This window comes from Phragmites australis, chromosome 4, assembly GCF_958298935.1.
Source record: "Phragmites australis chromosome 4, lpPhrAust1.1, whole genome shotgun sequence".
Taxonomy (NCBI): Eukaryota; Viridiplantae; Streptophyta; class Magnoliopsida; order Poales; family Poaceae; genus Phragmites; species Phragmites australis.
Genome location: NC_084924.1, coordinates 5,409,392 through 5,479,314, shown reverse-complemented (window position 1 = coordinate 5,479,314; position 69,923 = coordinate 5,409,392). Strand labels below are relative to the sequence as shown.

At 43.3% G+C, this 69,923-nt stretch overlaps 8 protein-coding genes across 8 annotated transcripts; 2 read left to right on the top strand and 6 right to left on the bottom strand.

Moving 5' to 3' along the window:
• Positions 1-7,336: 7,336 nt before the first annotated feature.
• Positions 7,337-9,832, bottom strand: LOC133915393 (cytochrome P450 81Q32-like). Its single transcript, XM_062358535.1, has 2 exons — positions 8,827-9,832; positions 7,337-8,078 (listed from the first exon to the last, which is right to left on the bottom strand). The coding sequence occupies exons 1-2, from the start codon at positions 9,766-9,768 to the stop codon at positions 7,464-7,466; spliced, it is 1,557 nt and encodes a 518-aa protein (XP_062214519.1). The 5' UTR covers positions 9,769-9,832; the 3' UTR covers positions 7,337-7,463.
• Positions 9,833-12,018: 2,186 nt separating this feature from the next.
• LOC133914036 (cytochrome P450 81Q32-like) lies at positions 12,019-13,044 on the top strand. The gene is made up of 2 exons (XM_062357195.1): positions 12,019-12,481; positions 12,886-13,044. The coding sequence occupies exons 1-2, from the start codon at positions 12,122-12,124 to the stop codon at positions 13,042-13,044; spliced, it is 519 nt and encodes a 172-aa protein (XP_062213179.1). The 5' UTR covers positions 12,019-12,121.
• A 10,722-nt stretch (positions 13,045-23,766) lies between these two features.
• On the bottom strand, positions 23,767-33,320 carry LOC133915392 (uncharacterized). Its single transcript, XM_062358534.1, has 16 exons — positions 32,962-33,320; positions 32,820-32,864; positions 32,706-32,746; positions 32,483-32,564; positions 32,270-32,314; positions 32,108-32,164; positions 31,945-32,004; positions 31,739-31,866; positions 31,137-31,404; positions 30,993-31,059; positions 25,397-25,467; positions 25,209-25,298; positions 24,632-24,740; positions 24,421-24,512; positions 24,235-24,340; positions 23,767-24,008 (listed from the first exon to the last, which is right to left on the bottom strand). The coding sequence occupies exons 1-16, from the start codon at positions 33,109-33,111 to the stop codon at positions 23,908-23,910; spliced, it is 1,512 nt and encodes a 503-aa protein (XP_062214518.1). The 5' UTR covers positions 33,112-33,320; the 3' UTR covers positions 23,767-23,907.
• A 3,379-nt stretch (positions 33,321-36,699) lies between these two features.
• Positions 36,700-39,821, top strand: LOC133915391 (uncharacterized). Its single transcript, XM_062358533.1, has 8 exons — positions 36,700-37,461; positions 38,201-38,287; positions 38,370-38,414; positions 38,502-38,597; positions 38,743-38,844; positions 39,108-39,194; positions 39,397-39,464; positions 39,543-39,821. The coding sequence occupies exons 1-8, from the start codon at positions 36,904-36,906 to the stop codon at positions 39,625-39,627; spliced, it is 1,128 nt and encodes a 375-aa protein (XP_062214517.1). The 5' UTR covers positions 36,700-36,903; the 3' UTR covers positions 39,628-39,821.
• Positions 39,822-41,839: 2,018 nt separating this feature from the next.
• LOC133914112 (peamaclein-like) lies at positions 41,840-42,508 on the bottom strand. Its single transcript, XM_062357266.1, has 2 exons — positions 42,393-42,508; positions 41,840-42,290 (listed from the first exon to the last, which is right to left on the bottom strand). The coding sequence occupies exons 1-2, from the start codon at positions 42,478-42,480 to the stop codon at positions 42,097-42,099; spliced, it is 282 nt and encodes a 93-aa protein (XP_062213250.1). The 5' UTR covers positions 42,481-42,508; the 3' UTR covers positions 41,840-42,096.
• Positions 42,509-52,133: 9,625 nt separating this feature from the next.
• LOC133915390 (peamaclein-like) lies at positions 52,134-52,995 on the bottom strand. Its single transcript, XM_062358532.1, has 2 exons — positions 52,694-52,995; positions 52,134-52,605 (listed from the first exon to the last, which is right to left on the bottom strand). The coding sequence occupies exons 1-2, from the start codon at positions 52,782-52,784 to the stop codon at positions 52,412-52,414; spliced, it is 285 nt and encodes a 94-aa protein (XP_062214516.1). The 5' UTR covers positions 52,785-52,995; the 3' UTR covers positions 52,134-52,411.
• Positions 52,996-56,948: 3,953 nt separating this feature from the next.
• On the bottom strand, positions 56,949-58,824 carry LOC133915389 (upstream activation factor subunit UAF30-like). Its single transcript, XM_062358531.1, has 2 exons — positions 58,343-58,824; positions 56,949-57,363 (listed from the first exon to the last, which is right to left on the bottom strand). The coding sequence occupies exons 1-2, from the start codon at positions 58,661-58,663 to the stop codon at positions 57,244-57,246; spliced, it is 441 nt and encodes a 146-aa protein (XP_062214515.1). The 5' UTR covers positions 58,664-58,824; the 3' UTR covers positions 56,949-57,243.
• A 1,011-nt stretch (positions 58,825-59,835) lies between these two features.
• LOC133915388 (probable protein phosphatase 2C 34) lies at positions 59,836-62,512 on the bottom strand. The gene is made up of 4 exons (XM_062358530.1): positions 62,056-62,512; positions 61,609-61,976; positions 60,586-60,822; positions 59,836-60,473 (listed from the first exon to the last, which is right to left on the bottom strand). Exons 1-4 carry the CDS (start codon positions 62,312-62,314, stop codon positions 60,198-60,200), a joined length of 1,140 nt encoding a protein of 379 aa, XP_062214514.1. The 5' UTR covers positions 62,315-62,512; the 3' UTR covers positions 59,836-60,197.
• Positions 62,513-69,923: the final 7,411 nt, after the last annotated feature.

The following is a 69,923-nucleotide window of genomic DNA, read 5'->3' as shown; positions in this document are numbered from 1 at the left end:
TCTAATCTTGTTCTTAATTGCATTGAATGATCACTTTTAGTACTTTTGTGGCTTGGATATCTTCTTAAGTGTATATGAGTTTCTCTGGACTCCAGCACACTCAAATAGCCGAGTGGGGGGTATTTATAGCCTCAACCCCACGAACTAGTAGCTACTCCAACGGTCAGTTGTTTTCCTTAACGCCGGATATTCCGACGTGTTGCTTCTTTGAACATTGGACCATCCGGTGTGTGGTCTAGCCGTTGCCAGCTGTCACTAGCCGTTGTATCTCTGAATTACTCCAACAAAACATCCTTTGTATGTGTTGGACCATCTGACGTGTATAATTCTATCTCCCACTGAGTTGAAGGAAAATCCTTCTGAAAAATGCTCTAGCGAAGACTTGTTGTATGCGTCGGACCATCCGGTGTACACATGCTTGAAAACCAACTCCTGAAAAACACTTCAGCGTAGCCAACTTTATATCGCCAGACCATCCGACGATCAGACACCTTCTGCCACCAAGAAACAACTCCTGAAAAATGCTCTAGTGAAGCCTCCTGACCTAACACCGGACCATCCGATGAGTAGAAATCCTCAATGTATTGAGCCAAGAGACAAATCTCTGCAAATACTCTGGTGTGCACATAGCCTTAACTCTAGACCATCCGGTGTATTGTTCTTGAAAAAATCTCTTCTGAGTCAAAATACTCTGACGTGTACATTTTACTAAGCGTCGGATCATCCGGTGAGTGCAATCTTTTCTGAACTTGTTCAATTCATACTTTCTTGAGTTTCGCTTCGGTTGCTTCTTTATGTATTGCATCCATGAGATCTATTAAAACATATACTTGACAAACATGCTAGTTTCATTAATTATGTTATCATTAATCACTAAAATCACATACATACTCTAAAAAGATCATGTTCCCTACAACATACTTGCACAAAAATAGGATAGATCCCAGGATAGTCCTAAGTCCGCCTGAACTACCCTCTTGGTCCGCCCGTGTGAGGCTGCTATCAAACACGCTGAACTGCTGAACATACCCTAAAGTCACCATTCTATTTTGAGCATGTTTGGACTTTGTCTCCTGCCCCGGCCCTCCTTTTCTTCCCCCACTTTCCTTCAATTAACAATAATACTGAATATATAGTTGAAAAATCTATATTGACTTAAACTACGGTGATAGATAGTAATGCAGCCATGCAGGAACATGAGCACCCAAGCTTTCTTTCGTTATGCATTATCTACGATTCTAATGTATAGATTATGTTGTGTAAGAATTATTCACGTGTTGCGTAGACAAGCTGCATGGCTATAATGGTTTGATCAGGCTCAATCACTATACTTGCACTAGTTTCCTACCTCTATGCATGACTGGTACTGAGACAATATCAAAACTAAGAATTTCTCTGTTTTTGTTTGTCCTTTAAAAGTGGTCTTTCAGTCGAAATTTAGTGGAATGCTGGACGATAGCTTACTCAACATTACAAACTTTTTCATACATTTTCATGGCTATATGCATGACGTTCCAAGGCTTGGGCCGGGAGCACCATATATTTTTCCGGTCTACCATCTATGGCTCCTTTCGCAACGTAATAGCAAACGGGTGTGTGTGCCCTTGCAGTCTTGCACAAGCTTTGAGCGGCCTTGTGTGTGGGTTGATGTTCTGTAAACAATCAGTAATGCAGTTGTTTGAGGTATTGTAAACCGTGTTATTACCTTAGATAATCAAATCGATTGTTTTATCTTAAAATGCTATCATATACTACAATGACAACATTAGAATTAGGGAAAGCTCATCATGCATGCATGCGATTATGAGTTAGCACCGAGGTAGGACATATATGTTTTTTTACTCTAGTTCTCTGCTCCTCTAGCCATCCGACTCCCTAATCGCTCGCTGGGACTCCTCGACGCCATGCTGAACAAAGCATAGGAATGGATCGGCTCGATGCAGAAATGTCTGGGCAAAAATGTTTCTTTTGCCCGAATGCATTGCTCTATTGATAGGAGCTATAGTCACCGCGCGCATACATGTGGCGCTCGAGTTGGCGCAGGGACTAATTTAAAAACAAAGGAGAAAGTTTAAGGACTTGTGCGGATAATTTGAGATGTCAAGGACTAACCTGAGCCTCGTAGGAACCGTGAGGAGAAAATTATCTGTTCTTCCCTTTCTTTCTTTTACGTGTTTTATACTTCAAATTGTTAGTCAAAGAAAGTGGAAAAAAAAAAGGATGGCTAGGGCACAAGTGGAGCTAAAGTCTAGACATATAGCCATTTCATGACAAGGGCACGATTAATGCTGTTTGGCTTGAACCGTTGGTTTTCAAAGAGGCATTTCTTTTCTTTTTTTCCCTGACAGGAGAAATGGACATTATTCAAAGCTTTGAAAGTTGGCACAAGGGCTGATATAAAAATAAAGGAAACGTTTAAGGATGTGTGTCGAGGGACCAACCTAAGTTTGGAAGAAACTTTAAGGACCAAATTATTTGTTGTTTCATTTTTTATACGTTTTGCGAGTTGGATAAGAGGGCATTTTTTTAGGTTTAGTTTAATCCTAAAATAAATCATGAATATGAACCGATAAATTAGCCTAATTATATAACAGAGTATATTCTAGATATGTATCTAACATGACTACATATACATCTCTTAGTATACTTGATGACAATAATAACAGATATAATTATGGAGTCAAGTGCATGTATTGATCAACAACTAGAGATGTAGAGGCTCTTATGATGATGATGATGTAGTAGATGATAACGATGAAGATATAGATGAAGTTGATCATGAGCAGTCACATCGAACGCTTCTCAAAAATCTTATTCGTTATCCCCCGAAGTAGCATCTCAAGGACGATAGGTTTTGGAGACCTACTCTCCCGATTGCTGGTGCACGCGCGACACAACATGATGGAGTAGTTTACTTATGGTGACACAACATAGAATAGAGGAAGAAGCAAAACCTCAACTTGTGAAAATTTCTTTGTGGTGGCGGACGATAGTTATATACAGAGAGAATCGTGTGTTGAGACGTGCTATAATCGAACTCTTAACTGACGTGATTTTCATATAACCGTGCCCTATTTTGACCATTCACGTAGATGCCATGCATCCAGACCCATCATCCTAGCCCCGACGAGACGAGCAAGTGTGTGCATGTTCTCTTCTAGTTCTTATGAGCTAAGGGGTGAAGGAGACGACTCCTTTTAATTTGGTATTTCTCCACCTATACTAATAATGTAAGATTAAAAATTACATTCTACTTTTACATGTTGGGTCTATAAGATTTATTAAAAATTATTCCAATATAATCAGCTAAACCCATATATTGTAAGACTATCTCCAACAACTACCTCAAATTTTCATCCTCAAAAATACTATTACAGCATCCCCTATCACTATTACAGCATCCCTTATTTTTTTCATCTTCAACAGCTACCCTATTTTCTACCTTCTACTCCTCTTCCTCCCCCTCATCATCGACGCCGAGGACAGGGTCTGCGCGCGCCTCCCGCCGCCACCACGGTCCTGCGGCCAGTCTCCTGCCGAGCGGCCGACGCCCTGTCCAAGATGAGGTTGTGTAGTTATATTTGATGGCAAAATTGAGATGTCATGCTACGGTTTGAAACGGCAGCTGCTCCTGCATACTACGCCCACAAGCTCGCATGCCGTGCTAGCTTCTACACCACCCAAGGTTCCGGCAGGGCGACAACAACGACCTCCGGTGGTGCAGCTGCTCCTGCTGCTGGTCCGAAGCCACTTCCAGCGAAAAAAAGGATGAGCTAAAGGGGTCCATATTCTACTGCTAGTCCTTCACCTCCTGAATGGACGATGCCTTGCTCTACTGAAAGAATTGAATGTTCCTTGATTGAGACCTGGAGAATGATGCCATATGCAATTGTTGATGCTACTATCGGTAGACCTGAAATGGATGTTATTGTTTGAGCTGTAAGGAGACTATGTTGATGGTTTGTTTTTTTTAGTGACCAGAATATATTATTGTGGTTTGCTGTTTTTCTTTGATGCATATTTCGGCCTTTTGTAGTCGTATTTTGAAGTGGTGTGTCTGTGACTTGTTTAGACCATATCTATTGCAAGCTAGGACATTATCGAAGGCAGTTGCCGGATCGGCGTGCTGCCTCCCGAGTTCCTGGAGACGACGCTGCCTCCTCGCGAAGCACGGCTACAGCGCACAGCGATCGATGAGGGTTGATGTTCCTTGATGAACTCGACGACGGAGAGCCTGAGCGGTGGGGTGCGGATGTTGTGCTGGCCATTCTTCGCGGAGGATGAAGTGCGTACATGGAGTGGGGCGTGGGGATGGAGGTCGGCGGTGACTGCGGGATTAGGGAGGTGACTTGCAGGATCAGGGAGGCTTGGCGCGAGGTTGAAGATGCTGGCTCGACAAGGTGGAATTTCCAGCTCGTTGGATCGCTCGACATGCGCCTGGCTTCATCCGGTGCTTTGAGATGATGCGCACATGTGGCCTCAATTAGGGCTGGTGCTGCAGGGCTGGTGTTGTGCAGCCAGAGAATTTTTCCAATGATTTGTGCTGTGAGCCTGTGATATACATGTAATGGGGCTACGTATTAATTTGCCATTTAGTTTGTCCATATGCAATCACTGACGGACTACAAGTGCAATCGTGTACGTTTTTTTTATAATGGAAGTACAAATTAATAAAATATCTAAGGATGCACATATCTATTTTTTTAACTGTCACTCAGGATACGAACTTAGGTGATCTAGATATATATTCACATCTAAGTCAGCTGAGTCCGACTTAATTCATGTAATAGTATACGATTGTCTTCTAGAAGCGATGTTACTTTGTAGATGATGAAGTGACGCATACGTGTTCTTTGCAATATTAAGGAACGTTCTCTCCGGAAGGAATGAACTCGAGAGGATAGGCAATGGAGTTGTCTGCTAGAACATAGTAACCAATATCACTAATACATATAAGCCAGGTGCAGTCGGTTCAAAACGTCTTATACAGTCGGTTTCTAAACCGACTGCACTCAAGCAACTATAATATCATAGTTGGTTCTACTTATTTATCACACTCGGTTCTAGTACACAACCAACTATGAAATTCTATTACCACAATTGGTTTTCTACTTGAATCAAATGCTCTGCTATTTATTTTTATAGTTGGTTCAAAGAGAAAACCAACCGTGAAAATGAACGGTAGGCTTCACAAAATTTTACAATTCAAGCTAGCCTAAAGAATTGCTAGCCTTGTACTTTGAAACAAGCAACAAACACACACACATTCATCACAAACACAACATTCATATGATAATATAACCACAAGTCACATATAAGGTATAAAACCACAAGATAATTGATTGACATAAACCATAAGTTCATCACATTTAAACACAAAAGACCATGTTCCTTGTTGTTGGAGTGTGAGATAGAACTGTTCAAAGGGTTTTTCAAGTTTGAAAGAAGGAAGTCACAAGTTTACCACAAATCCATGTACTAATCATGTATTCGATGGCTCATATCAACCAATCTTGATAAAGTACCCATTTAATAAGCCGTGAAAGTATAGTTGTCAATTGAATAGCAATTGGTTTGCAATTTTTTGGTGCTAGAGTACTCACCTCACATTGATAGTGCATATTGCCTACCTTGCTTTCTATTTTCCAAAAAAAAGAAAGCCAATTGGGAAATAGGGCTCGGATGCGCTCAGAGACACAGGATTTAAAAGTTGGAAGAAGGTTAATGATGAAGATAAGTGTGTTTTTCTATATCATATGGGCTAAGATGATGCCCCAGCCCACAACTATTCAGTTTATTGTTTCAATAATCTCAAAAATAGTACTCCTCATATTGACAAGGTGATGGTTAAACAAAATGAGAAAATTATGGCAGATGCGATAATTAGACTTACAATTATAATTAATTCCAATAAGTAATAAGAATTTATTTTCATTTCTATTATTGTAATTAGAATAATACATATTTTACTATATAACAATTATGCATTTTTTTATATCATTAGGTGGTTAACATTTCGGGCATGTTCATTTAGAGGGCCATGATGAATATCCAGATTCCATCCCATCAGGGTAATTTTCTTGAAATGCTCAAACTCTTGGCCTCTTATAGTAAGAGGTGGACCAAATTGTTTTAAAAATGCTAAAAAAAATATAAAGTACACTTCACATGAAGTCCAAAAGGAAATTCTTGGCATATATGTTGACAGGTTGTTAGAGTTAGTTACAACTCTTCCAGTCTCAACTGTGACCACCAAGAGAGCATTTTTAGTTATGAAATAAGTGAGGACTCATCTCCGGAATAAAATAGGTGATGATTTTCTGCAAAGTTATATAGTAGTTTATATTGAAAAGGAATTGACAATTAGGATCAACTTTGTTGATAGTGTTAACTCTTATGATCTAGTCGGTTCTCGTAGAGGTAAATTCAAATTAATAAGAATTATAATTATCATGTGAATGTTGATACTATCAACAAAGAACCAAATTCTGTGGTATTTGTGTATACCTCTGGCTCGTCATGTGAATGATTAAATTTTTATTAGTATCTGTGTATACTAGTCAACTGGTATCTGTGTATACTAGTCGGATCAAAATTTTATTAATAGTATCTGTGTATACTAGTCGACCGGTATCTATGTATACTAGTCGGATCAAATTTTTATTAATCTATGTGAGCTACTTTGTTTTATTGTCGTATGTTGGAGCTAATTAATAGACAAAACAATTGGCTTTCTTTTGTGTCACAAAACATGTGTTAGTATATTTATTATCTATACTCCAGTTAAATTAGTATATATTCATATATACTATCATATCATACTTTTTATCTAATAATTATTGTCGATACTGACGAGCTGTCCCCTATGTTGGATTCTTGGCGCTGCCCCTGCGTCAAGACTCAACGAAGAGGAGGACACGTGTTGGAAGGGAAAACACGGGAGACGGATCACGCGCTCCGTTTCTAGGTGGGCCGCCAAATAGAGGCCCAAGACGCCTAATTATTCTTAGGTCACATATTGCTGTTTAGGCCGAAGCCGAAAGAGACATAAAATGCTTATTCGACTGGACATACATCAGGCTCGCTTAGGATGTATGCTTTAGGCTCAAATAAAAATATGTTGGTCCAGGCTCGGGTGAGACCAGATTACACCTGCATATTTTTAGAAACAAGTTGTCATTTTTCGAAACTCTGGAGAAGACATTGCTGTATCTCTTTATTTATTTTGTGGGTAAGTTCCTAAAACGTGAGAAGGCTACTTTAGGAACATGTAGTGAATGCCCAGCTTTGCAGAATAGAGTCTGACCGTGCACTAGAAGTGTAGGTACTAAAATGCTTATTAAAAAAAGAAGGTTGCTTATTCCACATAGCCTGCAACCTTAACAACAAGTCAATATCTTATCAAGCTTTCACCTGGCCCGTTCATGCAGAGTAACTTAACTTGATGGCCAAAAGGCGCTAGATCACAGCCCCTGAAGGACATCAAGCATAGCTTGGCGCGGCTTGCACATGGCCTCTAGAGGAACGGCCTTGGGGAGGGTGATCCCACCCCCTTCAGTCATGTTGACCTTGGCGCCGCCGACGGTGTCCCAGTCGAAGCACTGGATCAACGTCCCCAGGACCAGCCCCAGCGTCCGCAGCGCGAGCGTCTCCCCGGGACACTTGCGCCGCCCCATCCCGAACGGCATCAAGAGCCGCCCTTCGGCGCTGCCGTCCTCGAACCGCTCCGGCCTGAACGCGGCCGGGTCCGCCCACGCCGCGGGGGCCCTGTGGATGGCGTACGCGTTGACGAGCAGCATCGTGCCGCTCGGCACGTGGTGGCCACCGACCGTGCAGTCCGCGGTGGACTCGTGCGGGACCAGCGTCGGGACGGCCGGGTACAGGCGGAGGGTCTCGCTGAGGATGCACTGGAGGTAGCCGAGGCGCGGCACGTCGTCGGGGCCGACCAGGCGGGAGTTCCCCACGGATGCGTCCATCTCCGCCTGCGCTCTCTTCAGGACCTCCGGGTGGTTTAGCAGCAGAGACATCGCCCATTCGGCCGTCGTCGCCGTGGTCTCCGATCCCCCAGTGAACATGCTCTGCAAATTAGCGAGACAGAGGGGTAGTTCAGTGATCGCCATTGCTGTCACTTGTAACTGTGGATGATGATGACAGGCATGGCAATGAAAGCGAGATATGTCTATCGTGATTTAAGAAAATTCAACACCAACAAACACGTAATAAACATGATGTGCCAGGTATTAGAGCGGGTAGCTATAGAATTTTTTAATAAGAATGAGTGACGGTTTAGCACTAGACTATGTGATGGATAATTTATATTTATGTGATCTTTATCAAGATTTTTTTGCTGGTGTACCGAGTTGGTGATCTTTATCAAGAATGGGTGACGGTTTCAACTTTCAGCTATAATCTAAGATGATGTAATAATATAGCAGATTGTATGCATAATACATGCAAAAAGGCTGTTTTTTCCATTGACTAAAAACAAACACGTCTGTTTGGAAAGCCCATCTATCTTTTGTTGCACATCAGCATTACGGCAACGTTCTCATTGACATGACATGCCGTACTCTCCCAACCATGTAGTTTATATATGCACTAGAGGTGAGAAAAGCAGCTCTACTAGTGGTTGCCGATTTTAGAGAAACATGTGCCGTTCTACGATCTGAATGGCTACTTTATGTCAACGCTTATCTCTCTCGACATGAGGAAATTTGACCCAGCACCAATCGATCAATCAAACAACCATCGTGATTACTGAAACTGTAGCAATAAGAGAGACATTGACAAGTGAAAAGTGCAAGAAGAACAAGAAGAAGCACTCACCGAGCACAGAGCCATGATTGTGGTATCTGTGTATACCTCCGGCTCTGACTTCTGCATAGAGAGCAGCACGGCAATCATGCTCTTATTCTCGCCTTCCCCGCCGTCGACGTCCAGCCTCCGGCGCTCCGCGTCAATAAGCCGTCGCAGGAACGCGTCCCTCTTGCTCACCGCGGCCACGATCTTCTTTCTCATGCCGAACACGTCGAACCACCGTAGCACCGGCAGGTAGTCCCACACATTGGCCGCGCCGATAAGCGGAATGAACTCGTCCAGCGCCTTCTTGAACTCCTGGGACTCCGGTGACATGTCCGTGTCGGCGTCCGCCTCGGCGCGGGACGTCTTCGTCTGCGCAATGGTCTCCATCAGGGCGCTGAGGGAGAGTTCGAACAGCCTCCGCTTCAGCTCGACCCTCGCGGCGCCCCCGGGGGCGGCTGCGGCGGCGCGGTACATCCTCCGCACCATCGCGCGCACCTCGGCGGAGATGGTGGGGAGCATACAGCTCACGCGGTGTGCGGACAGGAGCTGCACCGTGGCGACGCGGCGGAGGTTGCGCCAGTACGGGCCGTAGCCGCACATCGGGAGCGTGGCGCCGTCGAAGGACACGAGCAGCAGCGAGGGGAAGCGCGGGCGGTTCGCGAAGCACACGTCGTGCTCGGTGAAGCACTCCCTCGCGCACTCCGCCGAGGACACGACAACGGCGTCGCGCGAGCCTAGGCGGAGGGAGACCACCGGCCCGTAGCGCGCGGCGAGGCGCGCGAGCGCTGCGTGGATCGGCTTCCCGAGGAGGTGGAGGTGGCCGAGGACCGGGATGGCCGGAGGGCTCGGTGGCAGCCGCTGTATTCCCTTGTTCTTGCCATTGATCTTGCTGCTGCGCCGGCCGAGGAGGCAGTGGATTGAGAAGAGGAAGAGGAAAGAGAGGACGGCGACATAGGCCGGCTCCATGTTGATCGGAGTTGGGAGTCAGCTTTCTCAGGACTTGTGCGTGCTGTGGGATATATCTGTGTGTGTGATGGGGCTCAGTACAAAATTTGGCATCTACGTTGCTTACGCAACAACTGACGTAAGCGGAAGTGCATGATAGCTCATGCGTTATAGTCTTCTAGAAGCTGTACTATTTAGATGAAGTGACGCACGCGCTCTCTTTGCAATAAGTAAAAGGCACCTGATGCTGGCAAGGGAGCAATCTGATGTTTAGGAGTCTGCATCAACTTTCAGCGAGCTTAGTGGGACGTGAGTTTTGTATTTTTTAGTTATTGATCGATGTAAAACTTAAAAATAAATTAAAGTTTTACCCTTATCTAATTGAATTAAAAAGATAAATTAAGTATTGATCTAGAACTACTCGAAGAGAAGCTAAGAAGTGTGATATGGAACACCAGGCCTCTCGGGCTTGAAGGTGGTGACACCTTCTCAAATGAACCGGAACAACAAAGCTACTGCCATTATTCTAGAAGAAACAAATAATCAAAATCAATTTAAGGATGTGTAATGAACGACAGAGCTCTTGGCATAATCTATTACTATATTACTATTTGACTATTAAAAGAAGTCATCATGTTCGTTTTTAAGATCACAAAATTATAATATTAAAAAAAATCTAAACCACTTATTGTTATGAACATCTAATGGTTAGATTAAAATAAAATCTTTACCAAATACAATTAATAAATAGATAAAGTTGAAATTAAAAATTATGGAAATTAGCATAGTCGGAATTAAAAAAATATGGAAATTAGGTGTTTGATTTCCATCTGGTTTGGAAAGCAAAGTATCTAAATAAAAAAGTCCAAATAAAATAAATAACAATTAAAATTGAGGTTATAATAGAAAAAAAGAAGGATTCATATCAAATATAGTCTTAGAAAAAAGCAAATACCAAAATAAAGAGTTCGTGTAATATATAATTAATCAATAGTTAAAATTTATAATAAAAAATCAAAATTCTTACTAAGATAATAGATTAAAAAACAACGTATAACTCAAATTCGTCGCATCAAGCAGGTAGCAAGCAAGGCAAATATATTCTTATTTTGATTAGGTTAAGTACACCTCACGCATGATTTTAACAGTTAATCAAAATGTATATGAATCAAGCTAATACATGTATAATTTTCTCTTCTACTAACATAATTTTTTATCTCTTATTCTAATTTTATATGTTTTGTAACTAAATGATAATAACCTCGTAAAAAACTAAAGAGGGTATTTTTTAATCAAAAGTTATCATGATAAAATATTACAACGAGACTAGCATGTAGGGTGGACCACTTGCTAGTTTAGAAAAATAAAACGTCGACTTATAGTCAAAAATTGAAAATCAGACATTTTTGTCAACGATGGATGAAGCGGATGGAGCTACCTTTACAAGGGCGCAGATTCACTTGGAACAATGATGTGTCAGCTGCTAAGTCGGACATATTCCCTTTTTACCTCCGCAAAGCTAGCGACCGGACGTCCGATATATCGGATGTTGTAACTGTTTGTCGTAACATCAAAGACTAACGTCTGCAACTTTTGAAATCAACGTTCACAATATAAAAAAAATACACCAGAAAAGCACACAGATCTGGACTCGAAAAATTATCCATTTGAGTTAATTCCTATATTCTGAGATCCAACATACGAAAATAACTTCTACAACAAAAATTCATACATCTTAAATATTCGATTTGAACATCTGAAATATTGAAGATACGGAAATATAGGAATTAACTCGAATGGATAATTTTTTAGATCCGAATCTATACATAAGAGATTCTAGAATGCAACATTCTCGAAGAACTTCTGTAACAAATTTTTATAACATTTGAAATATTAAATTTGAACATCTGAAACATTAGAGATATATAGGAATTAACTTGAATGAATAATTTTTTCGGATCCAGATCTATACGCAATAGATTAACATGATGCAACATACGGAAATCTACGACAATAAATTTTTATAACATCTGAAACATTAAATTTGAACGTCTGAAACATTAAAAATACGAAAATATTTTTAAACCGATCCAATAGTACTGTAGACTTAGCGGGCCGTCCATCCAAAGTATCGGACATGTGAAGGGGGCATTTCCGTTTATGTAATCACGTTCATGATATGTAAATGATAGATATCTGTCCCAATAGTTGTACGTGTTAATCTAATCTTGGGACTGACACAGAGGTATTGAGTTACTGAATTTTTGGTAAGGAATCTGGGGGCGTTACAAACCGCGCCGCCGCGGCCGCGGCTGGCGGTGGCAAGCGGATCGAGCTGAAGCGGAGGCTGTTCGAGCTGTCCCTCAGCGTCCTGATGGAGACCATCGCGCAGACCAAGACGTCCCGCACCGAGGAGGACGCCGACACGGACATGTCGCCGGAGGCCCGAGAGTTCAAGCAGATAGTTGACGAGATCGTGCCGTACCTCGGTTCGGCCAACCTGTGGGACTACCTGCCGGTGCTGCGGTGGTTCGACGTGTTCGGCGTTTGGAACAAGATACTGGCCGCGGTGAGCAGAAGGGACGCGTTCCTGCGGCGGCTCATCGACGCGGAGCGACGGAGGTTGCACGACGGCGATGAGAGCGAGAAGAAGAGCATGATCGCCGTGCTGCTCACTTTGCAAAAGGCAGAGCCGGAGGTCTACACGGATACTACGATCATTCCTCTCTGTGGGGTGAGTGTTTCTTCCAATTTTACCTCTCTCTCAGAGCAAATTTTCTTTAGCATTTCTCTGCATGTTGATTGCCTGCCTGTTCATTTCTTGAATGATCGATGGTGAGCCACTTTCTTTGCATGTACCAGTATGCTTGTTTTTCCTGGCCACTTGAGTCAATGGATTCACTTGTGTGGTGAATCTGCACTCGGTGATCACCTGCACGGTAGATTTGCCATATCACTTGGGTGAGGTTGGCATGTTATGCTTGTCAGACTCCATAGTGTGATATGTTTTGTCCCTTGTGATGCACATCGCAAACGTTACTGTCATATTTTCCCGAATAAATTAAATGAACTAGTGCACATTATTATATGGCCAGCAACTATGTCTCACTCACGGTCCTTTTCTCCCATTTTATGAAGAACTTGTTTGGCGCCGGAACGGAGACCACGTCAACCACAACAGAGTGGGCCATGTCGCTCCTGCTCAACCACCCGGAGGTGCTCAGGAAGGCGCAGGCCGATATCGACGCGGCCGTCGGCACCTCCCGCCTGTGTCATCTTCCCAAAGAAAAAATCTAATCTGCTCGGTCTCGCCAAGCGCTGCGGCGGCGATACAACGTGCCTACGCATCCACAACAAACGGATTCTAGATCAATTCCCCGATTTCCAATAACATCATTCGTACAAGGGTTTTCTTGTTGCCAAGAGGGATTTCCGACCACTTTGTTTTGGATTCAGCTATTAGACTCAGGCTGCATGGCCTCGCTGGCGAGTGCAGCCGCAGCCCGCATTGCCTCCTTCGCCACGGCTCTATGCTGGCAAATATATGAATTTTAATGTTTTATAGGCTCTTGCTCTTGCGGTTTTGCTGGCCCCTTGGTCTCTGTGTGGCCCAAGCCTATGATGGGAATGGCAAAAGAGACCGCAGCTCGGCTAGGATAGCAAAGCTGGAAAAGTCGCAGGTGAAGAGGAGAGAGAGGACTGGTGACAGTCGATAGGCAGTGGTGGCATAACTACCCTCCGATTCACTCGGGTTCGTAGGGCTGAAGAGCGTCGTCGTTGCATTTATTTGAAGGTCATCTCCTTCTCCCTGAACAGTGTAGAGAAAAAAAAACCCCTTTTTCCCCTCCTTTGCTCACTTCTTCCCCTTCTATTTTGGTTGTCATCTTTGATTTGGAGCCGAGTGAATCTTAGACTTTGGATTTAGTGCTTGAAGTCGTCGGGTGGATGAGTCCTTGTGTTGGTGCTTGTCGGAGCTGCATGTGCCAAGGCTCGCTCGCACTTGCATTGGCAATGCAATTGAGGCTTTGTATCTCTGTTTTCCCTATCGACGACGGTAACTGGCTGGTGATTAGATTTCTGGGACAGCGGCTAGATAGTCGTGTCTTGCCTCGCTCATCAGTGCTTTTCAGCAAATCAGTTTGTAAGTATTTTCCTCGTCTGTTCTGTATAGTATTTGTACATATTCATATATGTTTTATGATAAATTGATACACTAAGACTTGACAATTTAATGAGTACAATAATTTAGACATGTGCTTCTCTAGTTATCTGATTTTTATGGTAGCCCCTGGTGATACTTGTTGGTGGTTCTCACTGATTTGTACTTTATACCAAGACACATTTCATATGTGTTGGCTCTCTAATGAGCTACCTGTTATAATTTTGATCCTGAAATGTGCACTGTTGTTAATTTCAAGATTGCTTACCATAATTGATTCTAGATAAAGAAGTTGATTTAGCTTGTTTGCTATTGTCACTACTTATTTTGAATCACGTTGCCCATTCTCTATCTCTGTCTGAGCAATATATTTCTAGTTTTGTTCAGAATCTGTGTTCTCTCTGATTTGGTACAACAGCATTGTCCATGATGATATTGCTTGATTTTTTAGAACTCTGTCCATGTTCTCATAACTAGTTGAGAACCACGTAAATTTTCCAGTTGATGATGTTTTCAATAGAATAATTAGGGGGTAAGATCTTGATTGTCCTAGGGCCAATTGACATACACTTCTTGAGAGCACTTTCATATATGATATATACATGTTTTCTAGATCTTGTTGTATACATGTTATCGGAAATTCTAGGTTTTGAATTGCTGCCATTTCTTTCCAAGGCTACGTGCAATAGTTTTGTAATGTTATCCTTTTGTATATATATGGGATGATATCTAAATTTTTATTATCGCTTTATATACAACACTCCATAGCCGGCAAGTGTTGATCCGTGAACCAAATACCAGTCCAATGCATAAATCTCATATAAAATAATGTGGAGTAGAGATAATTTGCCAAACGCAAGATCCTCTTGGGATCACTTCTGTTTATATAGCAGGCATAACAAGTGGTGGGATCGGTGATCCGTGAGTTCAGGTCAATAACTGTTCTACATGCAGAGCTAATCACCTATTGTGCAGGAGTGCGTGGTCACCAAGACGCGGTCATCACGGCGCCTCCAGCTCCTATGGACTTGGTACTCAACGCACCCCCTGACAACTAGTCTATGAACATTGTTACAGTTACACAATTTCACTTCTTAACACACCCCCTCAATCACAGCTTGGTGATCTCAAGTTGAGATTGCGACAGATAGAAATGAGTGGTGATCTTGGCAGTGGCTTAGTGAAGACATCTGCAAGCTGATCTTTGGAGGAGATAAACCTGACTTCCATTGCCTTCCTTGCAACTTGCTCTCTGACAAAATGGAAATCCACCTCAATGTGTTTTGTTCGAGCATGAAACATGGGATTTGCAGTTAGATAGGTTGCTCCTAGGTTGTCACACCACAACAATGGCGCTCTGTGTTGAAATACACCCAATTCTTTCAGTAAAGATTGCAACCATATCAGCTCAGCTGTCACATTTGCAATAGCTTTATATTCAGCTTCAGTGCTGGATCTGGACACCGTAGCTTGCTTCCTAGAGCTCCATGACACCAAGCTTTATCTTCTATCATCAGGGCAACCTGTCCAGTCTGCATCTGAAAATGCACTGAGAGTACAGTGTGTTGAGCATTTCAGTTTTAGTCCAAAGTCAAGTGTTCCTTTGATGTACCTCAGCAAACGCTTGACTGCAGCCCAATGTAAATATGTTGGTGACTGAATAAACTGACAAACTCGGTTGACTGCAAAGGACAGATCAGGCCTTGTAATAGTCAGATACTGAAGGCCTCCAACAATACTTCTGTACTGAAATCTTTCAAGTTCAGACAACTGCTTCCCTTGATCTTTGGTCAGCTTTTCACTGGGAGACATAGGTGTAGATATTGGCTTACACCTATCCATCTTGGCTCTTTTCAGAAGATCTAAAGCATACCTATTTTGACACAGCAGCACACCATCCTTTTGTGGTTTGACTTGGATACCTAGAAAGTAATCCAATTTTCCCAAATCTTTGACAGCAAACTCATTTTTCAGTTGTTGAATTAGCTTTCTTGTAGCATCAGAAGATGAACTAACAATTATGATGTCATCCACATAAATCAGCATGTAAATTGTAATGCCTCCTTGTTTGAATATGAACAATGATGCATCTGCTCTTGAAGCACTGAAGCCCAGCTCATGTAGTTTGCTTGTTAACCTTGAATGCCAAGCTCGTGGGGCCTGTTTCAGGCCATATAGAGCCTTCTTCAATCTACAAACATAACCTAATGGATGTCCTTTATCTTCATAACCTGGAGGCTGCCGCATGTATACTTCTTCTTTCAGAAAACCATGAAGGAATGCGTTCTGAATATCTATCTGATGCATGGACCATCCTCTAGTGACTGCTAATGACAGAATTACACGCACTGTAGTTGGTTTGACAACTGGTGAGTAGGTGTCAAGAAAATCAACTCCATATTGCTGCTTAAACCCCTTTGCTACCAGCCTAGCTTTCAGCCTTTCAACTGAACCATCAGACTTTCTCTTTACTTTATACACCCATCTACTGTCAATGAGATTTATACCTTTCTTTAGGGGCACCAGTTCCCATGTGTCATTCTTCATCAAGGCTGAGTACTCAACATCCATAGCCTGCTTCCACCCTGGATCTTTCAAAGCTTGCTGTAGGATGCTTGGTTCAGTGACTGACAGAGCTGAAACTGCACTTGTCGGATTTTCAGCAGTGGCCACTTCAGTGTTTAAGCCATACCGAACTGTTCCATCTGTAAACCTTTTTGGTTTCACAATATTGTCACGAAGTCTGGTACGCATTGGATGGCCGGGCACTTGACCATCTGACTGTGCTTGACTTTGGTCAACATCTTCATCAGTATGGCTTGAGGTGGCAGCATTTTCTTCTGAATTTTTTGTCAGACCTGCAGGCAAGACACTACTAGGAGAGACATCAGAGTTAGGAGCAGAGTCAGTTGAGTCATTGCTAAGTTGAAAATCATTTACTACTGGTTCATGTGGGTTGTTGGATTGGATAGGTTCAATGTTCATGAGAGCGTGCTCGAGGTATATAGGCTGTTTAGTTGCAATGGGTAGCAGAGTTGGGTGATGTGTGATTTTCGGATTCAGAGTTTCAGACACAGGCTGCACAGCAAAGGGAAACAAGTTTTCATCAAATATGACATCACGAGAGATGAAAATACGGCCTGTGGACCTATCAAAACACTTGTACCCTTTGTGTGATGAACTGTATCCCAAGAAGACACACTGCTTGGATCTGAAATTCAGCTTCTTTGAGTTATAAGCTCTGAGGTTTGGCCAGCAGGCACAACCGAAAATACGAAGGATTTTGTAATTAGGCTTAGAACCAAAAAGCTTGTGAAGAGGTGTGTCATTGTGTATGGTGGGTGTAGGCATTCTGTTAATGAGATAACAGGCTGTGTGAAAAGCTTCATCCCAAAACCTAAGTGGCATTTTGGCCTGAGCAAGAAGAGTGAGACCAGTTTCTACTATGTGTCTGTGTTTTCGCTCAATAACACCATTCTGTTGGTGTGTGTGAGGGCAAGAGATCCTGTGTTCTATTCCTGATCTAGTGAAGTACTGATGGAGTCGATGATACTCTCCCCCCAGTCAGACTGAACTGATCTAATCTTGGTGTTGAGCAGGGTTTCAACGTGTTTCTGAAACTGAAGAAAAACAGATTCAACTTCACTTTTGTGTTTCAGAAAGTAAATCCACACATGTTTGCTGTAGTCATCAACAAAGGACACATAGAATTTGGCATTATGAACAGAAGGAATAGCAGGGCCCCAAACATCTGTGTGTATTATTTGCAAAGGAAAGGAAGATGCATTGGTTGATGAAGAAAAAGGTAGCTGATGTGCTTTGCCTTGCTGGCAAGCATCACAAATAGATGGGGACTCTCTGTCGCTAACTACAGCTAACTGATTATTCTGCAGAACTCGATTAACTATTGAAGAAGCAGGATGACCCAGCCGTCGATGCAAGTGCTCCCTTGTGACTCTGGCTGACATGAGTACCTGGCTAGGCCTTTTATTCTGAAGAATGTAGAGGCCATTCCTACATCTTCCTTGCGCCAGTGTGATCCTCGTGTTTCGATCCTTAACATAGAAAGAATTTGGATGAAACTCAACGAAGGCATTGTTATCAGTGGCCAATTTTCTAACAGACAGTAAGTGACGATTTATCTCAGGAGCATGAAGGATATGTCTCAGATGTAGGGGACGAATTGAACCAGTAATAAAAGAATTTCCAACATGAGCAATTGACAAACCTGATCCACTCGCTACCTGAATGTGATCACCTCCATTGTAGTTCTCCCTTGTCGTCAGTCTTTCCAGATCGTGGGTGATGTGGTCCGTTGCTCCAGAGTCAACATACCAGTTCGGATCGATAGTGTAACCATTGGTGGAGGCTGCAGCCGCGACCTTGGTGGCGTTGTCGGCCTGGTAGCTGTGATCGAAGCGATACCAGCAGCGGAGGGCGTCATGACCGTTCTTGCCACAGACTTGGCATGTCTCCTTGTTGCCGCCGCCACGGCCGCCGCTGCGACCGCCGGGAGCGCGATTGTTGTTGTTGACGCGCCCCCTGCCTCGATTGTTCCGGTCGCCGCCGCCGCGCCCTTGGCTTCTGTTGGCGACATTGGCCGTGATCTGAACTTCAATGTTGTTGTGCTCGATGCGCATCTCATAATTCAACATGTGAGCATACACATCGCTGACAGAGTATTGATCTGTGAGTGTGGTGATGCTCGTCACCAGGGAGTCGTACTCGCTCCCAAGTCCGCGCAGGAGGTAGGCGATGAACTCTTCGTCCTCAAGGGGCTTGCCGATGGCGGCTAGTGTGTCGGCGAGGCGCTTCATCTTGCGGTAGTAGTCGCTGACGTTGTTGTCCTTCTTCTGGGTCGTGGCAAGCTGCATGCGTATCTGCATGATGCGCGCACGCGAGCTCACCGCAAAGGTCTTCTCCAGCTCGCGCCAGGCTTGACGTGAGGTGGTCACGCCGATGAGAGTGCTAAGCACCTCCTCGGTCACTGAGGAGATGATGCCGCTTAGCACGAACTGATCTTGATGGTACCAGACGGTGTAGTCCGGGTTGACGGCGAGCCTGCGACGCCCTTCTTCTTCGACATGGATTGTCTGGCTTGGTTGCGGAGTTGATCCGTCAACATAGCCGAGAAGACCTTGGCTCCTCAGATATGGTAAGATCTGAGTCTTCCATAGGAGATAATTCTCCTGGGTTAGCTTCACATGGATCATGTGGCTGAATGATGGCGCAGGCATGGTGCCGATTTGGGCAGCAGCAGCAGACGATGAGGAATTTGCGGTGGTTGTGGAAAACGGCGATCCTGTCATGGCTAAGCAATCAGATCATGGCTCTGATACCATAAAAGAATGTGGAGTAGAGATAATTTGCCAAACGCAAGATCCTCTTGGGATCACTTCTGTTTATATAGCAGGCATAACAAGTGGTGGGATCGGTGATCCGTGAGTTCAGGTCAATAACCGTTCTACATGCAGAGCTAATCACCTATTGTGCAGGAGTGCGTGGTCACCAAGACACGGTCATCACGGCGCCTCCAGCTCCTATGGACTTGGTACTCAACTCTTGGTACTCAACGCACCCCCTGACAACTAGTCTATGAACATTGTTACAGTTACACAATTTCACTTCTTAACATCATAAACATCAAGTGCTCTGCATTCCAATCCATGGCCGCTGCTTAACGGGTGGTTGGTGAACCAAACGCCGGCTACGTACGTGAGATCCCAATTTTCCGGTGGCAAAAGCGCGATAAAATCACAGGAAATTTCATGGAGACAGCGCGTGCAGCTGCTAAGCATCATACAAAATTTCAGACTCAGATACGATCTCTAGAGGGGGTAAAAGAAAATGAAGAAATTTCGGCATGGGGTGGTCGGTAAATGAAATAACGACCACCCCATCCACCTGGAGATCCTAATTTGACAGCGGCACAGGCGCGCCGAAATCCCGAAAAGGTTTTTGGAAGATCGGGAATGGAGTGACACAGCATCACACAAAATTTCAGAGTCTGATTTGATCTTTGGAGGGAGAGAAAAAAAAGGAGAAATTTTTGCTTGGGGTGGTCAGTGAATGAAATAAGACCACCCCGTCTCGCCGCCGGACGCGCGTATCCCCGGTAAGATCCGCCAGTCCGCGTCCCGGCGGAAGCCGCCCAGGAGCTGCACGTTTCCAGCGCGCGACGCCGTCACTGCACGCGATCTCCACGCTCCATCCTTTGCGCGTGGTAGGCCTGCACCCTCGCTCGACGGCCCAACGAAGATGATTCTCGGGTCAGTGGGGTCTCGGCCCCCGGCACGGTGACCAGGCTCCGGTGCCTCTCGCGCGCCTAGGAGCTTCGTGGTTCGTGGCTATCTGGTGGAGAGTTGCACGACGGAGCGAGTACAGAGATGGAGAGCATGCTGAAGTTGAACCGAAATATTTCTCATGCACAGCGCGACCCAAGTCCGTCCGCCTGCTGCCTCTCATGTCATGTTTGTTTCTCCTGCGGATTGTAAAAATCTATATATTGTGGATTACAGAAGGATTGTGGATTGTGTCACAATCTAGATTTAGACTTTCAGAATCCGTCTATTTATTTACATAATCTAATTGTGAAGCACAATTTAAAATTCAGAATCCGAAACAAACAGACCTTCAGTCGAGCTCAGAGATCAAACCGCACAGAAAGCAATCTGAAACAGTGAAACTGAAAGGTACTACCAACAACAGCCAAAGACTGGAGGAAGCTACGAATCTACGATCAACTAAAAAGAACTCTGCACTCTGCAGAGACAACTACCGCCAGCATTTGGACACAAGAGACACTACCCATCGATCTCGTTTATCAGCACAGCCAAATCCTTGGAAGAGTTCATAAAAGCCTGGCAGGCTAGCACTGCGTTCCAACCGTATGGAAAGAAGAGTAAGCAGGATCAAATCGTTCCATACGAGGAGTGAAGTTCTGGAACCCAACCCGACGGAAAACTTGGAACCAGACTTGCCTCGAGAAGCTACGGTTCCTCGTGCTCGGCCTCTGCCGCTGCAATTTTGCCTTGTTGCCTCCATCTGTCGCTGTCGTCACTGAGAGCTCGTCCCTGCCGTCTTACTGTTCTTGGCATTTTCGCACTGTGGACATGATTCGGAGTGAAAGCAAAGAGAGAAGTGCACGCGATGACTTGATTCATTAATCGTGCGTTTACATAAATAGCCGGTTGGCTAATGCTAACAATAAGGAGCTAATTAATATCTAGGGATTACAACACATCAATCAAATATACAGCTACCAAATATATGCGGTTAGCATGCCGTGTCATGCACGATGATGATTAGTCTAACAAGGAGGATGGATCAAATGGAAGAGGAACTACGGATGATTTTTTTTTTCTTGATTGGAGAGTGAATTGCACCTCGTATGTTTTAGCTATAACGATAACGACAACATGCCGGTGCTGCGGTGGTTCGACGTGTTCGGCGTGAGGAACAAGATCTTGGCCGCGGTGAGAAATGGCCGCGCTCCTGCGGCGGCTCATCGACGCCATGCGGCGGAGGCTGGACGACAGCTGCGAGAGCGAGGAGAAGATGATCGCCGTGCCCGTGCTGCTCACCCTGCAAAAGGCAACCGGAAGTCTAAACTGACACCATGATCACGGCGCTTTGTGCGGTGAGCGATTCTTCTGTTCAGTTAATTCGTCAGAATTCGACTAGCACGTAAGTAATCTATCACTGACGATCGTTTGCCCTTTCTTGAAGAACTTATGGGGCATTCAAGCATGAGGATTAGCAGTCTAGCAGTGAAATATCAAGTTTATAGGCCCAGGCGACATGGCCTAGGTTGATTTATAACAAGAATTTTGATCATCTTAAAATGCAACAGAAATGACACTCGACAACATGTGGCAAACAAGAGAGGCCACAATGGAACGGTCATGATGTACAAACGGTAAGGATGTGTTGGCGCCTTAGTGGACCAGTGTAAGGAATGACAATAAGATTCGGGTCTGCGTATGCTGCGGAGTCAGAAGGATATCCTTTCTGCATTACAGAAAAGGGATAAGACATGAATGCGTTCCAACATGGCCGGCATGACCATATTCAAGGACGGTCTGTCGTATGAATATATACATTATCCTTGTAAATTATATAACATTATCCAACATGGCAGGTCTTTCGTATGAATATAGGATATATACATTGCCCTTGTAAATTATCTTCACATGAAAGCGACATCAAGTCTAAAAAAATGAGGCAACAGATCATACCCAAAAACGTAAGAGCAGGAACCAACCGGTCGGCATTACCCTCTGCATGTACACAACCAAAGATTCAAATGCGTGGAACTAAAAGCCAATGTTGCCATACAAACAATCCAGTTAAAAATAAAGATACTTAGGAAACACTTACCACTTGCACTGTAAGGAATGAAATACCATTGTCAGCTATCTCATCTTCATACAAGATAACCTAAATACATCCTGTCAGGGGTAAACCATATAGATCAACCATGAACCATTTATTCCGTTTCATACCTCATCATAAAAAAGAATTGATTATTTTGCTGAAAGGGCTCCTTTCATCTAAACTTGCTTCCATCTGGAAAAGAAATGTACATTGAACAAAGATATTGGTTTTACTGTGGTACACACTAGTAAGAAAAGTAAATGGATCAAGGGAAAAAAAGAAAATTGATAATACCTTTCAGTGACCAGTAAGATTCATCTATTCATACAAAACCCTTTCTCTAACAGTAAGATTCATCTATTCATACAAAACCCTTCTGAACGCTGAATGATCTACTACCAGTGGACAGATCCAATACTAAGTATCAAGCATATTGTACTCTTTGGCGACTTATAAAGGGGCAGTGATTAAAAATTAACTTGAAATGAACGAGGATTTTCTGACTGAATGTAACAACAGAAAGATTGATAAACTGAAACTATTAGTTAATTGCTGATTACATCTAAAGATATCATGGAGGATTCATAATTAAAATATCAAGTACCGATTTGCACCATGCGGTAGTTAAATGACATGGCAACCACAGTATAACAAACATAAGTAGGGATGACTTTGAATGATGAGCGAAAAAACAAAAAAGGCACAAATTAACCAAATAACATCAAGTTGTTATTCAAGCGTAGTGCTCGACCTCTACTGAATCCAAATCTAAGATCCCGGTCCTCTACTTGGACGAATCAAAAGAACAGAGCGGAATAGCTAGGGTTTAAGGTGGGTGGCTCGTACAGTTGGAGTGAGGCGGCGTTGAGGATGGGGCCCTTGTGGGACTGGATGACCCACCCCTCCACCCGCACACCTCCGGGGATCGCCTCTGCGCCCGCCGCCTTCATCTCCGCCGCCGTCGGGCCCTCCCACGCCGCCGCCGAAGCCATATCTCCCCGTCGTTCGCTTCGCTAGGCTTCGGGGCTTCTTCGGCTGGTCAGAGCTTGACAGTTTTTTCTTGACCGTCTGATTGAGTTTGGATGGCTAAGATTTACTGCTACATCCGCAGCTACGCTGGAGCAAGCGAGGTACAGCTTCGAATGCACGAATTCATACAGAACTAACATATTTCTAGAATTTATGACAGATTTGGCATCTGAACTTTGCGCCAATTCAGTCCCGATCAAAATTTGCGATCATAAAGGTGCATTGGCATATTCCAATGTGCACTTGCAAAAAACTGAGCAAAAATACGACTATTTTTCAACATGTGTGATACTGAATACGGTACAAGGTACGGAAGGATAATCAGAGGGAAATATCCAGTGTTGCGATCTCATGCGTAATCAGAGTGGCAGCGTGTAGACTTCATTGTCACGGGAGTAGAAGTTAGTCACCACTCAAAGCTGATCCTAGTCAAACTTAAAATGCTCAAAACACCATTGGCCAACTCAAACCGCGCATTGCTTATTGTTGCACAAAAGTAACGAATATTAGTACACACATGGGGAGTTTATCAACGTAAATAGATAATATTACAAGTTACAACATTACATTTAGCACAAGATTTGGGAGAAAAAACATCATGTGCTGGTCATGTTATAAGCGTTGTCTGCGGAGGACGTATCCATGTCATTCAAGCCAAGCTCCTCATTCTGCTCCCAGCTCCTCTGATACTCCTCAACTGCATTCCACAGAGAACGCATTCAGCATATGAGACTTGTAATAGTACTTATATGCACATCCATCCTTACTGTCAGTATGGGGTACTAGGCAAAACATCTTCAGAGATAGGTAAAAAGTTGCACCAATCTCTACCAGTTCGTTTCAAAATTCAGGCGTAGCCATGTCCATTCTCGGTATCAAGGATGAACTATCATGTATCTGATTCATTGATAAGGTTAACTTACTGGTTAGCTGGCTGTCATCTTCTAATGAATCTGTAGCTGGGGCAACAAATGAAGCCGCCAATCCATCATCAATAATTAAAGTCCAAGGCTCTTGTAAACTCAGAAGCTGGTAAAATACATACACAAATAGTATTAAGATGGAATATAAAGTTCCCCACTAAGCTATCTAGAGAATAAAGAAATTACCTTGGATAACCTCTCTTTGAAATCCTCCCATTTCTTCTTTTTCCATTCCAGTGTGCTATCACCCAATTGGAATCCATGTATTCTCTCCAGAGCTGTAACAAAAAACCAAAAAAACACGTTACATGCAAATTCTCTGATGAGCTTCAATGGGCATACCATATGGGAGTAATAAACAGAGGGTGAATGGGCAAAAAAAATGAGGTGAACCTACCCTCGCATATTTGCACAATTAAACCTTCAACAGTTGTGACCATACCACCCAACGTTCCACTTGCAAGCTCCAACTCAAGTTCAGGTACTTTCACGCTAGCTGAATCCGACTGAAAAAGAGAACACCAAATGATGAAATTGGTATATTCAAAGATGGACCCAAACAGGCAAACAAGTTCCTTAGCTGTGACACAACTGATGCATGTATGCAATTCCTAGAGAATCACAAATTATCTGATCCATGTGTAATGGAAAAGTTAAAGAGCTGCCAACTTAAATATATGTTCAGGGGGCAAACATTGCACACTAGAGACGGAAAGAAGCCAAAAAAAACAAGAAAAAAAGCTACCTGATATGTCCAGCAAATAGTAAGATTCTGAAGGAATAAAAAGTTGCAAAATCAAATTTATTCGACAGCACATCAAGCCATTGATGCCAAATAACCTCAAGTAGAAGAAGAATATCAAGGTCAAGATGAAATATCACTAATATTCCACACCTTAGTCATATAGTCATCAATCTCACGCATAGGCATGCAAATTAAAAAATGTGCATGTTGAAAAAGGAAAAGTCCTGACCTTTATGACATCACGAGTAAGATCTTTTGCATTTTGAACACATAGAGTAATTCTCTTTCCATTGGCTGGAATTTCACCACCAGGCTTCAACTGATAAAAAAAGGCATTTTTAGCTCACATAAGTGTAAAAAATTACTAGTCAGTCTTTTTTTGTACGAAAAAGATCGAGGTAAGTCACTTGAACTGACCTCTGAGTTGCGATAACCACACATGTCACATGTTGTCGCCATAACAATCACCTCCCGGAAATATGGGATTTCTACCAAAAGTCAAGGATCAAATAGTTAACTAGGAGTAAGGAATCACTAAAAAGTTTTGTGCCCTTCATTTCAAAATGAAAAAGATTTGTGCTCTTCTTTTAAAAAAGAAACATTATGAGCCCATATTCAGAAACTCAAACGAAGGGTTACAGCTACGTGGTAGGCTACCGATGAGTTGATGGGCCCCTGTCAGCATGTGCGATAAACATGATAAAGCCATGCTACTTTAAATGGTGTAAAGCCATAAACCATATAGCTCCAACACCCACCACCAGCTAAAAACCATCCAGAAAAAGACACGTGTGTTTTATTTATTGTCCAGTATAACCCCATCCCAAACTAATAATTTACTGGTTCAAATGTGAAAAAACATACTTAAATCTAACAGCACCTGTAGATCTTAGTAAAACAGCCTGGGTTGGCCATATCTCAGGAATATCAGTGACTCTGAGATACACCTAGGACTCAACCTCTTGACAGTGGCATGGATTTCCACTAAACTGTCACTTAACAAAATATTGCATTCCACCTATAGTTCCGAAAATTTGCCAACCATCACAAATTTTCAATGAACAGTTTCTAATATGAAGTAGCACATGCAAACACAAGGTGCAGGAGCAGAGGCAGCATAACTTTTTGAGTCTTCCTTTTTCAGATTCAATGGAATTGATCACACAATAAAACAAGTGTAACAAAGATACTACATATTCCTGTTGTGATGAGCGGTCCCTTGCTACTCCTGCGGCCGGCCTATCCGTGGAGGCCCTTGTCTCGGTGTCCTCAGAGCGCTTGGCTCTGGTGTTGTCACTCCTGCGCCTTTTGGATCTTCGGTCGTTCAAGGTTGTGCGGCTCCGGTCGGGGTCAAACCTTTGTTGGTTTACTCAAGGTGTCGTCATCCGGCTGTTCTGCATGCCTCCCTGGGAGCCACCATTTCCCCATCCTCACCAGGTACTCCTAACGGTTGAGCTCGCGCTCTTTCATCTCAAAGATCAGTATGCCGCTAGACCCTCTTCTACCGCAACCAGTTGTGATGAAATGTCTTGGCTTGTTGCCGAACAATGTGTGTCGATCAAAAGGCTCAAGATGCGTATTGCAAGTTGTTTGATAGCCCCGTAACCACTTCCCAGCTTTCTGCTCTGGCTGCCATCTTCGACTGGAAATCTGACGAGGACAGTCAGGTTCATTCAGCTGACAATCTGTTGTCTTTGAGCTAGGGAAGCTACTTGTTGATCGTTTTCATTGGTCGTGTTATTGTTCCCAATGAATATGTCTACCATTCTGATTTGGAATGCCCAAGGTCTTAATATGGCTACTAGGTGTGATTCTATTCATGATGTGGTGCTCTCTTCCAAGGCTGACATTGTTTGTCTCCAAGAGACTAAAGTTGCTACGATGTCTTGTCGAATTTTGCTTGCTACGCTCTCGTCTGATATGATCAGTTTGTTGCTTTGCCTACGGATGGCTCAAGGGGTGGTGTTCTGATTGCGTGGAAGAGCGCCAATTGTCAGGTCCTCTGTTCTCGGGTGGACTCTTTTTTAGTTTCTATTCTCTGTGGTGGACTTGAGAGTCGCAACTGGTGGTTCACAGGGGTCTATGGCCCAGGATGATGATGCAAAATTGGCCTTTCTGCAAGAGCTATGTGGTATTCGTGCGCTGTGTGATGGGCCTTGGTTGGTGGCTAGGGACTTCAATCTTATCTATCAAGCGGCGGATAAGAATAGTGCGAATTTGAATCGTGCCATGATGGGTCGATTTCGCCATTTGATTGATGATACGGAAATAAAGGAGATTCCTCTTCTTGGCCGCAAGTATACATGGTCAAATGAACGGGTCTCTCCTACTTAGGTCAGGCTCGATCGGGTATTCTGCTCCTTGGATTGGGAAGAAATGTTCCCAGACTCTATCCTGCAAAGCTCGGCGTTGGTTGTCTCAGATCATTGTCCTTTGATTCTCAGGCTGAAGATTTATACTTGTGGCAAACGTCATTTTATTTTTGAAAGCTTCTAAAGCTTCTGACCTAAATTTCAAGACTTCTATGAGGTTGTGCAGGGCTGTTGGAATGCTCATGTTGCTGATAGCAGCTCAATTGAGTAAATGTTCATCAAGTTGAGGCGTCTCGGCAAGTCTCTGCAGAGTTGGAGCCAAAAACGAATTGGTAATATTAAGGGCTTGTTTGGTAGAGCTCTCACTGATTCAAATTCTCTGCGGGGAGTGATTCTCTGGAGGAAGTGATTCTGTGGCTGAAAGTGATTCTCTAGTAATTCTCTAAAATAAAATATATGGAGGAAGTGAATAAGGGGAAACTGTTTTTTTCAGCTCCCCAAATTCTAATTCATTTTAGAAAATCACTCCCACAGATTCCACTCAGGGAGCTAAAAGCTAAAAACTACAGTTTGGCAAAGCTCCTCCTGATTCCAGCCGGGAAGCTGCTCTGGGAGCTCTGCCAAACAGACCCTAAGGTTCAGCTCTCCATGGCTAAGGAAATCATTCATCATCTTGATGATTGCCAGGGATTCTCGTCTTATTTCACTTGAGGAAGGCCGTCTACATCGGAAATTGAAACATTTATGTCTTGGTCTGGCCTCTCTTGAACGAACTATTGCTAGTTTGCGCTCCCAGATTCTATACCTTAAGGATGGAGATGCAAATACTTCTTTTTTCCATTAGTAGGCTAGGTTCCGAAAAAGGAACAACTTTATTGCTAAGTTACAGGTGGATGATCATATTATCACTGACCAAGAGGAGAAGCATTCAGCTATCTTCGATTTCTATTCCGGTCTTTTGGGTGTTGCTGAGCAAAGGAGTGCAACTCTAAATCTCCAAGATTTCCATTCATAGCATCATGATTTGAGTTCCTTGGATACTCTCTTTCCCGAGGATGAAGTCTGGGCAACAATTAATGAGCTCCCTCAAGACAAGGCTCCGGGTCCGGATGGTTTCACGAGTCGTTTTTATAAATCTATCAAGAGTGATGGGATGGGAGCTTTGTTGGTTGTGCAGCAGGGACGTATCTCCAAGTTCAAGCTCTTGAACATGGCCTTCCTTACTCTTTTGCCGAAGAAACCTGATGCCATACAGGTCAAGGATTATTGTATCATAAGTCTCATTCATAGTTTCGCGAAGCTTCTTGCAAAAATCTTAGCTAATTGCCTGGCTCCAAAACTCTCTTCCATGGTCTCCTCTAATCAAAGTGCCTTTGTCCATGGCCAATGTATCCAGGATAATTTTCTTCTTGTGCAACAGCTCGTGAGATGCTTGCATAAGCGGAATGAACCATATATCCTTCTTAAATTGAATAAATATAAGGCTTTTGATTCGGTTTCTTGGCCTTTCTTGTTAGAGGTGCTTCGATTTGTGGGTTTCGGTCATTGATGGTGCAACATTTTATGCTATTTGTTTTCCACTGCATCCACTCGAGTATTGCTTAATGGTGTTCCTGGTGAGGCCATTCTTCATCGTCGTGGTCTTAGGCAAGGTGATACACTCTCACCTATATTGTTTATATTAGTAATGGACGTACTGAATTCCTTGGTTAGTTGAGCCTGTTTGGATGGTCTTTTGCTACCACTTGCGGTTTCTAGACATCATCATAGGATTTCTCTTTACACGGATGATGTGGTGCTATTTCTTCATCCTACGGTTAATGATCTTGCCTTGACCAAACATTTGTTGCATCTCTTAGGTGAAGCTTCGGGTCTGAGGACCAATATCCTTAAATGATCGGTCACTCTTATTAGTTGTCAGGAGGTTCATATGACAATTATAAGAGCTTCAATATGAGGTTAAAAGTTTCCTTTGCACTTACCTGGGCCTTCCTCTCTCGATTAAGAAGCCTACTAAAGTGGAGCTGAAACCATTGATTGACAAAGTTTCAGACTATGACAGACTATTTGCCAGGATGGAAATCATCCCTAATGAACCGGGCTGGCCGACTGGTCATGGTCAGAGTGGTCCTCTCCGCAACGCCTATTTACCATATGATTGTGTTGAATCTTCCCAAATGGGTACTCAAAGCTATTGACAAAAGACGAAGAGGCTTTTTGTGAAAGGGTCGAGAGCAGGCCAATGGCTGCAATTGTTTGGTTTCTTGGAACCAGGTTTGCCGTCCAATTAATTTTGGCAGATTGGAAATTCTTGATTTGAACACTCTAGGTTAGGCCCTTCGTACAATCGTACTAGATGGTTGTGGTTGCGCAAGATTGAACCTTCTTGGCCATGGGCTGGTTTGAAGTTTCAGATCCCTCGCTTTGCGTTGACCCTATTTGATATAGCCATAGTGACGATTGTTGGAGATGGCACAAACACTTTGTTTTGGTCCGACAAGTGGTTGCAGGGTAGGTCCATTACGGAATTGGCTCCTAATCTTTCCTCCCTTGTCCCCTGGTGAATGATTAATCGAAGGACTGAGTCAAGCATTGGTTCAGCATCAGTGGATGTCGGATTTAAAAGGGGCTCTCTCTGTCAATGCTCTGGTGGAATATCTTTAGCTATGGGAATTACTGGAATCGATCGTTTTGCAACAAGGTATGAATGATCAGCATATTTGGAGGCTCTCTCGTTCGGGATTGTATTCAAGCAAATCAGCATACAACTCCTTCATTGGTTCCATCAATTTTGCTCCTTGGAAGCTTGTTTGGAAGTCTTGGGCCCCTCTTCGGTGCAAGTTCTTCCTTTGGCTTGCTATTCTCAACATGTGTTGGACGGCTGACCGGCTGGCTAGAAGGGGCTTGCCTCACCTTGTTTCTTGTCCGTTGTGTGATCAATGTGATGAATCCATCCAACACATATTGGTCCCTTGTGTGTTTGCCCGTCAGGTATGGCACACTATCCTTCAGAGCCTTGGTTTGCAGGCAGCAGCGCCCCAGCCACGTGATTCTACGTTCACTGATTGGTAGTTGGACACGTCCAGTTTGGTCGGCAAGCCTCGGAGAAAAGGTGTCAACTCCCTTGTCATTTTGGGAGCTTTGGAAGCACCGCAATGACTGCATTTTTAACAATGCTTCTCCGAATGTCAATTCAGTGGTGTTATCGGTTTCAGTTGTGGGTGCGGATTGGTGTGCTGCCGGACCTTTGGTTGTTTGGAGTTTATTAGTTAGCTAGAGTGTTGTTTTCGTTCCTTGGTTGTTCCTTCTTGTTATGTGGCGCATTGTTTGTTTCAGTGTGTACTGTTTCTTCTTTCCTATTAATGAAATAACTTGCAGCTCTCCTGCATGTTCAAGAAAAAAAATACTACATATACTCTAGTCCTGAGCTTGATCACACCTGTGTTACCCGGACACCCGTGTCCAAAATTTTTTGCCGAGTCGGACACTCGCGTATCCGTGTCGGATTCCAAGTGGTATTTGGCGTGTCCCAAATTTTTTTGCCGAATCGGACACCCCGACACGAGTCGGACTCCGAGACCCGCACCCGTGTCCATGTAACACAGGATCACACAGATAATTAAGTGGTACAGAAATTATATGCACTCTAGTTCTAATTGATTCCACATGGTAATGGTGAATGTAAAGGGGGAAAAGGATACTTGTAGCAAAGAAACGAGTGACACACTCGGTTCCACAGGCCCCACATGTTGATGGCAAAGTATCAACCTGTCCAAGTGAAATTTGTAAGGTACATGTGGGCATAATTCCTGATGAGATCAGTGCCAGCAACTAAGCAAATATACCTCTTCTGGTGCTGAATATCTACACAACGCTGCAGCAACTTCATCAGGGTTTCCCTGAGCTATAGCACGACGGCCTGCAACAGCTCCAACTGAACCATGGGGCACCCTTTGCAACCCAACAGAATTTGATTCCACTGCTGAAGCAGGCAGAACAGCCTCTCCAGGTTGTTCTGTTGGTGGTTCAGCAAGAAAACCAAGTGCTGCTTGTTGTTCACGTGTCCTTTCATAGAATTTCACAGATAACAAAGGATCTGATGACGGAGCATGCCTGTGGATTTATGAGGGTTAATCAATATGTGTCGAATTAAAAGTACTACATGCATGGGGAACTAACAAACACATCCCGACTATTATAGTATTATTATCTTCCTATGTACAATACCAGATGTAGCCATTACATAGTAGGACACTCTATGTAACTCAAGTCGCTGCAGGTTATGCGGAAAGACAATGTAAACAATATTATCATAAAGAAAGAGAACCCGATTAGTTCAAACATTTGTACTGTGAGAACAGTCTGTTGCCTATCAAAACAAATCTAAAAGTCTTATAGATTCTAAATCTCAAATAATAGGAATTCTGAGGGATGCAGAAAATCTTACGGGTTCTCAATGAAGCTGTTTCCTGCAGGATCATCAAGAATAAAGGTAAAAGCACCTTCTACTGACCCAAGAGATCTCAATTTTAGTAAAAATTTATCGATAGCTTCAGCCTTTTGAGGATCCACTTTCTGCAGGAGACAAGTAATGCATTACAACACGGCATAATTCAAATTCCAAAAGCTAACCATACAAGTCCCAAGATTAACCTTTCTTTCATCTTGAAGAGTCTGAAGCTCATCCACAGCTCGCATAATAATACCTTCCACCTAATTTACAAGGTAAAGAAGTAAGCATGCTACCAGCAGAAGAATTTTTTTCAGAAAGGAACCATTTCATCACAAATTGTATACGGAAAGGAATGAAGCATACAGTAGAAAGTGTCCCGCGTTGAGCTTCTGGAGGAATCTCAAAGTCCAGTTCTGGAATCTGTAGATGAGTAATATGAAAAGTTACAAAAGCGGCGTGCGATGCGTATTTATCGTAAATGTATCAACAAGCACAGATTCCAAAAGCGACCCATGTTGGGCATACCTTGATAGTCGCTGAATCAGATTTCACAACCTGACGGTTAAGGATCTGTGCCAGTACCACTTGTTAGTTACAGTATAAATTACAAAAACTGTATTGATTTATTATGTACCAAAGGTTAAAACAATGGATAGGTTGTAACATACACATTACAAGAGGGCCTAGTTCTACTAACAATGAACAAATAAACAGATAATCGCACCGCAGAAGACATACCTCACTCTGCCCTGATGGGACCTCCAGGCGGTAGCAGCCTCCCTTCGGCTGGAGCTGCCCAGCAAACTGAATCTCATTGTTCCTAATGCACAAGCACGCAAATTAAAATACCATCCTACAAGTGGTAAATAATAGCTCTACAAGTCCTACATTAGTATTGCACGACACTTGTATCGCACAACGACGCAAGCTTCCCATAAATCATAAATGGGCATTGCATTACCTCTCACCACAATGCGGGCAGTCGAAAGCCATCAGAACCACCTGCGGAATCACAAATCAAATTTCGCTCCGCCCTCCGAACACGAATCAGAAGAAGCAGCTCATGCTCACGTACCTCCCGGAAGTGCGGAATCAGCGTCAGCAGCAGCCTAGTGGTTCCCTAGCCACAGCAAAAGCACAGGTCTCAGAACCCCCAACGCCCACCCCGAACCGAACAGAACCACGGAAACAAGCGGTAAACTATGGGGGGCACTCACGTTCTCGCCGCAGCGCATGCAGAGGGACTCGATCTGGTGCAGCGGCGTGGCGTGCGCCTCGTCGTCGCCGGCTGCAGCAGCCGCCGCCGTCGTCTCCGCCGCGGAGCGGAGGTCCACCACCACGCGCCCGTCCTCGCCTGAACTCGCCATGGCAGCCGGAGATCGGTGTGGATTGCAGCGCTCACGGAGAGGATAAGGCTCCTTCGAGCTTCTCGCGATGGCTTCTCTGTGGTTTTGCTTGGGTGTTGGTGGGAACTTGTTCGCCTTCGTTTCGGAGGCTTCGCGTCGCGGCGGGAGGGGACGGGAAGGGAAGGGAAGGAGCGAGAGGGTTTGTGACCTAGGACTACGCGACTACCGTAGTCCGATCCGACTACGAGTCTCTGGAAACAGCTGGGCGGACATGGGCTGGGCTGGGCTGAGATGTTGAAAAGGATAAAAGTTTACTGCCTAGGCCGAAAGCCCTATTAGTTGTGGTACTTTGAACCCAACTATGTTTGGTTTGAGCTACAGCTCTAATAATTTTTAGATTCGATTATCTCTAGCTCTATTTTTTTAAAAAAATTGGAGCTATAAGTAGATTAAGATTTTTTTTAGTTGAGACATGTTATTTTTATTTTGGATGAAGAACACATATTTAAACTAATTTATTTTATCATACAAACTCTAAATCATATATAAATCTCGGAGTTGAATGTCTATCAAATAGGGCTTTATTAGGCTCTGTTAATGGCTGTTTAAAAAGCCTTTGGATTTATTTGTTTTTGCTAGATTGACATAATCTGGATTTTGTATAGATGCTTTTTTCTATTAAATTGTGGATTTTAGGATTTCGTAATACAATATGGATAGTGGATTGTGAGAATCAACTTTTAGATTATGAGCATTTGTTTCTGCTTTTACTTTTAAGGCTAAAATCTATCATCGGAATAAAAAACAAATGATGCCTGGTACGCTCACACAACAAAGACAAATGCAAACACACTTAGGGTATGGTTGCTTCACTGTACTAGGGGTGGATAGGATCGCTCCGTCCAAGTTTTTGTCCTTGGTTGGTGTTTGGTTTGTGGATCAAGAGCAGATAGGATCATACAAGGGAATATTTTTTCAGATCCTGGATGAGATGATTCGAAAAAAAGACTCAGACGAGGCCGCCGGATTCCTCTGTTCGCTAGCTAGTAAGAGTGGTCTGTTGTGTGTACGTGTGTTCATGCTTTTTATTTTACTCTCAATTTTTTATGAGAGTATAAGAATGATCTAAAAATTCTAAATATTTTCATAAGCAAACTAGAGCATGAGCAAATATTTAATTAAAATTTTTCAAAAAAAACCTACTTTTATAACTTCTAACAAGTTTTAATCCCTCAAGTAAATTCTCAAAACTATAGAAAAATTTATTAATATTCTTCTCATGTGATGTACAACATCCATTCTATTTTACTTGTCATTTAGTACATCAGCACGGTCTCCAGTAAGCATGTTTGACCATTACTTTTGATAACTACCTCTTGTTAAAAGTTTGTAAAAATTAGATGATGTCAAAGTATTTTTTATGGTAAATTCACTACTATCATTTTCATATGCTAAATCCTAATAATTTTGTGTATATGAGTAAAAGTTTCTAAAATTTAACTGCACGTATTCTAAGACAATATCTATTTGAGAACGGAGGTAATACTAATTTACAAAAATGTTTCCAACCTTATGTTGTTTGATAAAAAAGTGAGTTTCTTTTGTAATGCTCTATTTATATGCATTTTTATCATTTCATGTGATATTCTCTTTTTAATTCAATTTGAATTCATACAAATTCAAATATGCACAAATTCATCCAAATACTTATAGATTGCATATAAATATGAATGTGCATAATTCGGATATGACAATTCAGATGTAATTCGTGAAAGCTATTTCTCATTGGATTGTGGATTATTATATTTTGTAGTACAAATTAACTTGTGGATTATGGTAATCAACTTTATATTATAACCATTTGTTTTTATTTTTGCTTTTAGTACTAGAATCCATAATAGAATTAAAAATAATTAAAAACAAGCATAGCCTAAGTTGGTGTCTCATTTAGATATTAATTCCCCGTATAGTTGGGATAGTACTATGCCGGTTTGTATGGCATGCATTATAACAGGTGAATTGCCCACAAACGTCGAGTAATAAAGTCCTAGTAATTCTCTCTTCAGAAAAAAAAAAGGTAGCGAAAGTCTAAATTTATCGAGCCGCGGAATAATTCAAAATCTGATGGTAATGGAACAGAACATGCCCATGTCTCTTCAAGTTAGGAATGCACATAAAAGATGGTCAACTAGCGATGATCATTGCGACACATGTTGAAAGGGAAATGCAAAATTTACCTGCTAAGATTCCGTTTGAAATTGACGTGGCTTTTAAACACTAGAAGTTCAAACGATACAATCAATTTGAAGTATCTTCCTTAAAATTCATGCGTGATAATCTCACTCACTCTAGTACAATAGTACATATGTGTAACTAAGGATCCGTTTGATAGGGTTATAGCTTCTCTCAGAAACATTTCGAAATTGTTTTTTTTTTAATATTTCTCTGATGAATCAAATTCACTTATGAGATCATTTAACTAGTTGATTAGATTCAGTTTCTTAAAAGAAATAATAATGGTATAATTAACCAATTTACCCGTGTCATATGACCCCAAATATGGTACCAATATGTTAAAAAAACGACATCCATTATGCTTACCAATATACTAAAAGCACTATGTCCCTCTACACGGGCAGAACTAACACTTCACCTGATCACAACACACACGAGTTCTAATGGACATTTCACAATTACATATGCAGGCTTTCAAAAATTTCATACTTCTAATAATGTACAATTCACAGTACTAATTATCCATATGATAATATTACATGCTACAACAGTTACCACGTGTTTCACAGTTACATATGCGTTTTACAACAGTTTCATATTTCTTTATAGCATACATTTGGCAGTGCTAATTATTCATCTCATAGTCAGACAAATTACAAACATCATATCTAGCTATTGACCGGATGCCACTCTACAACATACAACATCTACATCATCTAGTGAGGCAATACAAAGAGAGTTGACACTGATCACCTGAACTAACCACTATATTGAACTTTGTAATGAAAGTAAGGGGAGAAAACTAATTTCCAAAATCATCATGTGTGGAGAAGCTTTAATCCTCGACCGTGGTGAGGAAGGCATCCGCAATGGCGAACAGGTTATCGAGGCCAGGGAGCAAATGCGAGCAGTTCTGCAATAGGCAGATCCGGCCACGAGACGTTGCGAATGAGTCAATGTTGCAAACCAGTGGCAATGACACACAAATAGAACACAATTTGAGGGGGTGTCACAAACAACTTGGCCGTTCCGCTCGCGAAACTGCCTTTCGCCTGTTTCGCGACCTTAGGCCCAAAACACAAAACATTTCATCGTGTTTCAAGGTCTAATCACTACGTGCCCACCCATTTGGAAGGAATAGGACCGATTCTCACGAGGAACGGAATGTTTTTTTGAACCAAACGCACCCTAATATACCTTAAATTCTTATAGCAGGTGGTACATCTCTATAACTAAGCTATCTGAAATTCCTATAACAGCATAGGCAGCCGCAGATCCGCCCGAACAACAGACAAAAGCAGGTTTTACTGTAGCTACCACGGCACATTGCTTGTCCGGCTGACCGCTGACGGACCACGGCGGCACACAGAATCAATCGCTGGCGGTGCCGTTTGACGCCAGCAAAAATCAACTTGTCCTCGGCTTTGGAGAGCCCCTTCCTCCGTGGGCCATCGCGGCCGAAACGGGAAGCCAGCGCGGCGCGACCCACGGATTAGTGCACGCCCACAAAACCCCACCCATCCGGCAGCCATTTCCCTAGCAAGAACCCTAATCAAGATCAGCCTCGCCGCCGCCACAATGCAGGCAGCCGCCGCCGTCCGCCACCCGCACCTCCTCGCGCCGTCCCCGGGCCGCGCGCGGCACCGGCGCGCGTCCGCCACCACCGTCCGCATGGCGCTGCGCGAGGACGGGCCCTCCGTGGCCATCGTGGGCGCCACGGGCGCGGTGGGGCAGGAGTTCCTCCGCGTCATCGCCGACCGGGACTTCCCCTACCGCAGCCTCCGCCTCCTCGCCAGCGAGCGGTCCGCGGGGAAGCGCCTCTCCTTCGAGGACCGCGAGTACACCGTCCAGGACCTCGCGGCGCCGGGGGCGTTCGACGGCGTCGACATCGCGCTCTTCAGCGCCGGCGGGGGAGTTAGCCGGAAATACGCGCCCGCGGCTGTCGCCAGCGGCGCCGTCGTGGTGGACAACAGCTCGGCGTTCCGGATGGACCCCGAGGTGCCTCTCGTGATCCCCGAGGTCAACCCCGAGGCCATGGCGAATGTCCGGCTAGGGCAGGGTGCTATTGTGGCGAATCCGAATTGCTCTACCATCATCTGCCTCATGGCTGCCACGCCGCTCCATCGCCACGCCAAGGTACCACCTTTTGGCACTTGGGATGACAAAATGACATCTTTTTTTTTTTGTGAATAAAGGCCATCTTTTAATCTGATAGTTGCTTTTCTAAGATTTCTTAAAGGTCACAACTTTAAAGGAAGCGATGCCTGACAGTAACGAAAAGAATAATCACTTTCATAGTAGATGCATGAAATCGAGCATTAATCTCATCTTTGGACTGATATCTTGAACCAAATAGAAGAATCAGTTCGTGTAACCAAATATTGGTGTATCTGATTTGAGTGCTTTTAATTTGGCTTGAAAATAAATATCAAATTACCATTCGACAACATTTACAATCACTTACTTTCCAGCTAATATGTGGTTGTTTTTGTGAATATTCAAACTTCCACTAAAGAAGTTTTAGCCAACAAAGATGCACATTATTCATCTATGTTTCGAGGGCACATGAAATTCCAGTATTCTGCATTTTTCTGAAGAATTTTATGCATTCTCTGAATGATGATATCACAACCTGTGGATTTTTGTTAGATCATTAGGAATTGACGAATTGTACTAAGGTTGCCAATAGGGACTACCCATAGGCGATTTAGGTATAGTTATTAGTATCTCCGTGCCCAATTCTGCTTGAGCTGTTAACATATCTGTATCGTGTGAGCTACAGTATTCTTGTAACATGTTTTCTTTATTTGGTTTTCTTGTTGGGTGCACTTTGCAATCAAGTTAATTGCAATTTGTTGATTTATCAATGTGGCAGGTGTTAAGGATGGTTGTCAGCACATACCAAGCAGCAAGTGGTGCTGGTGCTGCGGCAATGGAAGAACTTAAACTGCAGACTCAGGAGGTAAATTTTGTCTTCCCTATGTTGCTCTTTCCAGTTATGATGTTTGTTTGGTTACAGACTCAGTGTTTTACACTTTATTTAGGTCTTGGAAGGGAAGGCGCCAACATGCAACATTTTCAAACAACAAGTTGTTCCGGATTACAATACCTTGAACATTTATCAAATTAATTAAGTCATAATCTCTTCATGCTGAATATCGTTGTCTCTTGTGCAGTACGCTTTTAATATATTTTCACACAATGCACCAGTTCTTGAAAATGGGTATAATGAGGAAGAAATGAAAATGGTGAAGGAGACCAGAAAAATCTGGGTAAGTGAAAGTATTGATTATCCATGGGCCCATTGGTCTGAACAATATGTTAGAAAGTCTGCGCATTACTATCCGTCAAAATTCTCTCATCGTGAAATTTGAGCAAATATAAATGCCTCCTAACTTTATGCTCCTCCATTCCTAGAATGACAAGGATGTGAAGGTAACTGCGACCTGCATACGGGTTCCTGTGATGCGTGCGCATGCTGAAAGTGTCAATCTACAGTTTGAAAAGCCACTTGATGAGGTTAGTGTCTGTATATTATGGGCTAATTAGCATAACAACTTGATGAGGTTTCGTACTATTCTCTTTGTCATTGTTTGCACTAAGTTGATTATTTCTTTGTACCTGCCACTTTGTCATCTGGTTAGATCAGTCATTTTATTTGAATTTGAGGATGTGGCGGGAAAAACAAATTGATACTTGCACCTATTAGTTCAGTCCTATATTGTTTGTATTTATGTTGTACTTATGCAACTTCTGAATTTGTGTGCATACGTACTTTGAAGGATACTGCAAGAGAAATTTTGAGAGCAGCTCCTGGTGTTACCATTGTTGATGACCGTGCTGCCAATCGCTTCCCAACGCCTCTGGAGGTAACTGGACATAGTTTATTTCAAGATGCACCTTATTACCATAATTTTCATTATTTTGATTCATGCCCATAAATCTAAGAGTGCAGTGGATACCATTGTGCATCATCGGTATTCACTCATTTCATCTACAGAGCTGCATTGTTCCAGTGGGAAAAGTTGATCTGATGATTTTACTAAAGAAAAGTAACCTTTTTTTCTCCAGGTATCAGATAAAGATGATGTAGCTGTGGGTAGAATTCGTCAGGACTTATCACAAGATGGTAGCCGAGGGTATAACCATGTTTAACAGAAGCATTGTGTCGTTATACGCTACTTGTACTTTGGAACTAATTGTCTACACAATGGCAGGTTGGACATCTTTGTCTGTGGTGATCAGATACGTAAAGGCGCCGCACTCAATGCTGTTCAGATTGCGGAAATGCTACTTAAGTGATTCTCCTTTTGTATTTCTCTCATTGTTCCTAATTGTTCTAGTCGTTGCTGGACTGTTGTACTCTCGTTAGTTTTTGGTCGCATATTTTGTAATCTATCGATCTAATGGAATAATTGTGGGACGGGTTTGAGTGATCTGTTGCACATAAAAATGCAGCCAGAAGTTGGGAAATGAAGGGCCATCCTTATTCAGCACCCTCGTTTATATCTTGTTCAGATTTTACTTAAGATTCGTCTAACAAGCCTCCACTACTGGGTCCATTGTTAGTCGGTGGACTACAAGGGCCGAAGGGGCCTACCAGATTTACACTTTCATGTGCAAAAACAGGGCCTGATGTAACCTGATCCAGAAAGCCCTGAGGAACTCTCTAGTGCAGGAAGCATCTGGTGTAGTTTTTATTGAGAGAAATATGTGTAACAATAACAACAAAAACTTGGGAGGAAAAACTTCAGCCACTAAACTTCTGTGGTCGCATGATGTGCAATGCCGCTGTATTGGAATTTTATCTTACATGAACTAGTTTCTTACTTCCTCAGTACATGTGATGCTATATTTCAACGAGTTTAGGTGGTTTGTTGTTGTCTTATTCTTTCCAGCACTAACTTGTTATAGATATCAATGACATTGGGGAAGGCGATCTTCTCTCTTCACTGTTGAAATAGCTTACAAAAGTGGTTGGATGCATGTGCTTACTTGCTGCATCTTGTTTGTAACTATGCTTCACGTGGTTGATCGGGCCGGGTTGGCTCACCTCGAAAATATTAATCTTTGTTTTTTCTGAGATCAAACTGCATTTCAGCAATATAATAAAGTGCACTAGTGTAAAAGTTATTGCAATCATCTAGAAAGTAGCAATCTTCTAACGAGAGGGCAAGTTGTTACCTGCAACATACAGGTCATTTGGTCATGGTTGCAGGCTTGCAGCAACCAAAATGTGGCATAGAACATACCGGCCAAATTCAGTTGTCATTCTTCCAAAGCATACAATGTGCAAGTGAAATGCGACTGTCTCCTGATTAAAAAAATAAAGAAATGCACTATCTCCGTGAATTTTCCATCCTATTTAACGCAGCTGTGAATGTGGTTTGTTCAGTAAGAGATTAACTGTGAAATATGGTTTCCAACTAACAGTCCTGTTGATACTTGACAGCAGTTTGCTGGAACTGGCTTCAGAAGTGACTTGTTACTACTCACTGTAGGCAGGGCAACGGGAACACTGGATCCCACATTTCCCACTTTGAGCTTCCAGTGCCCTGCGACGCAACTAGGAAGTGACCAAACTTGGCAGAGACTTGAACTCGAGACTTCAACCGCAGCGGTTGAGTGGTGCTGGTGAGAGAAACAAAATAGCTGACGCGTCATAGTCTGTTACGCTTACGTTCTTTCGGTTAGAGGATAAGGTTGAATTGAATATGATTATCTATATTTTTCTGAATCAGATGATATAATTTTTTGTTTGGTTATGATAGATGAGATGAGTCAGTTTCTGTTTAGTTGATGGGATGGGAGTGGATATGATAAATTGGTTTTCTATTTTTTTTAGAATAGGAGGGAGTTTTCTATTTTATTGGCGAAATTAAAGTGTATATGGTGATCTATTCATACTTATAGTACATCACACGAGAAAAATATTAGTGAAAATTTTTAGATTTTAAAAAATTTATTTATAACATTAAAAATTGTTAGAAGTTATAAAAGTAATTTTTTTAGAGAATTTTAATTAAATATTGAGTCATATTTTTTTATCAAACCAATTAAAATAAGTTGCTAGTTAGCTTTAATTTGTTCATAAAACCGTTTAAAATTTTTAGACCATTTTTATACTTCCAAATTAAATTATAAGTTAAATAAAAAATCACAACGCGCACCTATACAGGACGATGGTGAACTGGATGGCTCCATCTGACCGATTTGACCGGACGAAGCCATCCAGAATCTATGGAAAGTCCCCGATACCCGGTTGCTCCATCCACTCGATCGGCAACCAAACCCCACGTAAACGTGGATGGTCATCCAAACATCCCTTAGTACTCGTTTCAAGAGTAACTGAACGACTGAAGTAGGCCCGCCCGACGCATCTGCACCGAGGTCGTCGGCTTCACACTCATGCCGTCCTGGAGCTGAGCTCGCACAAAACCTGCATGCTAAAAGCACATTTGCGCACACTAAGCTCTGTAGTCCGACTAAGCACGATCTCCATGACTCCATCATCTCATCTCCCAAGCCAAGGCTTTATTACAATACACAGCATTATTATCACCTGGCCAGTATTAGCATAGCTCCACGACCTGTCTCACGCTCTCATTTACATAGCAAAGGCCGGGAATTCGAGATACCTAGCAACAGAGCGCACAGATCTGCCCACACACATGACACATCCATGGCCGATCGATCAGTCACGGTATACATGCATGTGTGTATACTTAGTCTATACGCATGCCTGTGACGACCGTGAGCGCCACAGAGAAATCATGGGCACTTGGGCCGCTTGCGGGCGCCTTCGCCGGTGGTCTTGTCGCGGTAGCAGGGGCACTCGTCCTTGTTCCCGGCCGTCCCCGACGGCACGCAGTTGCAGTCGGCGCAGCAGATCCCGCAGTACTTGAGGCAGTCGTCGTGCCGGCTCGCCTTGGAGCACCTGATCGCGCACTTGCCGTCGCAGAACTCTGCTCGAGAGAGGAAAGAGCAGTTAATAGTTACCAGGAAATCAGCATCAACACATCAGGAATGGCCAGCTAGCTAGCTCCAGTGCGTGCGAACTGTTTAACCTGATCCGGCCATGGAGACCTGGAGGGAGGAGGAGGCCAGGAGGAGGAAGAGGATGAGAGCCAGGGTGGTGGTGCCGTGAAGCTTCATGCTGCCTTGCCGCTTATCTGTGTGAGCTTCAGGCTGGGGTTTTTGGGTGATTTATAGGACCGTCCTTGGCAAGTTCGGTGGGCGTGGGTAAATTTTATGAGACTTTTTATTGAAGGATTTTTATAAGATCCTGATGTATATAGTTTTTTCTTATCTAACGGTTGATATGGGTAATTGAGATAAAGAAGAGTTTAAGTGACATGAAAAAAAGAATTTTTCTGTGAGATTAAGTCTAATAATTTTTTTTTGCAGGACAGGATAGTTAAGGATAGCATGTACAAGTTTATTTTCTATTTCAATTTTTTATTTTTGGTTCTGTGGAGTCAGCTAACCTGTGGTCTGTGTGAGCGAAGCTCACAGAAAGGCCATGGCGTGATGGTGTTGTATTGATGAGTTGCAAGCTGGCATCCAAAAGGCAGACCTATCTTTTAAGGGAGGTCATAGACACGCGTCAGCACCACTACGTGCACATAGCGGGGAAGTAAAAGAGTGTGAAGACTAATATACACAACTGCTTGGATGTAGGATGGGTGAGGGTGAACATCTTTGTAGATATTTGAGAATTCACATAGTAGAAAACTTAGCAATAAGGATTGGAAAATGATGTAAGAGAGAATTTAAAAGAAAAGTAGCTGAAAAGGTATCTATCATACGGTGGTGGCAGGTTAGTCCTTTTTTTTTGCGACGAAGCAGGTTAGTCCTTTTAAGTAGTGTTACTATGTTCATGATATCCTTCTTTAGGTCCTAGAGGGATTATCTAGAAAATAGATTACTATTAAAAAAAATTCTACCAGAGTGATTGACATAAAAATATATAGACTGTGCTGAATCAAGGTGGTTTGAGGATCAAAAAATGACATTTGATATAAGTGTCAGCTTAGCCAATAGCTATTCGAGTTAATTAATGAGGATATGGTATAGCAAATATTACTTCAAACAGATATCTAGGTGGTAAGACAATTGCTCAAGCGGTACTACAGAAAGAGTCATCACTACCGGTTCAAAAATTATATTACTACCGGTTTTTGAATTGGCAGTGATTAAACGATAATGATGAAACCAATACTGATATCCATTATCACTGTCGGTTGGATCCATGAACCGACAGTGATAGTTTATATCACTTTCGGTTCTTGACTCCAATCTACCGATTGATATACTTATCACTACCGAGTCCAGCGACGAACCGATTGTGATACTCAATCCTGAAAAAAAAAGTAAACAGTTACAATAATAATTTATCCAAGCTTTATATTACTAATATCTAGAATCATTGGTTTAATCACATTAATAATTAATTAAGTCACTAATAATTCTTCGTCTCTAGAATCGTTGTACACCAAAACAAAAGGTGTGGCCGCGCACGCAAAATAACCCTAAAACTGTCGGTTCACCGTCGTCACAAAAGAGGCCACTAGCTGCACTCACCGCACGCCCCAATAGGGTCGGCCCTGACGACAAAGAAGTAGTCATCGTTGTCGTCGTCGTCCTCCTCCTCCTCCTTCTTGTCCTCCTCTCCATCTGAGTTCTGGTGCCTCTTCAACATCGGCTCATCGATGAAGTAGTCCCAAACTTTGTTATCAGCGGGGGACCTAGTCGATCTGCAGTATGCGGACTATGCCTTGTCCGAGCTCTTCGGACCCTCATCGTTGGATGAAGGCACAAGGGTGGGTGATGTGACCACATCTGGTCAAAAACCTCAATTTTGCACAGGTTGGCCTCAATACCACAACTTGACACCAGAAAGTCGAGAAGCTTACCGGACAGCACACCGAACGTACATTTTTTAGGGTTGAGCATCATGTGATACTTCTTGAGGTTATCGAACGTTTCATTGAGATCATCAACCAATGCGTTTTCAGTTTTTGATTTGACTACAACATCATCGACGTATGCTTCTATATTGCGCCTGATTTAGGGTTGTAGACAGTTTTGAATACACGTATGATGCGTAGCACCAACGTTTTTTAAACCGAAAGGCATATTTACATAACAAAATACACCGAAGGGAGTAGTAAAAATCGTTTTCTCCTCATCCTCTAATCCCATGCTAATTTGGTGATACCCTGAATAGGCATTTAGAAAATATAGCAATGCGCAGCCTGCCTTAGAGTTGATGATATGGTCGATGCACGAGAGAGGAAAAGGGTCTTTGGGACAAGCCTTGTTGAGGTCGGTGAAGTCGACGCATATTCTCCATTTGCCATTGGCTTTCTTGACGAGGACGGGAATTGCGAGCCATGTAGGATGACACACTTCTCGAATGAAGCCCGCCTTTAGGAGCTTATTGACCTCCTCCTGAATAGCCTGCTTTCTATATTTCGCAAATCTTCGCTACTTTTGCACCACATGTTTGGCATCGGGTTTAATAGCTAGTCGATGCTCGATCACCTCTCTAGAGACCCCAGGCATATCGGACGGTTGCCATACGAACACGTCTTGATTTGCCTAGAGAGAAGTGATAAACTCGAGTTCCTATTTGGGGTCAAGATTAGCACCAACCTTAACTGTCTTGGATGGTTCAGACGGGTTGAGGGGCACTACCTTGACGCAATCATCAGTCTTTTTGTTGCTAGTGTCATCGTTGGTCTTGCCCTTAGCGGTGTTGTCGGATTTAGAAGTGCTAGTAAGACTTACGAGCTTGGAATCTTTGGCCTCGATGACACCTTGTTGATTTTTACGCTTAGAGTTTGCGTCCTTAAGAGTGGTGGCCGCTCGACTGAAGTGTTCGACTATATCCAAGCTTTGCTTGTCACATTTGATTGATGCGCGTTGATCTCCTTTGACCATAATGACTCCATTGGGTCCCGGGATCTTGAGTGTTTGGTAGGCATAGTGAACCATCACCCTAAACTTGCCCAGCATTGGGCGGCCTATGATCACGTTGTATGCCGTCTCGAATTCTGCGATATCGAAGGTCAGCTTTTCTGTACGGAAGTTATCGGGTGTGCCAAATATGACCGGCAGCTCGATCTGGCCGAGAGACATGCTTGATGAGTTAGGAGTTATGTCATGGAAAGGCTCGACTCCTGTCCTAATCTCTGATATCTGAATTCCCATCTTGTCCAAGGTTTTAGAGAAGATGAGGCTGAGTGAACTACCACCATCAACTAGAGTTCTGAAAACTTTGATGTTGAGTATGGTTGGCTGAACCACGACCGGGTATCAACCAGGATGTGGTACCGCGGTCGGATGGTTAGTTTGATCAAAGGTGATTGGCTGTTTCCAGTGGGCCCAGTTAGGGTCAGGTTGACTTCTCGTTAGATCGCCTTGTACTGCCTTTTGGATTCATACGTGGTAGATCCTTGAAAGATGTGCGCCAAACTGTGGTCAGCCTCATGGAACTGGGGCTCATCACCCTCAACGTTTGGCTTAGTCTGCTTATTGTCATGCTCAGCATTTACCTTGATCTTTTCATCAAGTTTCTTCTTGAACACATAGCACTCGTTGAAGTCGTGCTGGTTGCTTTGATGGATGGTACACCACTTTCCTCCACCTCGATTGAGGCCTTTGTTGTCCCCAGTGTTGCGCGATTTAATCCTGTCGACCGTGGCTATAGTCGTATCGGGACCCTTGCGCTTGTCACTGGGTTTATTCTTCTTTCCTCCGCTCTTCAAGGACTCGGATTTGTCCTTACCAGATTGAAGGTTTTTAGCGCACACCTGAGCTTTTGCTCGTTTTGCACACTTATCGGTCAACTCAAAAAGCTCTTTTACCGTATGGATCTTCCGAGCAGCTATCTTTTCACGCAGATCCGTGTCCTGAACACCTCGTTTGAAGGCAATGATTACGACTCATCGGAGATGTCCAGGATCGTGTTACGCTTGTCGCTGAACCGGCGAATGAAATCTCGAAGGGATTCGTCATCGCCTTGGTGCAGCTGGTGAAGGTCATTCTCCGTTCCTGGGCGCTCGAATGTGCCTTGAAAATTAGCTATGAATTGAGCCTTAAGTTCTGCCTAGTTGGGCTACAAGTTTAGCAACCAGAACCTTGCGGGTCCATCAAGAGCGGTTAACAGGTAGTTGTCCATTACTCAGTATTCACCACCGGCTGCTCGAATGACAGTGGTGTAGAATTGCAACCACTCATTGGGATTGATCTTCCCGTCATACTTCTGGATCGGGTCCGCTTTGAACTTCTCGAGCCACTGAATTGACCGAAGTTTGTGTACGAAATCCTCACAACCCTAGTCGAACTCTTTAGGAGGAGGTGGGGGGGGGGACTGTCACGCCTATCTCTTCGAGTAGGGGAGTCATGTCGACCATCTCATCTTGTAGATCTGTGGTCATAGTAGTGGCGATCTTCTTCACGGCGTTCCTCACGACTGTTTTTGATCACCATATATAGATCATGCCGGTTGTGAGGAATACGGTTCCTCAGGTCTTCATGATTTCTGCACCTATGGATAGGGCACCTACAGTTTGGCCCACAATGTCGTATTCGGGTTTGACCACCTGAGCTTCCTGTCAGATTCCTCAACTCGAGAGTGTTCCCGCCCGTGGCTCCTCGAGCCGGGATTGTACCGACTGGGGGGCCTAGAATTGCAGGGATTGTTTGCTCGAGCAACTTGGATCTAGGTTGCATCGAGTAGGGTCTTGACTTAGTTGATCATAGGAGTTAGTGGATTCGCCGGATCCAACTCTGGAAGGGATCTAAGAATCAAATGAGCTCCTTGTATGTTAGCGTCTGGAGTACTGAATACGTCGCTACCGAGGCTCGGTTGCGGTTGAGCCGATGAAGCCTCATGGTGACTGTTCGGAGTGAGCTTGTCCCTTGAGTCGTGGGTTGTCACGGGCGGAGACGCACCCAACGAAAGTCGTCGGGAAAGGCCAGGAGGCATCTGCCCTCCTGTGGTCCGCCGATGGAGGGTCGTGTCGGGTGCACATAAGGCTCCAGCTGCTGAAGTTTCGGGTGGTAACTCGGCGCTGGTACCGTCGGCAGCAATGGTTGTCGCCGGATCTTCAGGAATTCCTGCGCCATTGTTGACCATGACGTTTGGATCCACCACCATTGGGTCAGCCGGTGGGGGGTCGTCTCCTCTGGTTATAAACACGAATCTATCTGTTCGGCTGCTCTGGCTAGTGTTGGAGTCACCGGCGCCACCCTCGTCGCTGTCGGTGTCCATGCAGTGGAGAGCATTAGGCTCCGTGGAATCCCACTCGAGATGTCCCACCTTGCAGTACGCATCCAATGGTTTGGACTTGAGGGTACCGGTGTGGATCAATCCACCTTGATCGTCCCAACAGAAAACCATAGTTCCGAAGATGATCTTCGGAGTCAACGGGAGAGGACTCGAAGATGTCCACCGTCAACTCGAAGTGGTTGTAGAAGCCGGAGTCAGAGAATCCGATGCAAAAGGGAGCCCGAGGCATGATTAATCCTACAAAACAGAAGAACGCCCCTACCTGACGCGCCAACTGTCGGAGATTAGTTCCCGACAACGTGTCCGTAAATTGACTGGGTACCTTTGAATGCAGGGATTGATCACGAAATGAGGCACACGATGTATACAGGTTCGGGCTTCCGATTGTAGTAATACCCTACATTCTGTGGGGGATGTTACTGCTGTATGTTGATGATCTCGAGTACAAGCGATGTGGCTAAAATTATTACAAGGAGTAGATCGGATCTAATCTAACCTAAGGCTCAAGTTGCCGAATATCTCCTCCGCTAGGGTCTTGATGCTTGCGTCCCCCCAACCTTTTTGCCTTATATAGGGGTGATGTACTAACTCCTATCCAGTCGTAGTCGATAGAGAATTGTCTTTTTTAACGTCTAAGTAGATAGATCTGTTTTGGATACTAATTGTTCCAAGTTGGAAAACAATTTAGACATTCCTAGTATGTACTTCCTTGATTCTGGATGTATCAGGTACTGTTGATTTGGTTATGTGATATCTGGAGCTACCTAATATGTATTGTACATATCCTGTCTGTGTATGATATACTCATTATATGTATATACCCAATAGTTAGATATTCGACATATATACTTGCTAAGTGCAATATATTATGTAGACCGAAAGGCCAAGGGGGCTTGGGAATTTAAGACCTATACATTCAGAGTAAATGACTCCTAACAAAGTGGTTATTAAAACTGATCAATGAAGATGGACAATAACAATAGTTACTTAGAAAGAAATATCTAGGTAATAAGACTATAGCTCAGGTGGAGAAACGACCAATGGATTCATAATTCTAGACCGGATTAATGAATATCAGAGATCCTTTTCTTAGTCATGAGAAATTTAGACTACAAAATGGCACTCAAATCTGTTTCTGAGAGGATATATGGTTAGCTTCGGTCCGACCACTTTCAGTAAGAAATATCCCATCTTGTATAATGTTGTTAATAGAAAAATGCTACTGTATCAGAGGTCCTTAGTTATGAAACGATCAATGTTTCTTTTTCGAAGACATTTGATTGAGAATAGATTAGAAGCTTAGAATAGTCTCATAGCTAAGGTAAACACCATCGAACTCACTGATGAACCTTATAGTTTTAGCTGGTTTTTACATCAAAGTGTACATTTTTTAGTTCAGACTATGTATAGAGCAACAATCAATGCTAGCATTATACAATGTAACAATTTCTTATGGTGTTTGCACCTTCCACTAAAAATAAAGATATTCTTATGGTACTTACACAAGGAGTGATACTTACAGAAAACAACTTAGTTAGATAAAATTGGCAAGATAATGAAGGATGTTGTTTTTGTTATTGTAATGAGACAATTCAACATCTCTTTTTTTATTGTGATTTTGAAAAGTTCATATGGAGAATTGTTCACATTTCTTTTGGTATACGACCTCCAACAGATGTTGCTAATATGTTTGGATCATAGCTAAATGAAATTCATAAACATCTCAAGAAACAAATTATGATTAGAGCAGCTACTATCTATTGGGCAATTTGACTTAGTCAGAATGATGTTATTTTTGACAAAAAAACAAACAAACCACTCTTCCATACAGGCTATCTACAGGAGCACACACTGAATTTGGTTTTGATCACTACTACTAAAAGAGGAGGGAAGAGACGTGATGAAGGTGGCATGTTATCGGTTGAGACCATCACAATGGACATATTCGCTAAGTTTGGCTGGAGGTTTAGCAATAAATTAACCCACTGTTTGGATAGTTTTTTTTAGCATATTTATGAAAAAAGCTAGAAGCTATCCAAATGGTTGGCTTCCGGCTCTATTTTTTAGTGATTTTTGGCTGACTGAGGAAGCGGTTATAGCTGAAATGAACTAAAAGTTGAGAAATAGGTTATGTTTAACTTTTCTAGCTTTTAGGTATGCTAAAATACTAAAAATTTATTATAAAAATCAATAACTAGAATTCAACGAACACAATCACTTTCTCAGCTAATCAAAAACTCTGAAACCACAACCTATCTAAATGAGTCCTAAGTATTTAAAGAAAAAATATATCTGTTCATTTAATCTCCTATGTTTTGGTGTCATAGGCTATTAGGTAGACAGAGTCTATACTAAAGTAAGAATTTTTATAATAAAGAATGGCCAGATGTATCTGTGGAGGCAGAGATCAGGACAGTTTTATTGGCATAAACGCCCTTTATCTTTAAAAAGCTAGCCGCGGCTCGACGACGCGTCGTCGTCAATGCAAGCTTGGAACGTTCCCGATCGAGTCACTCAGGAACGGAACGAACCACGCACGCACGCGCGCGCACCAACTAAAGGCGAGACATGAGAACGCGCACGAAGTAAAAAACGAGCATGCACGCCATTCTTACAAGGCAAGCCAAGTTACAGTCTTACAGAACGGAGGCATGCATCTTCTGCGTAGGAGGATACGTTCGAGCTCGGTACGTCCAGGATCAAAGACAGAGTAAACCGACAACCCGCGTGCTCGACTGGGAGACTGTCGTCAGTTCAACTGCTTCAGTGTTGAGAGCGCGCGCTTTTCTGTCAGAGGCATGCTCTTTTTGACCACCCCGGACGCACGTTGCAATCGCAGTGCGCTGGTTCCCGCTTTTCGGCTCGCTTGGATGACAGTGGAAGCGCTATTACATTGAACGCGAAATTTGCAGGTAACCTTGTGCAGACACGGTTTTATCACGGGCAGTTCATTTATGTTAAGATTCACGTGAGAGAAATTAGTGGGAAAAAATATAAAGAAATTAAAAAAATTATGAATGGATGAGATGATAGGGACATATGGATAAGATAAACCGTGTGTATATAGATACGTAAAACTTATACTATTATAAGAAATACTATATTTTCTTATACGCACCATACTCATGTCCTCACACACTCGCATGTTGCACCCTAGCCGGCTCAATTTTGTTGAACTCTCCAAATGATTGTTTGGAGCATGAGCGCACACACGTGTCGTTTGGCTTTGCATACCGGTCAAATTCAGATTTGATGCAATCTGCTACCATCTCCCTAATTTTTTTTACCCTGTCTAAGGTCATCTCCAGCAGATATTTTAAAAATTCATCATCTATAATATTATTACAGCATCCCCTAACACTATTATAGTATTCTCTATTTTTTTTATCTCCAGCAGATACCCTATTTCTTACCTTCTATTACTCTGCTCCTCCCTTTAAACCCACACGCATACTCTGTGCACAGTTATACGAGTCCTCTAAACCGGCGGCAAATTTAACAACTCTCCGTTACTACAGTATTACGACCGCAATACTGTAGCACTGGAAACCGATTCTGTTGGAGAAGTAAACGGACGAACGGATCGGCAAAATCAATGCCAACAAAAATACGACTAGCCGATACGGTCATCTCCAGATGGCCTAATGCAGTTGATCATGGAGAGTAACAAAGTAACTGTGAAATACGGTTACCAGCTTGCAATCTTGCTACTACTCACTGTAAGCAGGACAACGGGAACAATACACCGGACGCACGCTTCCCACTTTGAGAAGCGACCGAACTCCGCAAAGGCTTCATCTCTAGACTTAGGTGCCTTTTGGACGTTGTTTTATAGTTTCTGGTTAATTAAGAAAGTGACTATATCTGTTAAATTTTGGTTATTAATTTTATATAATTTTTTAACTTCTCAGTATACTAAAAGCTAAAAAAGATACTCTCAAACTGCTTCTCAGTTTCTAATTTATTTTAGTTACAACTATTTTCTTAACAAACAAAAGCTAACCCCTTGGTAGCTTCTGGCTTTTTTTAAAGAGAAAACTAAAAAAAACTATCTAAACAGGACCTTAATCGCAATGAGAGAAACAAATTGCTGACGCGTCGTCATCAGTTTACAGTGATTTCAGGAGTAACTGAAAGACTAGAGTAGGCTCCCTCGACACATATGGGAAAGGTAACTCCGCATCGGTGTACACACACGTTATCCTGTTCTGCTATCCCTCCCATCTAATCTATCTATTGGTTGATACTCTTATTTATCTTATGATTTTTCAGCTACTCTTTTAATATAAATCTTAATATAAATAAGCAATTCTAATTGCTCATATGTCCATAAGTATTAGTGAAATTTTCCCTTCCGGCGCATCTGCACCGACGCTCGTCGCATCGCATGCATGCTTCTATCATGCCGCCCTGGAAAAGGAACTTGCATGCTAAAAGCACATTTGCGCTAAGCAAACTCTACTCCAACCAAACATGACACTCCCTGGCCATCTCATCTCCAAGCCAACAGTTCATTACAATACACAACATTATTATCACCTGGCCAGTATACATAGTAGTAGCTAGTAGCTTCATGTCCTGTCTCATGCCGTGTCTCGTGTACATAGTAGTAGCTAGTAAAGGCAGAAGCTAGCTTGAGATGCCTAGCAGCACAGGACATGCAGATCTGTCTCCACACACACACATGACACACATCCATGGTAGATCCATCGATCGGTCACGGTACACATGCATGGATGCATATTCATTCTGTACGCATGATTGCGAGGTGAGCGCGTCGCGGAGAAATCATGGGCACTTGGGCCTCTTGCGGTCGCCTTTGCCGGTGGTCATGTCGCGGTAGCAGGGGCACTCGTCCTTGTTCCCGGCCGTCCCCGACGGCACGCAGTTGCAGTCGGCGCAGCAGATCCCGCAGTACTTGAGGCAGTCGTCGTGCCGGCTCGCCTTGGAGCACCTGACCGCGCACTTGCCGTCGCAGAACTCTACCGAGAGAGAAAAGAACAGTAAATACCAAGAAATCAGTATCAATGCATCAGAAATGGCCAGCTTCAGTGATGCATGTGGAGTAACTTGATCCAGCCATGGAGACTTGAAGGGAAGATGAGGCCATGAGGAGGAAGAGGAGGAGAGCCAGGGTGGTGGTGGTGGTGTGAGGCTTCATCTTGCCTAAGATGCTAGCACTACACTCCTGCTTTGTGTGAGGCTGGGGGTGGTGGCGATAAAGTGAGGTAGTGACTTCGGGTTTTGGGGTGATTTATAGGACTGAACCGTCCCTGGCTTATGTGATCATCATGTCCAGTGGTGGTGTAGCCAGGGGAGGGTAGTTGGGGATAGCAGCTAGAAGTTCTTTGCTTTGGGATGTTGGATTAACCCGTGGCCTGTGTGAGTGAGCAGGCCCACAGAAAGGCCGGGCCAGGGCATGGTGCTTGTATTGATGTGTGGTGAACTGGCACCCAAAAAGGCAGACCTTTCTTTTTTAAGGGAGGTCATTATGCTTAGGTGACGGAAGCAAATTTTATAGGATCAGATTCTACAAAAGATTTCATTTTATGTGATAACATGTGTTCACTCTCTCCTTTTCAGGTTAGCCGTTGAATTAAGAGATACGTGGCTAGAAAAATCTTATAGAATTTGCTTTTTTAAGTGACTGCACTTGGCCATGCTAAGATCAAACACCAACACAAGTTGTTCCTACCAACCACCAGATGGTTGTGGTAAAATCCGTGAGTAATTATGCTTCACGTTGTAGGTGGGATTAGCGTCATTTGTGTATGTCCAGAATGAGTAAAGTTAGGGCCTGGTAGAGCTCTCTCTGATTCAAATTTTCTGCGGAGAATGATTCTCTGGTGGAAATAATTCTGTGGCTGAAAGTGATTATCTAGAATAAACTATATAGAGGAAGTGATTCTGTGCGGGAAGTGAATCAGTGGAAGCTGCTTTTTTCAGCTCCCCAGCTTCTAATTCATTTCAGATAATTACTCCCACGGATTTCACTCAAAGATCTAAAAGTTGAAAGCTGCTGTTTGACAGAATCCTCCCTGATTCCAGCTAAAAAACTGCTCTGAGAGCTCTACCAAATAAACCCTTAGAAACAAAACAAGGAGACAAGGAGACAAGTACTACAACACTACATGTGCAAGTCTAGAATCATGGAGATAGGGGGTAAACCCAGGACCTCATGGAGCGCGTTCAAGCTTCCCCAGTGATGTGTAGTAATCTGGGTACACTCATCTCGTTTGTGCGTTGTAAGGTAGGCAACCAAGATTTCAAGTATGGGTCGGAGAGTCACAATGGCGGATTTAAAAAAAATGATCGGGTGTTCCAGATTTATTGAGCTAAGTGTGTCATATGAACTATTATATATAATGAATTACTAAATAACAATAATTTAACTGATGTACTATGCACCCGTAAATCCGCCCCTAGAGAGTTGCACTCTCACACAAGTCTCCAGCTAGTGGCGAGGAAACGAACGAGGCAAAGTGGACAAGTGTTATTTATCCTATAATTCAATAGCTAGACTGAAGATGAGAAAAAAAAAAGACACGTATTATTATATATAAGAGATAGTCTTTTGTAGAATAAGTTTCTATAGATTTTGTTTCCGACAACGTATGCCTCTCACCTGGACGGAGACGTACCCAGTGATACCGAAGTAAAAGTACAGTGGGCATATGTGTTAAAGACTTCGCGAACAGCCCTCCACTGCACATGCACCATCTGTTCCTTCCACCGCGATGACATTTCAAATCCAAAGCTCATATGAATTAGAGTAGGTCAGTTCATTGCCATCTGAACGTTCAACGGCTGCTTCCTTGTCAGGAGATGTCCGTGTTCGTAGTAGTACACCGGGCTTGCCGATGATGCGTAGTTAAGCCGCCAACATTCGCGAGTCACTCGATCGGCATGCTCCCTGAACATACTTAGCTGTGGCGTGCAAGAGTCGCAGCGGGGCAGCAAAAGAACCACGCAGGCACACGAGCCAAAGATGAGAGCGCGCACGTAAAGTAAAACATTGCATGCTATTCTTACAAGGCAAGTAGGTTTCTAGGTTACAGCGTGTCCAACAGAATGAAAGCACCTTTGTGCAGGATATGCTCGAGCTCGATACGTCCGGGATCAGAGACAGAAAACAAACCGGCAACGTTGCAACCGCGGTGGGATAATTTCCGAAGTAAATTTTATGAGATTCTTTATCTAAAAATCTCTATAAGACTCTCATTCATATCCTATTTTCTTATTCAACAACTGACACGTGCAACTAAAAAAAATAAAAATAAACATATAAAAGAGTGAATCTTTATGTAAAACGAGTTCCGTAAAATTTCCTTCCCCGCTGTTCTGCTGGCTCGGATGGCAGCGGCTGCACATGCCCGCGACCGAGTAATCTGTGGGCTGTGGCGCCGCAAGGGATGGAGCGGGGGAGGCAGGCATAGGCCCGGTCTCGTCGGCTTTGGCGACGCAGACGTGATAGGGTAGCGATGGCGAGGGTGGGATCCGCATGCCGCGTGCGAGCTGGCATGGTGGCCCGACGGCGACGTACGCGGTTTGGTTCGTCCTCTTGTGGTGGTGGCGTCGTGGGAGTCCGGGGCTGGGGGTGGCAGCGCCGAGCCGCGCGGCTGGAGGCTGGTGCGCGCGTGCATGCACTCGGATTCGGTGCTGGCCCGGTTGCTGCTGATCCACGATCCCACACGTACCAAGAAGCATGGCAGAGTTCTACTGGGAACGGGCGCCGATGCAAGCAGAGTCCGAAGGTTCATCGGCGTTTATGGAGTCTAACGTCTGCGAGCAATGGGTTCGAACCGCGTGCCAGAATCAATACCCTCTAAGAATTCCAGCGATTCTAAGGGTCAAGACGGTACTGTTTATGTAAATCATACGTATGTGTATATGGATACAGATATATATATGTATACATATATGTATATATATATTATGTATGTATGTATATATGTATCTATATATTTACATGTATAATATTTTTTTTGGAAATTCTAAAAAATAGCGAAAGGTATAATAGTTATATTTATAAATTAGCTAAAATAATCTAAAATGCACAGAAAAATATCTAAAACTCAAAAAAAATATGCAACGAATTTTGTTAGGTTCGTATTACTGTCATCTACATATTAAAATTATGTGTATGTATAAAAATAATACTATTTTCTCTATAATTAAATGAATATGTTAAATATTAATAAATTCATAAATAAATATTGAGATGCCTAAAATTAGCGTACTTAATTTTTTAGTCTACTTTTGTCATGTTTTGTAAAAAAAAAAAGGTGTAATATAGACGCGCCAATTCACCTAGTTATATGTACCCGGCCTCGAATCTACAACTCGTTTACCCTAGTTATATGTACCCGGCCTCGAATCTACAACTCGTTTACCCTGTTCGTGCCAAGATCTCTTCTATACACTATGGTGCCTCGAGTTGTGTAGGCCGAACCGTCGAGCGCCGAAGTGGCGAGGCATTTGGGCGGATTTCTCTTTCGCGTCCGAAGTCACGGACGATAAGCTTGTTGTGGCCTACTGGCTGTCGAGGTACGCAGTCACGTACGGGGGAGAGGCTCAGGTGGGGGCCCAACACACTTCCTTTTTTTTATTAAAGTTTGTGTTAGAATTTTTTTTTTCAAATTTTTTGTGTTTTTGTTAAAAAATTGTGCTAAAAATTTTGTTCAAAAAAGTTTATCCTGAAATTTTATTCTAAATTTTTCTCGTGCAAACTTTTCTCAAAGCCAAGTCGCGGTCTACATAAATCTTTTTCTCGATAATTTTTCCTAAAAAAATTTTGTTAACTTTTTTTCTCAAAACTTTTCTCGGCAACTTTTATCTTAAAACTTGTGAGTCAGACAAGTTTTTTTGAATTTTTTTTAAAAAGAGAAGTTACAGGAGGGTAAAACTTTCAAAAAAAGAAAGTTTTTTCGCTGTCAGAAAATTGCTCCTTCCGCTTCCAGCGCGCGCTAATTAGGCGTTGGGAGGTCTTAAACTGTGTAAGAGCTGTACTGAGATTGAGTGAGTCAGTTGCCGTCTACCAGGCCAGGGTCGAGAGTCTGGATGGGCCTGATATGCTTCCAAGTATAGGCCCAATGTTGGCCCAAGTTAGATCCGGACTAGTCTAAATAGACCGCCAGTTGGTTCGGACTAGGCTGTTCAATCACTCTACTCGTTTCATGATTCGCCAGACAAATGCAGATTTTTTATTGGCCAATCGAAGCAATGTACGATGAGAATTCACAAACATATACTACTGTAAAGCACAATTATGCGTTGCAACGAAGCTGATGTCGACTCGGCAATGCTTAACCGTAGAACACATCACTTGTTAACACACACGCTAACTTCATTCGAGCTGAAGGTTGTTAAAGGACATCCAGTGATTCAGATAACTACCACCAAGGCCACAATACATTGTCTGCAAAGAGCTAGATAATCCTACTAAGTACGAAGTCGAGCTAATTCAGGCCAACAAAACCAACCTACGCACTGTCTATGATCACTAGAAACCATAGGCTAACTCAACGCCATGGAAGAGACTTCTCACTTCACAAACTGAGGGTTGAGACTTGAGAAGCTTTAAACCATCTAGGCTAACACAACTCCATGGAAGAGACTTTTTACTTCACAAAGTGAGGGTTGAGAAGCTTCGCGATATCGAGGAATCCAACACGCTCCCGCCCAGCAAACAGAACCTTCAGCTTCTCATCGCAAACAACCACCTTCTTGTCCGCAGGATCCTGAAAAACAAGGAAGTGTTACAGAAGCTAACTAGCAAGAGGGTGTGCTGTGAAAATGAGAAATTATTTTCCAGTGAGCGCAAGGCAGTACTGTGAAAAATGAGAATCCATATGGTAAAATGGAATTCATAAAAGGGTGAATTATGAGGAATGTATGGCATACATAAATAAGCACATGCCCAAATTTTACCAAACATTGGGACACAAGCAATCCTTGATAACGAGTAAAGAAAATCCAAACCATTTTTCAATCCCATTAGTTAGCTCCATATTGAGGTTTAAGATCGATAGCATGCTCTATCCAAAATCCAAACAAACGCATGCCGGTTGGATTCTAACTCATCCTGATCCAGACAACCAAACAAACTGAATATAGATTTGGGAAGAGGCCGGTCTTCATATTCACAGCAACAATTCCCATAAAAAATGCAGGCAAATGCAACAACACTAAGTCCTGAAATCATACAATTTTCAACAAACATATTCACAGAAACTGTATAATGGAAACCTGCCATTTTCACTACCACCTAGCAGAGCATTACAAATCCATCTAATTAGATAATCAAACCATGCACCCTACCATCTGCTAAACGATATGCAAGAACACAATGCGACAATCCATCAGATTTTATTCACCCCAACATCGTGTATCGAACTAATTGAAAAATTATCATGTATAGACGATATGATGGAGCGTACAAGCTTTTAATTTACATCATCTACAAATCATCAAACGGTAATCATGTACAGTAAGAAAGCCACACCACATCAATTACAATTTTGTGCGATTTGAAGAAAGAACGTAAGACTGCAGCGTAAGTTCCTGTTTCATGCCATTACAAGTCTCTATTACAGAATATAAATTAGCCGTTCCATTCCGCCATGGTTGTAAGAGCTCGCTTCAAATCGTGCATCCAGACAAACCCCACCAACCAAACAACAAATATAGGATAAGCAAGTTAGGGTTTTGTTTGGGAACCTGAAGGTTGTGCTGCTTGATGTAGGCCCAGAGGCGCTTGAGGGCCTCGGTGCGGGGGATCTCCGGGGCGCCCACGATTGCCTGCAGTGCCGGAGAAACGGGCTTCGGCAAGGTGATGCCTGTCGCCCTCTTCTTCTTCGGGGCCGAAGGCGCCGCCTCGGCCGGGGACTTGGACGAGGCGGCTGCCGCGCGGACGACGGGTGCGGCAGCCACGCGGCGCGGCGGAGCGAAGGAGGAGGCGGGAGGGGCAGCGCGGAGGCGCGGGACCGGGAGCGCGGAGAAGGACAGCGATGCGGCGGTGAGCATGGGGGCGGCCGCCATTTGGGCTCGGTTCTGTGGTCGTAGCTTAGGGCTTGGTCCGGGTTCGGATAATGGCGAGGGGGACGAGGGTTTGGGTTTTGGTGTCACTTTGCGTTGCAGGGTGTGCAGTACAGTACTAGCTTCTCTTCTTCTCTTATATAAAACATGGGTTAGCTTATCTGTAATAGATACTTAAAATTTATTTTTTATAACACTATTATATTATCCCTAATATTATTATATCATCTCTTATTTTTCTTATCTCTAACAACTATTATATTTTCTACCTTCTATTACTCTTCTCCTCTCATCTCCTCAAACCTACAGATATACTCTATGAACAATATTGAGGGATGAAGAGAGGAACAACAAATTTACTGCTTCCGTATCACTATTCACCTCCGGCCGTATCGCTATAGAGAGCGATACCGCTCCTATTGGAGCCAGATGTGGGTGCTGGAACGATCGGCAAATCATTGTAACCCTGAAAAAACGTCTCCGCTGGAGACGCCCTTAGGTCTCACCTCATGTTTTACTCTACTTCTCACCTATCTAATAAAATTAGTTCAAATTTGAATATTTTATCTATTTTTATCATTACCCTATTTCTCCAGCCTCTCCACGTCTTACCGACGACATATATGAGACACATTTTACTGATGAAAAAAAATAGGAGGGGAATGAGCAAATAATCTCCTCCTAATTTTTCGGATCTTTATCTGAAATTAAACTACCACATCACTTCTGACGTATTCGTTAGATGACACCAATTTATAATTGATAGTAATAAGTGTAATGATTATGAATTGATAGTACTAAGTGTAATGATTATGTTTTCGTTACGAAGTACAAACAATTAACTGTATTTTGAAACCAGAAGCTTCGAAGGCCCTGGGAATCCGAAGAGAAGCCAATTACAAGTGAAATCCGCCGTTTTAAGGTGAAAGGCTTATACAAGCTGTTTACGGTAGATCGTCAAAAGTACGCACTTCAACATGGAAGGCGTACCTATTAAAAAGAAAAACATCGAAGCGAATGCCTTTTCTTTTTAAATGGCCGAAGGTGTATGCTTGTAGAAATGAATTTTACTAGGCAGGAATTTCACCAGCTCCAGGCACTTGGTTCATCACAGAAAGCGAAGTTCCCGACAAGAGGTGATGTTAGATGAAAATAATGCATCTCATATTCTCATATGCTGCAAAGAGTATATATTCTCAGACTTTTGAGTCCGTAAGCAGAGCACATATTCAGGTCTCCACTTTCAGTTCGTAATAAACTATATCACCACATTGCAGTATGGTATAGTTTTTAAAATAATTTACCAGCCCTAATGATGCATGGGTTTACTGTTGGTTAGGCATAACAAGAAATGCCGCTATTAGCCATTCTGCTACATAATCCAAAAACCAAATGATCTTTTCCGTTAGCAGAATGCCACGCACCCATGCTATCTATGTACATCTCGAGTCCTTCCGATGGCAATGCCACTGCAGCTCACTACACATTTACCAGGCAGAGATAGCCCGATAGCCTAACTTGCAAGCCATCCAGTCCACTACCGGGAGCTCTTATAAGATTGGAAGGGCTCTGCGGACTGGTGGGTGTTGCGGGAGTAGATGTCGAAGGGAGCGCTGGTGCAGTTGCTGCTCGAGTCGGTGACCCTGGTGTTGCGGCGCCCATGGTGTCGGTCGAGGTAGACCACGACGACGCTGATGTCGTCATGGAAATGGCGCCTTACTCCCCTATCAATCGTCCTCAGATCACGGTACCTGACCTCCCTCTTCCTTGTGGCTTCCTTCAAGGCAGCCTTTACCAATCTGCTGGCTATTCCCTGCACAAATTTTGCATTAACTTGGTATCATTTCATTGCCCAACAAACTATCAAACATGGAAGAATAATTCATAATGACGTGATCAATGATAATGTCTGCATCAGGACTTACTGTTCTCGGATTCTTGAAGACAATTTGTACTGCAGCATCATCACTGAGGTGCTCCCAAAGACCGTCTGAAGCAAATATTAGAAATAGGTCATTGGGTTTCAGCTTGCGAACTTGAACTGATGGTTCAGCGCTGAGAGCTGGCCTCTTCAATGCAATAGGTGGACCAATTTGCCGAAACAAGGGGTCCATGCTATACTCCGGTTTCTTCAAGTAAAAATCACCAATGGATCTTGACACCTGACAGCACAACCATCAAATTAGCTCATGTTACGTATCCTTCGTATGCTTCTGTGAAACCACTGAAACGTCATAACAAGCATTATAAATTTAACAAAGATGACAGTACCAAAAAAAACACACAAGCTATGATCAGTAGCTTATAACCGAAATAGCTCATATGCAAAAGGTTGTAATCCCAGGATACTATGCAAATTGTAACTAAAAGAACAATTGCAGAAGAATCATCACGGATTATGAAATGGCAAGGTTAAAATTTGTATTTCAGTGCTCATTCTAACATAATGAGAACAATCTTCTACATGGTCAACCGGCTTAAGTCCTAAAAACGTGGTGAAAAGCTCTTCCTTTGTGTCGGTTTCCGTTTCTGCCATAGTGAAACCAATATCTCCTGACAGATCATCAACTGTATAGCAATTTAGCAGACAAAAAGCTAGCTGAGCAGGTGTCCTAAAAAAAACGCTAGCTGAGCAGGTAACAAAAGGGGCTAATTCTCTTATTTGTTTCTGAAAATCTAGTACAGATCGAGGAGGTAGCTTAATTTTCAAGTTTTGGGCTCAACCTGGCTTTTAGATTAAAAATTTGGTAACAATAATACAATCTCATCACAGGTTTACAGTACTTCTATGTCATATCTAAACGTGCAAACAACTAACCAAAATTCTAACGCAACCACACCAACAACCAACCCAAAGGTGAATCACCAAACAGCAATCTTTGTCCCTAAATCTTCACGGACATGCATCAAATCAATCAAAGGGAATGACTCCTTGATCGCGCTCTCACCTGAATTATCCCCTTCACCCTCCACGCCCCTCTGGTGCGCACCACGATCTGCGCGTCGTCGGGGTTGAGCGCGGCGAGCTCCCGCCGCACCTCCTCGGACGCCGCGTTGTGCTCGCTCGAGAGCCGTTCGGCGACGGCCACCCCTCCCCCGACCACTCGGCGGCCGAGCACGGCGCGGGAGTCGCCGAGGTTGGCCACGTAGAGCGTGTCCCCGGAGATAACCCCGAGCAGGCAGCAGGAGCCCACGGCGGCCATCCGCGGACGCTTCGGCCACGCCTGCCTCACCTGCTGATGGAACTCCTCTTCCGCCGCGCCAAACGCCTTCCGGATCGCCTCCGCGCTCATGCCCCCCTGCTCCGTTGCGAAGCCTGCCACAGGAATCGCAGAATTAGCACCGCACGCACGACACAGAGACTGAGGCGACAACGCAAGAAGGCAAATACTCACGTTGGACATGGGGGAAGAGGCGGGATCGGAGGAATAGGGACGCGTCGGGCCCGCCGTGTCCGTCGTAGACGCCAACGAGCGTGGCGGCCGGGGAAGCCAGCACCTGCGCCTGGTCCTCCATGGCGAGGTTCGCCTGCGCCGCCGCCATCGAGAACTCCCCAGCCGCGTGCGGCCGCAGCTCCGTCTGCCACAGCATCCCGTCCGCGGCCGCCGCCCCCGGCGGCCAGTGTCCCCAGCACCTCGCAACCGCTCTCAACATCTCTCCTCACCAACCAAACAATCACCGAAATAAAAATCCAATCTTTCCTCTCCACACACGCGCGCAAGACGACTACCGCTGCTTGTTCTGTTTGGAATCAGGAATGGGGAATTGTTCGGCGGAGGAGTTAGGTTAAGTAGCAGCACACGACGCTTTGGTGCGGGGAAAGCGCGTTGGGGTCTTCTTGGGGAGGAGGGCAGGGCGGGGCGCGGAGTCTACGGTGGTTATCCTGTGAGGTGTCGCTTTATAGGATTGGATGCTTTGACCTGCTGTTCCTGGAGTTTTTAGAAACGGTGTGCCGTTTTTTCCAGGAAATTGTTGGTTCCAGAGAGGTGGCTGCTGCCTGCGTGGACCAGGATTTGGTGATAGGTGGTTGCCGCTATCTCCGTAGTTTAATCTTCTTTTCTACTGTATGCAGATACTTTTGTACTATATGTATAACAAGATGTTGGTACGTACTCCCTTCCCTTCGGTCATAAATATATGTCATTTTAGATAAGAGATGGTCTTTAATGCATAGCATTGATCATTATTTTTATTATAATATATTTATAAAATCTATTAAATTTATGATATTATTAGATTATTTTTTAAAATAAATCTACGCATATAATTTTAAGGTTTTTAAGCTAAACATTTAAATGATATTATTAGTCAAAACTTTAAAAGTTCATCGAATATTTTTAAAATAACATGTATTGATGATTGGAGGGAGTAATTTTTAAGATTTTTTTAAGTTTACAAATGTATAATTTAGAAATGGAAGGATATTTACATATCTCGTACTTCCATCATCTTCTTTTGCTGACTGTGTGACAGGAGTATTGATTCATCTATAGTTTAGGCCTGTCACGAACACGAGAATATTTCATCTTGTTTTGCAACTGTGATACAGGAGTATCTGATTCTTGTTTCAAGTTTGCATACAGTTACGAACACGAAAATATTCCCTGAGCACTGCATGAATTGAATCGTCCCATCTAAAATTTATGTGAAATTTTTATGGTCTGAACAGGCCTCGTTTTGCCGGTACTTTAGTTTGAAATCCGAGTGCCGTAGCATGCGCTAGAAACAAGGGCAGTGCAACGTGGCTGTACGCAAACAAGCTGGGTGATAGCTAGGGATGAAAACGGACGGGATAAATCCCGTTCCGTTCCGATCCGTTTTCTATATTTTCTCGTCCGTTTTCAAGAAAAAAATGTGAAAATGAAAATGGTTATGGGGTTTTTCCGATCGTTTTCGGATTTCTCGTTTTTAATCTAGAATTTCCCGTTTTTCTAATTGAGATCAAACTTCACAAATCAGAATGTAGCCCACATGCCAAGCCCGGCTGGCCAATCCAAACATAACCTCTATCCCAAAGTTTAACCAGATCCCAGTGGTCCAATCTCAGTCGGCTGCTGAACTACCGATGTTGTTTAAGCTCTTGCACCACCTACAATCCTAGTCTTTGTGTGATTGTATGTTATGCCGAGTACTCGAGTTACGACATGATAGTTGTTTCTCAGTTGATACTTATGTCATTACGTGGTTCATCTGTGTATGATATAAATTACTTTTGTTGGTGCGGATTAATTATGTGTCGCGCCGATGCTTGAAATTATTGTTCTACGGATCGGTGTTCTCATTTTAAATTATCGGTTCCTGACTGATACCCGCATATTTATGTTCGGATTGGTTCGTTTTTATATCCCGACATTCCCGAGTTCGTACCCGTTTCCGGCTTTCCTGTTTTCAATTCCGTTTTTGAGAGAAAATGTGAAAATAAAAACGGTTAGGGGGTTTTCCCGACCGTTCCTGTTCGTTTTCATCCCTAGTGATAGCTTGCACCAGGAGTAGCTTGGACAGCGATGCAAGATACTCCTGTGGTAGCGGTGGATACATTAGCAGTCAGGGCGAAACTACAGTAACACAATCGAGTGCGCTAGAATTAGGGAAAAAATTCAGTTATTAGCATTTTAATTTCATCTCTTTTATAGCATCTAATTTCAAACATATGTAAAATTTAAGGGAGTTGTTAATTTTCAATCGAGTGAAAATAAGTGTATGTTTACTTGACAATAACAATAATTAGATGAAGATCTAATAGCTGATAAAAAAATTGATTTACAAGTGAATAATATTTTTCTATAGTAGGGACTTATGTAATTTTCTAGTGTATATTAGATAAAAATACCTGATTGAGTACTGATTAAAAGATAGACACACAATCGAACGATCATATGTACAACACGTTATGTAAAATAAAATTCTAATTTCAGTCGATTGAAACGTAGTAAATCTGAAAATTTAAATATGTTAAAGTATGAGCACAGCTATTTGGAACTCTACCTTCGCCCCTGAATCACGAGGCATCGGCTTCCTAATCTAGCACGAGTGCACGACTGCAATACTTACAAAAAACGCCATTAAAGTCTTCCGCGGAGCCTGTGATTCCAGAACAGCTGTGATGATAAGTGGACTTTCCTGCGCGCCGCCTGATATGCAGGCGGGCGGGCAGGGGCGGCAGATATTTGGGGGCGTGCCCGAGGAGACAGCTGTTGCGCGCCCATCGCCGATGATGCTTCCAGAAAAAGCGAAGCGCGAAAGCTCACCACGACGGCAACGCCAAAGCCGACGTGACGGGAGGATTTGCCGCGTGGCGACGGCCATGAACGCCGGTGCCCGGTGGGGCTCCAGGCTCCAGCTCCAGCGGACCGGCCTCCCGCGCGAATTCGCAGTTTCACACTCTGCAAACCGGGGCCGGTCTCGCCGCATGGCGAGAGATGTGTGTTAGTGTGTACGAGAGAGACTGAGAGAGAGAGAGAGCGCAATTTGACATTGGATACGAGTAGCATGCCTTGACCGAACACGTGAGAATGGGGCAAGTGCTTCTATTGGTCTAGGCAAGTGCTTCTATTGGTCTACACCGCGTGCGACGCTGTTCGATGAACCTTTTTTTGTTTGGAGTGAGTGTTCCATGGACCTGGTCGAGTGCAGTGGCAGGCGCACCCGCGCTAACCAACCCTTTTGGGGAGGGGGAAGCCCACACGGACAGCGACGGCTCCGGTCGAGGAAGTCCTAGAACTTGACTGCTATCACGGGGAGGTGCCGCCTCTACCTCGCCAGTCCTACTTGTGTGTTTCGACCGAGCGGGTGTGCTCCGCGTCGCCAGTCGCAGCTCACGAGTCCAAGGAACTGGGGCACGAACAGTGGCCGACTTATCGGTTGAACTACTTAGATAAAACATTTATATAGATAGTTTGAAAACCTCTTGTGAAATATATTTTTAACTGTTTATGTAAAAAGATATGTAGAAATCAAATTTATACAATTTTTTTAACCGTATGTATAATGGTCTGTGAAAAACCCGTCTGTACAGGCAATTAGTGGTACAAATCAGATTTGTATAGATATGCTTTGAACCATACGTAAAAAAGATGTATATAGACGACTTATTACTGGAGTCATCTATAATAGAGGAATATCACAGACGGCTTGAAGTAGTAACAGTATATATGGCTTTAATAACGAGCTGTCTGTACCACGAGAATATCACAGACGGTTCAAAATTTTGAGTCGTATGTAAATATGTTATAGTACAGACAACTTCAATTGCGAGTCGTTTGTAAACTGGGAATAGAAGCTGTCTGTTGTGCATTTATACAGATGGTTATAGGTCTAGAACCATCTATATATTCATATATACAATATTGAATTCATATATTACTGAATGTAAATTGGCATATCAACAACAAATCATACACACAACCGTAAAATGTCATACACACATCAGATCATTTGCATTCAAATAACAATAGATTTATCATTTGCATTCAAACTCCATGCACACCGTAGATCATACACACAGTAGATTGAATATCTTTATTCATTGTCACAAAGTCACACATATCATGCAAAATCATACATATAAACAAAAGTAAAATGTCAATATTACAAAGCCTCACAATATCTACAAAGCATTCTTCATTCTTTATTCTTGAGTCAATTCCGTGTCTAACAATATATAAACTAACAAATTAGCTTTAGCACACTAAATTAAAAAGAAATGATGACTTCATTTGCTTCATTTTCTATATCATTAACTATAAAGGTATAATAAATCAATAGAATGTAAGATGCAAGTATTTTCAGTATATTGAACTGACCATCTTCTGTTGAGATTATAAACATTGGCTCTTAAAGTTGTTGGGATCATGAAATTCGCCACCTTCCTTTATGATATATGTATGAAATAGATGAGCCGTTTTTGAATATACATGAGATTGTCATTCCCGAGAATATTTGTAGGAAATTATATGTCAGTAGAAGAAAATTAAAATAGTTAGACATAACGTAAAAAATGCATTTTAATATACTATAATTACACTAACCGAAGAATATACCGGTGAACTTGAACCAACGATTTGCATCATATATTGGGCAACATAGTACCAACAGAGGTTGGTGCCCTACGACTGCTTATGACACTGCGAATATTTGTATACAGTAAATTTAGTTCTATAAATTGCACATTATAACGGTAATTGATGTGTGACAGAGGAATTATTATCGAGAAATTATTTTGATGAGTCGCTGAGGGCTTACCTCTCCATACAAGCCTGCCCATTGAAACATATTTTATGAACACTCTTGTCAGCAAGTCTATCATATGTAAATACCTCTCTGGGTCGTAAGTACATCGAGTCGATGTATATACAGTGTTAATTATGTGTATAGATACAAACTAGCATCCAATGGTCTCTATAGTTGTACGGTAGGAGAATAAGGTCATTCGATCTACAGAGAGCGACCATGACCTTCGCAACATATTTCTCGACCTCTCGCATGGACCAAGTGATCGTTGACCCATATACGACCTATGGATCGAGAAATCCAATTCACTATCTCTCTCTCTCTCTCTCTCTCTCTATCTCATAGATTCTTAAATTATATGTCTACACATAAGAATAATGTAGATGAATTAGCGTATCAATGAGTTAAGCGGTTCATTAAGTATAGATCCTGATTAATAATACTTACAGTGTCCAGCATCTCATGAGACCGACGTCAATCATGTCACAACGGTAGAAGAGAAATAAATCATCGAAAGTCACAAGGAAGGTTCTAGTTGGTTTTAGGAGATATTGCCGTAGAAATTCCTTTCTTCACCTCGCCGTCATCTGATTGACTTTTACGCTTGTATCGAGATGCTTTACATACTGTATATGAATGCAAGTCTGATAGATCTTTACGGTACAGGATACAATCATTCGGACATATATATATATCATTTCTCCATCCATCCACAATGGATAAAGAACCTAATTTGCTTCGTATGTGCTTTTGAGTAGCTCATTTTTATCTAGAAGTATGTCCGATAATAGTTCTAATAGTATCGTGAAACTTTTGAATGACCAACCATCGCTTGCTTTCAATTTAAGTAGTTCAAGCACGGATGAAAACTTTGTGTATTCCGATTTGCATCCAGGGAACAACGGTTTTTACGAGTCCTCAGTCAAGCACATGAATTTGTTAAAGTCTCCCTTAGTACTTAAGCTCACGTCTGCATCGCACAGCATCTGATCCAACATATCGTCGTCGTCTGCACCACAACAATCATCATCATTTGCATCAAATTCCTCGTCATCTTCCCTTCTTATGTCGACTTTGGGTTCTTCGACGATACCAACATTTTCGTGTAACACATTCCGCTCTTCACCATATTTTATCCAACACGTGTAGTCCAGTTTGAAACCCCCTAATAGTCAAATGTGCTTGGATCTGTATGGATGTGTTATGTCTAATAAATGTTCTTTCATTTCACAATCATAACAATGACTATATATAAATTTAACACCCTTGTTTAAACGATCTTCCTCAACAACTGTCAGAAAAGTAATCACACTATCAAGTTACCTGTCGGTGTATCAGGAACCGGGGGTCCCTGAGTCCCGAGACCAGGCCGGCCATCCGCCACGTGTCGCCATCCCGCGAGGTCCCTCCTGCGGGGTGAGGAAAGTTCAAGTCCCGGGAGAAGGTGCTCGGGGCCACAGTCCCTGGTTCCCGAGCACCCCAGTTCCCCGATGATCCGTAAAGTCTAAGTTCCGGGAAGAAATTGCTCGGGGAAGTGCCCGGTCACCCCCGAGCACCCTAGTCCCCCGACGATAAGAAGAACTAAGTTCCGAGAGAGAGTGCTCGGGGACTGCGTGCGGCAGCCCCCGAGCGCTCGGTTCCCCGAGGGTAAGTGTGAAAGTGCTCGGGAGAGAGTGCTCGGGGCTGCACATAGCAGCCCCCGAGCTCTCGGTTCCCCGAAAGATCTGTGCAAAAGTGCTCGGGAAAGAGTGCTCGGGGTTGCATGTGGCAGCCCCCGAGCACTCGGTTCCCCGAAGGTTCGTGCAAGAGCGCTCGGAAGAGAGTGCTCGGGGAGGTGAACAGTACCCCCGAGCACCCGGTACCCCGAGGGCAAGGATAGGCATTCTCGGGAGAGAGTGCTCGGGGAGGTGAACAGTACCCCCCGAGCACTCGGTGCCCTGACGACTCAAAAAGACCTCCGAGGCACCCGCCGATGGGGTGTCAATCAGTCAGAGGTCCGAGACCGCATTCAATGAGCGTGTGTGGCCTGACATCCCCAACTGCTCCCGTCGCAGTGTCAGTTCCTGCCATGTTTTGGCAGAGAGGCGTGGGGCCATTAATTGCACGGGTCCCGTCTCGTATCATCCGGTGTGTCTCGGGATAACATCGACAGGATCAAGGCGTTCCGTCTGCCGCCCTGCTGTGGCAGAGAAACAAGACAGGGCGGGCACGCCAGGTTGCTATGCGGCTGCCCGGTGGGCCCTCTCTACGGCACCCGTTGCCAGGGCGTTTATGGTGATAGGTGACCGGGCGTGCGCCGCGTTTTTCACCCCCCCGGTCACTTTACCCAGAAGAAATGATGAATGATGACGCCTTTTCTAGTCGTGGCGTCTTGGAACTTGTGCCCCATCCTTCCCGTTTGGGGCATGTCACAGCCGGCGAGTGCTTAAAAGAGCGGGCAACACAGAAGAGGAGGAGGGACCCAAGAACGACCCAACAAGCAATCGAGCAAGAGACCGCAAGCATCGAACACAGAAGCACCAAGAATCGAACCATAGACCAACTCAAGGCATAGTCCATGTCCAAGAACAAGGAGCCTCAAGCTCTTAGTTAGACAAATATTCTTGTAACCAGCAACATCCTTGAGGGACTTCCTCAGGACAGTTATTACATCCATACAGGAGTAGGGTATTATGCCCCCGTGCGGCCCGAACCTGTCTAATTTCCGGTGCATTACCTCTCTTTGCACTAGATCATCACCCCCACCATCGGCCGTTGCATTTACTCTCATTCATTTCTCCGATGAACTTATTCAGGATCATCCCCCCGGCCGAATTTCTAAAAAGGGGTCTCTCGGGATCCCTGCGACCGGAGTTAATCCTCCGACATTACCCTTGGTTCGTACGAGAACCATACAGCCAGCGACGATCCATCTATAATGTACGAAGTAAATTAATATCAAATCAACCTACTAAAATAGAACCACAAGCTTTTCATAAAAAAATAGAGGTACCATGCATGCATGCATAAATAAACCATACAAATGATAATTAAT

Bases quoted from the DNA above. Each gene is read 5' to 3' on its own strand.
- LOC133915389 (XM_062358531.1), bottom strand. From the start codon at position 58,663: ATGGCGGCCGCCCCCATGCTCACCGCCGCATCGCTGTCCTTCTCCGCG. The intron at 57,364-58,342 runs GTTCCCAAACAA...CTTGTTTTTCAG, and splicing joins TCAAGCAGCACAACCTTCAG to GATCCTGCGGACAAGAAGGT.
- LOC133915388 (XM_062358530.1), bottom strand. From the start codon at position 62,314: ATGTTGAGAGCGGTTGCGAGGTGCTGGGGACACTGGCCGCCGGGGGCG. The intron at 61,977-62,055 runs GTGAGTATTTGC...TTCCTGTGGCAG, and splicing joins CCTCTTCCCCCATGTCCAAC to GCTTCGCAACGGAGCAGGGG. The intron at 60,474-60,585 runs GTAAGTCCTGAT...AAATTTGTGCAG, and splicing joins TCTTCAAGAATCCGAGAACA to GGAATAGCCAGCAGATTGGT.
- LOC133915393 (XM_062358535.1), bottom strand. From the start codon at position 9,768: ATGGAGCCGGCCTATGTCGCCGTCCTCTCTTTCCTCTTCCTCTTCTCA. The intron at 8,079-8,826 runs GTGAGTGCTTCT...GCTAATTTGCAG, and splicing joins CAATCATGGCTCTGTGCTCG to AGCATGTTCACTGGGGGATC.
- LOC133915392 (XM_062358534.1), bottom strand. From the start codon at position 33,111: ATGGCGAGTTCAGGCGAGGACGGGCGCGTGGTGGTGGACCTCCGCTCC. The intron at 32,165-32,269 runs GTATGCCCAACA...ACTCATCTACAG, and splicing joins CTGATTCAGCGACTATCAAG to ATTCCAGAACTGGACTTTGA. The intron at 24,513-24,631 runs GTAGGTTCACCT...TTTTTGTTACAG, and splicing joins AATTGTGCAAATATGCGAGG to CTCTGGAGAGAATACATGGA.
- LOC133914036 (XM_062357195.1), top strand. From the start codon at position 12,122: ATGGAGACCATCGCGCAGACCAAGACGTCCCGCACCGAGGAGGACGCC. The intron at 12,482-12,885 runs GTGAGTGTTTCT...CATTTTATGAAG, and splicing joins CGATCATTCCTCTCTGTGGG to AACTTGTTTGGCGCCGGAAC.
- LOC133915390 (XM_062358532.1), bottom strand. From the start codon at position 52,784: ATGAAGCCTCACACCACCACCACCACCCTGGCTCTCCTCCTCTTCCTC. The intron at 52,606-52,693 runs GTTACTCCACAT...CTCTCTCGGTAG, and splicing joins AGTCTCCATGGCTGGATCAA to AGTTCTGCGACGGCAAGTGC.
- LOC133915391 (XM_062358533.1), top strand. From the start codon at position 36,904: ATGCAGGCAGCCGCCGCCGTCCGCCACCCGCACCTCCTCGCGCCGTCC. The intron at 37,462-38,200 runs GTACCACCTTTT...TCAATGTGGCAG, and splicing joins CGCTCCATCGCCACGCCAAG to GTGTTAAGGATGGTTGTCAG. The intron at 39,195-39,396 runs GTAACTGGACAT...TTTTTTCTCCAG, and splicing joins GCTTCCCAACGCCTCTGGAG to GTATCAGATAAAGATGATGT.
- LOC133914112 (XM_062357266.1), bottom strand. From the start codon at position 42,480: ATGAAGCTTCACGGCACCACCACCCTGGCTCTCATCCTCTTCCTCCTC. The intron at 42,291-42,392 runs GTTAAACAGTTC...TCTCTCGAGCAG, and splicing joins GGTCTCCATGGCCGGATCAG to AGTTCTGCGACGGCAAGTGC.